We start from the raw sequence: 72089 nt of genomic DNA, 5'->3' as shown, positions 1-72089 counted from the left end.
AGTATAGAAGAATTAAAAGATTTCCAAATATTAACTTTACAGGTAGAAGAATATGATAATGACCAATATTCAGATGAATATATAGCAGCATATTTAGCCGCTAAATTGGAAAGAAAAAAGAAACCAATTGATCATACTTATATTAAACAAGATTTTATGTCTGAGGAAAATAGACAAATCAGACAATGGTATTTAACAAATATACAGTCACCATTAAGAGAAAAATTACAGGCCAAATATAATAAATTTCTTAAAAGGGAAAGAAAATCAGAAGGATATTTTTTATGGTTAATAAATAACTATCAACACCAGCTTCATATCCCTTCTTCTTTTGATGATGAGATTCAAACAATAGAAGAAAAAACCTATATAAGTACGGATGGTACTACAACTGCTAGTATTCACCCTCCTGAGAAAAGCCTAATACTCAAGACAATTATGCCATTAAAAGATGAACCTACAAAAGCACCATCTTTATATGATATCATTGCTACTCCATATAAAATCTTACCCAAAGAAATTGGTAAGAAACAAGAATTGATTCCACATATAATCGAACAAAATAATTATACCAATCTTTATATGCAATCTTTAGGAAGACAAGCAGAAATAATAGAAAGACTTGTTACTAAAGAACAACTCTCTACTACAATCATACCAAGATCAGTTTTGTTCAAACCACCTCCAGAATTAAGAGAAAATAATAAATCCCTTATGGATCAGTTAATATCAAAATTGTCCCAACTAGATATTAAAGAAGTACCTTCTCCACAAATAGCCATTCCATCACCTATTGTTAATATACCACCTGAGTCATCAGATAAAGGCAAAGCAATAGTACAGGAGCATGAAACAATGATGCTCCAGGAAGAAGAACCAATGATAGAAGATACAATCCAAAATCAAGAAAAAGCATTTATGGATACTACCCCTATCACTGAAACCATAAATAGAATAGCTTATGGAAAATACTGGAAACCAATAACAGCTTTACCATATCACAAGAGACCTACACCTGTTGATGTACAAATGGAAGAAGATGCCATACAACAGGCAGTGTCATACTCAAGAAGATCAATAGTCAATTGGCAAATAGATGGATTATCAGAATTAAAAATATTGGATGTAATGAGACATATGACTATGTATGCTTCTGCAAATAAAATGGCAGGCAACCCTGATCAAGAGGTTGCAAAAGCAATAGTCAATGGATTTACTGGCTGGTTAAGAGGATGGTGGGATTTCTATGTAGATGATGAAACCAAATAAAGAATCACTAGACAATGGACCGCCAGAAATGAACAAAACCAAGAAGTAATATACACAGAAAGTGATGCTGTCAATACCCTCATATATACCATTACACTTCATTTTGTAGGCAGTACAGCTTTACTAGTAGCAAGATCGGAAGATCTGCTATCTAATCTACGCTGTCCTACCCTATCTCATTATAAATGGTATAAAGATGTATTTTCTCAAGATTATTAATACGAGAAGACTGTCAGCTAGACCACTGGAAAGAGAAGTTTATAGCTGGTCTACCATATTTATTTGCTGAAAAAGTCAAGGAAAGATTAAGAAAGAAACATAATGGAATTATTGTTTATTCATCATATACACTCGGAGAACTCTCCGCAGAAATATGTGCTGAAGGTTTAGCCTTATGCACAGATATGAAATTAAAAAGACAATTAGATAAACAAAAGATCACTAAGCGAAAAGAGCTTGGTGACTTCTGTGAACAATTTGGTTATTACCTTGATAAGAAAAATATGCCTGACAATTTATATAAGAAAAAGAAGAAATCCAAAAAAGAAAAATATAAAACCAAAAATAAGGATAAAGAGAAAAGATATTATAAAAAATCCAAAAAGAAACTAATCAATAAATTTTCTCCCAATACAAAGAAAAAGAGAAAATTACCAGTATGTTATAAGTGTGGTAAAGTAGGACATTATAAACACCAATGTAAATTAAAAAAGAAAATAGAAGCCTTACAATTAGATGAAACACTAAAATCAAAATTATATAATATAATTGATTATGATTTTTCATCTTCTACTTCTTCTGAATCTTATATAGATAATATACAAGATGATGATTTAATATGGACAGAATCTTCTGAATCTACGAGTTCTTCAGAAACAGAATCCGTAAGTTCAAAAGATAATGATAATTGTAGTTGTCCAACACATAATGTTCACACACGTACACAAGAAGATAATTTCATCTTAGACATTATTGATAAAATAATTGATCCCGAAGAAAAAAGAGCTGTCATTACTCAATTCATTAATATTACAAAAAATAAAGCAAAACCAATTCCTCTTAATAAAACCCCTGATGAATATAATTTTGCCTCAATAATGAAAAGAGTTAGTGATCAACATACTTCTCAACATAAGGAACCTACCATTTCAGATCTCAAACAAGAAATTAAAGAAATAAAGACTGAAATAGTTCAACTCAAAAATAGAATCAAAACACTAGAATTACAACAAATGTCTCCACAAAATTCAGATACAGATGAAATAGAATTTGATGAATTAATAAAAACTAATCCATCATTAGATATCCCTGAATCATCAGGAACCAAGATACCACCTATTCCTTCGGTGAACTTGATAGACAAAATAGTAGTACAAAAATGGTTTGTATATGTAAAGATTATTGTTGCTCAAGATTATAGCTTTGAAACATCAGCCTTAATAGATTCTGGGGCTGACTTAAATTGTATCAATGAAGGACTTGTACTTTCAAAATATTTTGACAAAACTACTCAAATATTAAATACAGCAGATGGAAGTAGATTATTTATCAAATATAAATTATCTAATGCTTCTGTTTCTAACAATTATCAATGTTTAAATACACCATTCATAATGGTAAAAGGATTAAGCCAAGCAGTAATACTTGGAGTTCCATTCCTCACTTTGTTATATCCTTTAACTATAAATGAAACAGGAATATCTTCAGTCATTCAAAACATTCCATTACATTTTAATTTTATACATAAACCAAAATTAAAAGAACTCAATAGTGTCAAAAGTCAATTAAATAACAAAGAAAAATTTCTTTGTACCCTTAAACAAGAAATAAAGTATAAAGCTATTGAAGAACAATTACAAACCTCTGCAATACAACAAAAGATTCAAGCATTACAACAATATATAGAAACTTCTATATGTAGTGAGCATCCCAATGCTTTTTGGGAAAGGAAAAAACATAGTATTAGTTTACCATACGAACAAGGATTTGATGAAAAACAAATACCTACAAAAGCTAGACTAATACAAATGAATACTGTCTTATTAGATATGTGCAGAAAAAAGATCGATGACCTCCAGCAGAAAAAACTAATAAGACCAAGCTCCTCACCTTGGAGTTGTGCAGCCTTTTATGTCAATAAAAATGCTAAAAAGGAACGAGGAGTTCCTAGACTTGTTATTAATTATAAACCTTTGAATAAAGTCTTAAAATGGATTAGACATCCTATTCCTAATAAAAAAGACTTGTTAGATAGAGTTGCTCAAGCATGCATCTTCTCTAAATTTGATATGAAATCTGGATATTGGCAAATACAGATCCAAGAACAAGATAAATATAAAACTGCATTCAATGTTCCATTTGGACAATACGAATGGAATGTTATGCCTTTTGGTTTGAAAAATGCTCTATCAGAATTCCAGAAAATAATGAATGAAGTCTTTAATGCTTACCATCATTTTATGATAGTATATATTGATGATGTGTTAATCTTCTCGGAATCAATAGATCAACATATTAAACACATTAATACATTTATTCATGCAGTTAGGAATGCTGGATTGGTTGTTTCAGCCAAAAAGATAACATTATTCAAAACCAATATAAGATTTCTAGGACATATGATTCATCATGGAATTATTATTCCCATAGACAGATCAATACAATTCGCTGATAGATTCCCTGATCAAATACTTGATAAAAAGGAACTTCAACGGTTCTTAGGTTGTTTAAATTATGTTAGTGATTTCTATCCTAACCTTGCTTTAGATTCTAAACCTTTATATGATAGACTCAAAAAGAATCCTCCACCATGGACCAATATCCATACCAAGGCCGTACAGGTAATTAAAAGCAAGGTAAAGACATTAGACTGTCTCTCCTTACCTCATCCAACTGCTTTTAAAATTATAGAATGTGATGCTTCTGACAAAGGCCTCGGTGGTATTCTTAAACAAAAAATTGATTCTCAAGAACAATTACTTCGATATACTTCTAAAGCTTGGAATACTACTCAATTAAATTATTCCATGGTTAAAAAAGAACTCTTAACAATCGTTCATTGTGTTTCAAAATTTCAAAGTGATATTTTAAACCAACATTTCCTCATACGAACTGACTGCAAAGCAGCCAAGGATATTTTGCAAAAAGATGTTCAAAATTTAGTTTCCAAACAAATATTTGCTCGATGGCAGGCTATATTATCCGCCTTTGACTTTTCTATCGAACACCTTCCCGGGTCATCCAATTCCTTTCCTGACTTTTTAACCCGTGAATTTTTGCAGGGGGGCAACACTGACCATAACGACGAACAGCCCTTTTCACTTGCCTTGCAACTGTTCGAGGAAAATAAGAATATTAATATTTCACCTTTACTTTCATCTATCAATATGGGTTCTAGAGACACTTCTCGTAGACAACCCATAACCAGTCAAATAATACCATATGAAGGGGAACAACCGCCTTTGGCAATTCGTTCACCTTCTCAATCTCCTGTGCACCAAATTACCTATCCTGAAGCAACCGCTTCAAAACCCGTATATTCTCCTGCACAAAGTAAATCTGCTACTCCATCCAATATACCCAGATCTGCCTACCTTGAAAGAGCTTATCTCATGGATATCACTATCGATGAGAAATATATCAATACTGAGCCTATAAAACTTGCTCCTCTTTATTTGCTCAACCATCTTAACCCTTCCAATGGGGTTAAAACAAAGAATACTTTGAAGCAATACTAATGGAAACAGGATCCATTTCTGTAGTCCATTATTTTCAACAAAACACTCGGACTATTGCATATAGTAAAGTCCAGATTAAAAATATACTTCCTTATGAAGAGTGGGGTTGTAATCCCGCCCATGGGAAGAAACTTCAAAATCCAGACTTTTCATATAAGTATTTTAAATATGCCGAATATATAGAGGCATGGCACAAATTTTTCTATTATCAAAATCCTAACTATACTCATAGTTGGTATATTCAATTTAGATTGCAAATATTGGAACGTTTTCCCACCTGGTTCAAAAACTGGTTTTTTGTGTGGGGATCAACTGTCCAAATTTTACCACCTGCATTCAAAGCAGTGCAAGACAAATTCCAAGCCTATAACCAGAATGATATCACCATAGACCATCATCTCTATTTTATGGCCTTATACCAAATACCCTGGATAATGAAATGGGACTATACCATTTCTCCCAATACTACCTCTGATTATACCTTTATACTTAGACTTGGAAAGACCATTTCAGTAAAATGGTGGGACATTTTCAATATGGACCCATCTTCACTTACTCCAAAAAGAATTCCTCCTAAACCTCTGGAAAAACCCCAAAGCCAGAATACAGCCAATACTTCTTTCGATTTTCCCACATATCTAAGAAATATGTTACAAGCAAACCCTAATGCCTCGAAAGAGACATTAGAAAACCAGATGAAAGAAATATTTGCAGAAGCAGGGAGAAAGCCAGTCTCCTCTGATGAAACCGTACAGTCCTCTCCCAATATCAACCAATACCTCAATCTCCCAATAGAAGATCCGGAAGAAACTGATCCAAATGAAGATGAAGACGACTCGGATGAATTCAGCCAACGACCATAAGAGATCATCACCAACATCAAGATTCCCTTCATCATCCCCGACAAGATTGTACAAAGATGCTCCATTAAAGCCTGTCAATATCTCCACCGACGTTGTCACCTTCATCAATGAGACAAAAAGCATCAGAAACAGTAATCACCGACGCAAAACGACAAGCAAAGACTATTCAAAGATGCTTTACACTGTAGCCACTGAGCACTGTAGCCACTTGGCACTGTAGCCACTTTCTCTTTTAGTCTTTTCTTTCTTTTCTTTTTTGTCCTTTTGTGCCGAAATTTGCTTTATCTTCTTTGTCTTCTTCTACCGACGTTTGTCCGCTCTCACCGACACCTGTCCTCTGCCACCTGGACTTGCTTCTCCTCTAAGCAAGCTCGTCTATAAAAGGGGACGAACCCCCTTTCATTCAGCAGGTCGAATTCACTCCTCTTCTTTCTTCTTCTCTTCTCTCTCTTCTCTGCTTAGACCTTACGGTCGAACTATATTCTCTCTCTCCTTTCCTCTCTAAGGCTGCTCTCTTAGCCTCTCCTTTCTCGACCAAGGAGTTTTCCTCTAAGATACTCTTTCAATCCTTCTTCAGTCAGAAAGACCAGATCATCAAATATCAGACCTTACTTCCAAAAATATTCTAGGTTCCATACTATCTCTTTTTCTGAAATATGTGTGACTGCAATTTCCATTCTCTCCCAACATACTGCTCAGAAAACTGGAAACTCTTTTCCAGCTATTGTATATGCACCCAGTGAGTCCTTACTTTCCAAATATTCTGTTTGCTTCTTTTCTGAGTCATTCTGTTCAAAAGTGTGCTATACTATTTCTATAAATATAATCAGTGTGCCTTCAGTGTGATTTATGTAAATGTAATCAGTGTGCTTTCAATAAAGTATGTTATGAATATGTGACTATGCAGTTTAAAATATTATTCAATATAAAAATTAGAGAATTTACTTATGCACAGTGGATAGTAATAGATATTTCTATAATTCCTTTTATCTGCATAATATTGTTTGTCTTTAATTATTATAGGATGTTGCAAGAATTACTAAAATACAATAGTATCCTATTTGCTTATTTACTCTGAAATCAGTTAAAACTATATGCAAAAAATAGTTCAAATTATACTTTAAATTTAAAGAATTAAGATAATAAGACAGTGCTGTAGATCCTGGCGCAAGTTGGTATCTATATATATATATATATATATATATATATATATATATATATATATATATATATATAGGAAAACTCTTCCCAACACCTCTAGGTGAAAATGAACAGTGATTTTACCTACTCTCTTCATCATCCAAATTTCATCGCGTGGTCACAGTTTTTCGGTAATGTTTTAATTTTCATTACTTTTTTACAAATCCAAATTATTTGAAATTTGGAGCCTGTGTATATCTTAGTGAGACACACTTAATAAAAATATGAAAAAAATAATTTTCAAGATATAAATCGACCAAAATATCGTCGAAATCTTACATGGGTATTTGGTCAATTTATATTTTGTGAATTATTTTTTTTCATATTTTTATTAGGTGCGCTACTAAGATGTATACACACTCCAAATTTCAGATCATTCCTTTTAGTAAAAAAAAATAAAAATTGAAATACTAACGGGCAATTGTGACCATACGATGAAGTTTGGATGGTGATGAAGGTAGGCGAAATCACTGTTCATTTTCGCCTATAGGCGTTTTATAGTATCTTCCATACATACATATCCAAATTTCATATAGCTTTTCCCGTTAGTGTAGGCGAACCAATCACTTGGTTTCAAGTGATTTGGATTTGTGATTTCAAATTGCTTTTTCCATCTGTATATATCTTCCTTATGTAGAGATCCAAAATACCCCTATGGGTTCGCCTATTTTGGAAAAACACATACTTAAAATTTCAAGTGATTTGGAGTTGTAGAAAAAAAATTTATAATTCAAACATTATCGGACATCTGTGATCTTCAGATCGACCCAGATTCAATCTAAACTGTGCGCGTTTACTGTAATAATACGCACAGGATCTTTTCTCCTAGAAAGAATTGGTTCAAGTTAGAACCACTTGTGAATGCTATTTTTACATTCAATACTATTGCATACTAAATTTAAAGCTAAAGTGAAAGGGTAAGTTTGCCTTTTTGTACTAATGATGAAAAATGAAATCAATTCGTGGGCAGATCACCTGCGTCTCTCATACGCCCTTCTATCTCTCTCTACATCTCTCTCATCCACGTCTGTTTTTATTGTTTGGATGCCCTTCTCCACTCTCTCTTTATCTATGTATAGTTCCAATCCACAGTTCTCTTTGATCTCAGGACCCACTTCTGATGATTCCTTTGGTGACTCGGATAGAGATACTGATTGAGAGTATGATGATAATGGCGATGCTTTAGCTCATGATGATGATTGGGATTGTTTTGCTTCACTTGACCTAAGGGAGAGGCTGGAAAGATTGATTATGGCTTCACTTAATTATGTGTATGAGAGGGAGATGCATGAGATCTTTGGGGACAACCCATCCGGAGTGATTTTTGAGACCCATGAAAGTGAGACTAGTGAGGTGATTGAGAGTGAGATTAGGGATGTATGAGAGTATGAAAGCAAGGAAGAGAACTTCCATATGCTTTGCTTTCAGTCGAGACCTATGAAGAAGGCTTTTGGTAAGAAGCCATTTCTTAAGGTGGCTCTCAGGAAGAGTGTGGTCTATTTTGGAATGTATCCTCGAAATATAATTGGAAGGGTGAGAGAGGGCAGGTAGACAGAGGGTGGGTAATAGGTAGAGAGAGAAAAAAAGAGGGTGGGTAGATAGAATAAAAGATTAATTTAGTATAAATTTTTGTTTGACTCTTTGATTGGGGGTAAATATAAGAAAAAATAGTGTTGGGGTTTAAGGTGTGATACTAAAAGTATTGGGGGTAAAATTTATACAAGGTTTTTTTTGGAGGTATTTATAATAATTTTTCCTCTCTTTTTTTGGGTTAGTGATGAAGTGGGTTTTCATTTTGGAGACAAATTTTAGGCAGAAAACAATATACTAAGATGATGGAAGTAGGTTGCTCTAATGGTTTTTTTGGAGGAAACCTTTGTGCAGAAAAGCATTGTAAAATTTATTTTTATTTTTTTTTTTCTTTTTTTTTTCTTTTTTCTTGGGTTATTGATGGAAGTGGGTTTTCATTATGGAGACAAATTTTGTGCAACAAAACAGTATACAAGTTAATCTTATTTAGGATGGATGAGGGAGAGATGGGGCAGGCATAGAGAGAGAGAGCAATGGTACAAAAAGGAGAGAAAATGGGTGGATGAGAGAGAAAGACACTTATTTTCGTATTTCGTACCAAAAGACTATATTATTTTTATATTTTAGTTTATAAAATATCTATGTAATGATGTTGATGGTAAAAAAAACATTTACAAAAGATTTTAATTTTAACCTATTATAAGGGTCGTAGATCAGTGCTGACCCCACCTGAGTAGGATCCCATAAGAGGTCTGAAAACGGTGCCACTCTTAAAACTTTAACTTGCGCTCTTGTCCAGACTATCCGAACGTTTACCAGCACACCAAGTGACGATTATATAGACACATTATGGGGAGGTAAAATCTCTCTCTCTAGATACATGTACGCATGTGCTTATGTATATGCACCCTAATGCTAGTAGTAGTGATTGGTTTTTTCTTTTCCGTTCCGATAGCTTTTTAGTGTACGTGGTATACTATCATAAAGATGATGAGCTTTCTTTGGTAATGAAGATGTTATTTTAGAAAAGAGTGTGGTTAGTATAGAGCCTAGGCTCTAAACAATCAATTTAGAGCTAACTTTCAAATAGCATCGAGAAATATAGTTTAAATATTGGAAATCTTTGTAATAGCCTTGAAATATATTTTTATTTTTATTTATAAAATTTAGAGTTTCAAAAATAGTGTGGATCGATAGATCTACAAAAACTTGAAAAATCTTGAAAATTGACGGTCCAAAAATGCAATACAAAATACACTATGTCCAAAACTTGAAATCCATTTTTTTCTCATGTCCATGCATCTTGATGTCGAGATGATCAATTTTAGGATATTTGGCATCAAAACAACCACTTCCAGTGAAATTTTTGACGTAGCCTCTAATTTGATTGGTTAGAGCCTCGGCTCCATATAAACTTTTCCCTTTACGGAAAAAGGAATTCGTACGTTATTGTTGCATTTATTACATGACATTCTCCCCAACATTATTTATGTACATGAAGACATATAAGGTGCTCCCTTTCAATCAAATTGTCTACCTATCCTATAAAGAAAATACCTACTCAAGAGTATTTTATGAATCCAGAATTTAGTATGTACATTTAAATAGGTACATTAAAAAGAAAAAAGTTAAAATTGAGATTTTTTAGTAGAACTTTGTGGTGAGGGATCATGTACCATGGGAGCATACGATCAATTTGTATATTATATCATGGACTTTTATATCCAACTTCAATATCCAATTCATAAATTTATCAATTTATAAATTACATAAATTTTGCTTTAGGGAAAATATCTCCTTACACTCTACTTTGGTGTATCATTTGCCTATAGACCCAATGTTTTACAAACTTTTTAATAGCATGAGGTTTCTAAAAAATATATCAATTTACCCATTTTGACTATTCTTTTTCTGCCCAAACTAAAACTAAAAAAATATCTATATATGTCTGCCAAACCTCTCTCTATACATCTTCATTTCTCTCTCTATGACATATTTTTCTCTTTTTCTCTCTCTTACATAGAGAGATGTTATAAAGAGGGAGAGATAAGATGTTGTATAGAGACATGTTTAGTAGACAGATAGAGGTGTCCTTTTAATTTTTGTGTGGGCAAAAAGTAAGCAGTTAAAAGAGATAAATTGAGTCCAGGGGGTTAGAAGATGTATTTTTTAGAAAATCTATGTCGCTAGAAAGTTTTAATACCTAGGTTTTTGGAGAAATGGTACACCAAAACAAGGTGTATAGAGATAAGTTGAAATCTCAAAATAGGTATAATCCAAAATCCATATTAAAATCATACATATTTTGTATTATAACTTATAAGTTATAAGTTGAAATTTAAACTAATTTGTATTTAGTAATAGATTTTTTTAAAAAATTGAATTTTTAAAACTATATTTATAGTACAAAATTATTCTAAATATGATTTATATGTTTAAAGAAATTTTATCTATTTCATATATTTGTAGTCTTCTTTAAAAATATAGGAAGTACTATTAATATAATATTTAATTTACTAAATTCAATATTCTTTAGTACAAAGACATTCTCTTCTTCCTAATCCCTGAACCCCTCTTACTTATAATATAAAGATCATACTTTGAATTTGGTCTTGATCATGGCACTTCTTCCTTCTCCCATTATTTTTTATGCAATACTTCTTTTATGAAAAGAAAAAAATTATATAGAACCGAGCCTCTAAATGATGAAATTAGAATCCACCTCAAAAATTTCACTAGAAGATGTTGTTTTGATGCCAAATATCCTCAAATTGATCATCTCGACATCAAGATGCATCGACATGAGAAAACGATGGATGTCCAAGTTTTAGAAATAGTGCATCTTGTCAAGCATTTTTGGACTGTCAATTTTCAATTTCTGTTAGATCTGCTCTATCTACACTATTTATTAAAGCTTCAATTTTATAATTAAATATGAAAATATATTTTAAGTCTATCGTAAAGATTTCTAGTACAAAAACCACATTTCTCGACACTATTTTTAGGTGTTGTACTTTGATTGTTTAGAGCCTCGGCTTCATACAAACCACACCTTTTAGGTAATGATCTATTTTATTTGATTAATTATGGACTCAATTGTCTTTGTTCTAGAAAATATCGGTCGTACACTAAAATTCTAATGGAATTGTGGCACATACTGGGGAGAGTTTTTCTTGTTCTTCGACGTACTTATCTTGTTAATGCAGCAGAAAACAAGAACAACTAATTAGTAGTGAGTAAAATAGGTTTAATGGAGAAAACCTGACATCGTTAACACAAGTGTTGGTTGATTTAATGGAGAAAACCTGGCCTCGTTAACACACCAGTGTTGATTGAACCTATCTTGCTAATGTAACACAAAACATGAACAACGCAGAAAACAATAACAACTAATGAGTAGTGAGTGAAATAGGTTTAATGGAGGAAACCCAACGCCGTTAACACACAAGTGTTGGTTGGTTTAGTGGAAGAAACCTGGCCTCATTAACACACAAGTGTTGGTTAAAATTCAAAAGCTTCCCGTCCCGAAAGATTACTTCTCATTAAATATCAAGTCATATTGATTACAATAAAATAGCCAAAAGATCAGCTTCTACTAACTACTCATGTAATTTACCAGATAAACCCAAACAAATAGCCAAAATATCAGCTTCTATTAACTACTCATGTAAATCTATTCAAAGACTTGGTCAACCTGATATAGACTACTTTATTAAGTACTTCTACACGAATCGGCATGAGATATATATACCCATGCCTACCTTATTTACCATGCTTATCATTAAAGAAGCTGAGCTATATGTTAGGCACGTAACATCTCCTCCCTCCTTAAAATTCAGTCTTTTCCTAAAGACCAACAACCCTTTTGCACGTCTTTCTTGCAATTCAGCAGGTATCATCCACCGAACTGGAAGCGTAGGACCGTTGTTGGTTACCTCCTTGCTGGTTGTGATGGACTCCTTCACATCGGACGTTGAAACAACTCGCCACTACAAGAAATTGAGGGCCTCTTACAAACGAGCAAGATTGTGGGCCTCGTACAAACGAGCAAATCCGTTAGTTGCTGATAAGGTCATAGGGTGCCCTGCTAACACGTCTGCCTTAATGTTGTCCATTAATCCACTGATGAAACAATTGACTTGGCTGTTAGGAGGAAGATACCCCACCTGACTTGGCGGTTAGGAGGAAGATACCCCACCTTAGTGAGCAGCCTTTCAAATTGAGTTTGGTAGTGTCGAACAGTTCTAATTTGTTGCAACTTAGCTAACTCTCCAAAGAAATCTTGGAACTGAGTGGGACCGTACCTAGCATGCAACCCTTCACAAAACGTCTGCTAGGTCATTTCGTCACCTTCTTGATTGAATAGTTGGTACCACAGCTGAGCGTCACCCTCCAAATGGAAGGACGCAAGAGCCACATATTCTTCCTTCGGTGTTTGATGGAACTGAAAAAATTGTTCTACCTTGCAAGTCCAACTTGTCGTGTCTTTTTCACCTTCTAAAGCGGGGAAAATCGAGTTTGACAAGCTTTGGAGCGAAGGACTGCTGAGATCCATTTTGACAGTTTTCATTGGTGTTCCCAGGTCATACTTCATGGAGTGGAGCCCTTGAGTTCTCCTATACTTCAGGTTCAATATTAGCTAGACGTGTTTTGAACAGCTCGTTAAGCTTGTCCATTATCTGTTGTTGTCCAATATTGAGAGAGCTCACATCATCTTTCAACTTTTCCACTCGATCCATGCCTTTACTCTGATACCACAATAGCACGTACTGAGGAAATTTTCTTCTTCTTTGACATACTTATCTTGCTAATGTAGCAGAAAATAAGAACAACTAATGAGTAGTGAGTAAAATAGGTTTAATTGAGAAAACTTGGTCTCGGTAACACACAAGTGTTGGTTGGTTTAATGGAGGAAACTTGGCCTTGTTAAAACACAAGTATTGATTGGGGTTCAAAAGCTTCCCCTCCTGAAAGATTACTTCTCATTAAATACTCAAGCCACGTTTGATTACAAGAAAATAGTGAAAAGATGAACTTCTACTAACTAAAACTCAAAAAAATAGTCAAAATACCTGCTTCTATTAACTACTCAAGTAAATCTACCCAAATACTCGGTCAACCCGATATACACCACTTTATTAACTACTCCTACAAGACTATGCATGAGATATACATACTCATGCCTGCCTTATTTATCTTCTTATCATTAAAGAAGATGAGCTACATGTTAGGCACGTAAGAAATTGTTCTTGTTTTTGCTACATCAAATAGCAATCCATGCTGTAGTTTTTCGATTTTGAAAATTTGATGATATGATCTTGTAAGCATATATATTATTACTCTTATCAGAAACTAGCAAGTATTTTTGACATCTAATAATTAAAAATCTACTTTCAATTACAAACAAATAATTTTAGTTCAAAAACTTAATTTTTAATTTTATAGAAATTCTATATACGATATTCAACCAAAATAGCATATGGCTTAAGGAACATAAATCACTTGATATTTGTATGAGCGTTTATTACATAATGAAAAAAGTTTATATAAGTTTGGAATTTTAAAATGTAGAATTAAAGATGTACCTCAAAAATGGATCGAAAAAAGTTGTTTTATTGTTGAAAAATCGTCTAGATCTACTTGATTTTAACAATTTTCGAAGTTTAAAGTTTTAATATTAAATACAAAAATAGATTTTTATATAATCTTAATAATTATTTACACTAAAATTATATGATAAAATTTGGATTGGTTAAGGTTGCAGCCTTATAGAAACCACACCCTTATATAATTGATATGTTTATATCATCCTTTATCGTTTTATACCATCATATTTATTTACATTGTAAATCTAAAAGTTTATCCATATCCAAGCCTATGACCAATTTCTTGAACGCCATGTGTTGTCCAAACCAAAATGGAGCTTCAAAATTTTGAGAACTATTTTTTCTTTAAGACAACAACACTTTTATTAATATAACACATTTTTAATATGTCTTGTATTATAAGTGAACTATTTTTTATATTGAAAACTTAAAAAGAAATATATCTCATTTTGATTTTCATGACAAAAGAATTTTTTGTGTGATATAGAACTTTTTCTTTTCTTTTTTCTTTCTCTTTTTTTTTAAATAAAAAAAAAACCAAAGAAAAAATAGATTTTTATTAACAAAAATTATAAATTGCAATGTGTATAACAAAAATTATAAATTGCAATGTGTATTGGATTTTGAAAAAAATTGATTTAAAAAAGTCTCAGTCATTGATAATGATTTTAATAATATTACTTAAGAAAAATATTTTCATGACAAAAATCAAATTTATAAATTGAGATTGCATATTATGAGACCATTTGCCTTGATTACGATGTTACAATCACTCATAGTCCTTAGATGCCAAATTAGATGGTTTGGGGTGTATCACGAAGTTCGAGAATTTTTTTTATTTAATTTTGAGTCTAGTCAATGACACATAACCACTTGATTCAAAATCTAATGGACAAGAATGATGGTGACCTCCTTGTACTAAAATTAAAAAGTCATTTAGTATACTTTTTCTTATAAATTTCAAAACAACTTTTTACTTAAAATTTAATTTGATTTTTATTTAATACAAAATTTTAATGTGTCTCATCTTTTAAGTAAATCTTGCAATATTCAAAACTACAATGGAAATAAATTCTCATTTTAATATTCATGGGTAAAATTTATGTTTATGTGATATAGAACCTTTTCAATTGATATTAAAATATTACTTAGTTTATTTAAACTAACATAATGCCAAAATTTAAAAATTTATGAAAAATTTTCACTCATAGATAATGATTTTAATAATATTTTTTAAAAAAGTCTTTGTGACCAAATTATATATATAATTTAAAATAAATACAACAAATTTTAGTGTCTCACTTGTCGAGTAAATGCTTTTATATTCAAAACTATAATAGAATAAGTTGTCATTTTAATTTTCATGAGTAAAATTTATTTTTTTGTGATATAAAAAATTGAAATTAATGCTAAAAAACTTAGTTAATTTTTAACTAACAAAATGCTAAAATTAGAAAAATTATTATTCCATTTGAAAAGATGTAGAAAGAACTATTTTTCCTGTAGTATTTGATGCTCCTATCTACGTGGTGCACTTAATATGTTCCATAGAATAAATCTGTACACATTATATAAATTAAAGACGGGTTTTCTATGAGTCGGCCAATTTTTTTGGGTGAGTAGTGGTAAAGTTAGAGGGGAATTGGGCGCTACCATTTTGGTGAGAATAGAGTACGATACCTCAATGGAGCTCAGCAATATTACTGCCAAGGCCCAAGCCATTGATATGTACATATATGGCCCCCATTAAAATTCATTTTAGGTGATTTTTTTTCTACTTTTTTAGATTCATCATCTAAGCCAATATGAACATAAATATGCAAAGAAAAATAAACTTGTAAATTTAAACTATAATTTTTTAGTTATCTTTTTTTACACCATCCGTATCTTTTTTATAAACAATACAGTTTAGATAGCATCCATTTTTAGAATGGATGTTCGTAAGTCAAGATCATATACTTTAGACAATATCTATTTTTAGGATAGACGTTTGTAAGTCAACAAGCTCGTGCGCTCGCTGACTCATGAAACAATTTTCCTATAATTAATTCCTCTAATAAAAAAAACTTATATTGTATTATTTTATAGGTTAAAAATATCTTTTCGTTTTTGTTATTGTAAATAAGGTGCAGTTGGCATAAGGATGCATCCATAGCTGTAGAGGTAAGGTGTGCCTTCAAATTTTATCATGGTATATAATTTTGATGTAAAATGTTCTTAGGATTATCTCAAAATCTATTTTTATATCGAATTTTAAAATTTTAAATTTCAAATCTGGTTAAAATCAAGTAGATCTATAAAAATGTGAAAATCTTGAAAATCAACGGTGTAGATAATATATTCTAAAATGCACTATTTTTAAGACTTAAAATCTTTTTATTTTTTATCGTCATACATCTTAATGTCGAGATGATTAATCAAAGGATTTTTTAACACTAAAACTACTTTTACAATGGATTTTTGAGGTGCATCAATAGCATTTTTGAGGTGCATCCGTAGCATTTTTGAGGTGCATCCAATGGATTTTCACGAGGTTGCAACCTTATATAAATTTTTTTTTTATAAATATATCACTTGTAACGATTTCTTTTATCTATTTTTTATTTTGTTGAAATCCGAATTTAGAGACGGACGAATGGAGTTCATTGAGAAGTGCACTTGGCCTAATTTTTTTTTTTGCGACACAAATTTTCTCTCTAGTTTGCTCTCTCCCTATCTTTAATGGAAATCTAGGGTTTCGATTGCGCCTTTGAAATCACAGATCTAGGCTTTGTTAAAGCCCAAGATTTACTGTGTTTTCGTTGGAAAGGAGGTTTCCAGGTAGATTTGACGAGAATTTGGCCGGATTTTGCTTTTTTTTTATTTTTTATTTTCTCGTTATAGGGACCTTGACTGGGTTTATTTGAGGACTGGTTCGTTTTCGCCGGAATTTAGAGACATTTGGTTGGAATTTGACACAGTTTTTTGCTGAAAAATGGGTTTTTCTATTGGATTTGAGGCGGAAATGAATCGAGATTCATTTCATGAAGAATTTTGTTCTTTTCTAGTTTTATACTCCTGCTTGGCAAAGATTGAATGAATTCGGTGATAATGGTGGACCTTCCGTAAAGTTATTGGAACCCAAATATGCGCTCTTCAAAAATCATGTGACATCTTCAATTGGGATTCAAGTGCCCAAAATTCAGATTAAGTATTAGATTAAGCATTTGGTTGCAACAAGAAGTGCTTTGAAGGGAATTGGGGGCATTCTCTTTATCTTTGAAAGCTCTTCTGGTGCATATCTTCTCCTGATTTACTTGCTATTTGTCACTATGGTCGCGCGATTTCTTGCACGATCATCTTCGTAACCTGTAAGAGAGATGGAGATTGATGGGATATGGAAAGAAGAGGAAGCCGAGAGCTTATAGTACATGGGAGGGGGATAGAATCTTGAAAAATTGGTAGGTATTGGAAACCCCCCGTCTAAAACTCATAAATTGACAGCATACCAAAGGTAAAATGATGGTCATTTTTTTTTATAAATTGTTATAAAGTTAAAAAACAGGCATATGTATAATAATATAAAGTTTTAAATATTTGCATAATAACATAAAATAAAACATATATCTATGTAATTTTCTCTATTTTATATAATTCAAAAATTTATAAATTTATATTTAAAACATCATCTGTGTTTTTTAAAAGATAAAAATAAAAGTTGAGTTTCAAAAGGTTGAGGGATGACATAGCCGAAGAACCACATGGTGACTGACTACTTCTGTGTAATGTTATTTGTTAGACCCTTTAGATTGAGAAACATCATCTCTCTCGTGGTTTCTTCAACATTATCCCTCGACCGAAACTCTGTCTCTTTTTTTTTTTTTTTTTTTTTTGACAAATACTTTTTACTCTATTATACAAATCTACTAAAAAGAAATTACATTAGAAGAAGTAGCTAGAAACCCTCATTTAGTTAATATATCAAAAGAAGTTGAAAAGCAACTAGAGAGAATTATGAAAAATTTCTTGTGGGGAGATAACATAAGAAGGAAAAGATCTGATCTTGTGATTTGGAAAAAAAATTGTAGACCAATGAAAGAGGAATGATTGGGCGTTAAGAGACTGAAACATATGAATCAGCACTTTCAATAAAATGATGGTGGAGGATCTATACACAACCCTAGTTTTTCCGAGTGCTTGTTCTGAGAGATAAATATGGAATGGATTTGAACGTTGGCCTCATTAAAAATTCAAAAAACAAGATAAGTTTGTCCCATGTTTAAAGAGGTATTGACTATGAGATCTGTGTATCTACGACAATTCCAAAAAATAGTGGGGAATGGAGAATCCACTCTCTTTTGTTTTGACAAATGGATTGAAGATAATCCGTTGAGATACCTTTTCCCTGAGGTATTCTCAAACGCTTTAAACCCACTAGCATTTATCAAGGAGGCTAGTGGGGGTGTTTATATTAATATTGTTTGGTCCAGTCCTTGCAGGTACAAGAGAGGTACTGACAGCTTCATTGAAAAGTATCAAACATTGTAGGAATTATTGAATGGCACATATTTGACTCCAAATATGGATGACAACTTCATTTGAGATCTTACCTCTTCGAGAGATTTTTGGGTTAAGTCAACCTACAATCTATTATTTTCTGATCGTTGGAGAGAGTTGGATCCTGATTTGTTCAAGATTAATAAATTGCATGTGCCTCTTAAAGTGCAGCTATTATTATGGATCTTGTGCCAAGATAAATTAGCAATTGTTGACAACTTGAAAAAGATGGGGTTTATTATCACTAATATATGTATTCTTTGCAAAGACAGTGATGAAACTTCGCAGCATCTTTTCATCTCATGCCCTTTTATTACATATCTTTGGGATTAGGCTCGGCAATGTCTCAATCTGTCATTACCTTTGCCCCATAATGTCAAAACTCTTGATAACACCCCACATTTCAAATATGCAAACTATTCTTTGGATATCTATTTGGTTAGCCTTTTTTGGAGTGTGTGGAAGGAAAGAAATAGAAGAGTTTTTTATAGGATAAGTACATATCTGTTTGCATTAAAATCGAATATTTTGGCAGTTGCAGTTGATTGGTTCTTCGCTCATAAGGATAGTGGCTTTATTCCTAAAAGTCTTATAATTAACAATCCCTTGGCCGTTGCAACTATGGGTGTTACTACCAACACTCGTAGTGAGATTGTATGGATACCATCACCAGTGAATTCTTCCAAACTTAATTTTGATAGAAGTTCACTTGGCAATCCAGGACCAGTTGGCTATGGTGGTTTCATCAGAAATAATTTGGGTCACATTATATTTTCTTACTCGGGTCCTTGTTGTATCACAACAACAAATAAGGCGGAAGCACGAGGTTTATTAGAAGGTTTGAAATCGCTATGCACTTTGGAAGGGGGCAGAAGTATCGAAGGAGCCTCGACAAATGTCATTGCCTGAAGTAAGAGAAAAGCTCATATTCCTTGGAGATTAAAGACTATTTTTTATCAAATTTGGGATATTTTGTCAACTTCTATGGCAACGGTCCAACATTGTTATAGAGAGGCGAATGAAGATGCCAATGTTCTTGCCAAAGGAGGAGTTCATACTTCCTATTTGTCTCATTTTTGTAATCTTGTGTCTTTACTAAAATATATTGTATTTTACATTTGAATTAATGATAAGATGTACGTTACCATTCCAAAAAAAAAAGAGTCAGTCAAGGAATTCGTCTCAAGATAAACATGGCAAAACGAAACTGAGAGGGGAGCCACCAGATCCATAACCTGCAGCAAGCTAGACCTCAATTTCCAAGGAGTACGCAGCACCTTCTTGCTCCATCTAATTGCATTCAAAGAGTCCCCTTCAATAATGGAACTACTTCCTAGAAACCTATTCCCAAGGTTTTTAGAGATAAAAATTTGTGTTCTTTCTCGCACCATCTAATTACATTCAAAGAGTCCCCTTCAATAATGGGGCTACTCTCAAGGTTTATAGAGATAAAAATTTTAATTCTTTGGAGAAAATCCAATAACTCAGATTGGTTAGCTGTGGCTAAACATATAGGACCAGCGTATGAGAAGATGACATCTCCAAAACAGTCATGCAACCCCCAATGCTCGTCAAACTTGGATTACCAAAGAACTCTCGTCAAACTTTAACTTAAAACTCCCACTCTCTGGTGCCACCCAAATACTCCAGGGTCTCATCTTTACTCTACCCATCAAAAACTGATTAGGTAAATTCTGTTGGGTTTATGTGGCTTTGAAAGACCTTATGAGAGCATGTATGATCATTTTATATATTGGAACATAAACTCAGTGGGAGTGTGGTCCTTTGTTGACCATACTAGGCAAATGTTATTTGCTGATACTCCGACTAAGCTTGACAAGCTAGGCCAGCCGCAGTTTGGAAAAACCCAAGATACCTAAGCATATGGATCTATCGAGAATGATGTAGTGGGTTATCCCTTGATGAGGTTGGGGTATGCTAGAGCGAAGGGACATTGTAGCCTTTGCGTGTGATGATTAGCCTTTAGAGACAAGATTAAAACATCATCGTTATATCATTACACAACATGTACATAGATATCCATTTTTAAGATTCACCAATGAGGATGAAGCGTGTATATGTGCGAGAGATTACCCCTATACACCATAGAGTCATGATTGCATCATAGTCTGGAAGACCATAATTTTTTCGTTATTAGGGGAGAACCTGAAATCCATAAACTGGGATTGTATCCTCTACTCTATTGGCTGACTTTGGCAGTCCAATCATGAGTCCCTGCAGTGGACTGTGGGTCATGGGAATTGCTGGGTCAGTTCGAGAAGTTCGACGGATCATGATTCGCAATTGAACTTGGAGTGCTCCCATATATTGATAATTTCCTAGATCTAATGGATTTGATTCCCATCAAAATTAATTAATTTTAATTAATTTTATGTTATGTGATTTTTAGAATGTTTATTTGAATTTTTGTGAATCTTATGATATTTTATTTTTGTCATTTGGATTTATAAATTAAAGAGAAATTAATATTTCAATGTTTTAAATAAAATATAATATTTAAAAATTCTAAATATGAAATAAAATATTTTCTAAAAATATATGGAACCTCCATAAAATAAGGTCCCCAGGATTTAAAAAAGATGTGGATAGGTGGGGCCCACACGTGGCCACCAAAAGGGTGGCATGCCCCCACCCATTCAAGTAAAATTCTTGGGAAGAATATTTATCCTATTGGTTGACTTATCTTTTTAGGTAGAGTCAACTTATGTGATAAGGTTGAATATTTGAGATATTTACTAATTGATTGATTGATCAAATAATTAAGGTTTTGATATATTAAAATATAAGCTATCCTTATTTGATGGGAATAGATTTAAGAAATGGAGGATAAAACTCTAGCACATCTATTTGAATCTTGATGGTGGATCAAAGAGATGGGTGACTCAAATCTCTCACCCCACAAGTCTCCTTAGATCGACGGTTGAGATTTGACCTTCTGAATTGAAGAAAAATTATGTCATAGAAAATCTATAAAATGAGGTGATCCCATGAGATACATATTCTCTTCTCTCTCTTTAACCATTCTCTCTTCCTACCCAAAATTTAGCTATCTCTGGAAAGGGCCTTGGATTACCTAAAGGAGGCACGCCCTAATTTTATATCTCTCTCTCTCCAAGTTGTTTTGAGTGTTCTTTTTTTTTGGGTGGCACGCCTAAGCCTAGGTGGTGTTTTATTCATGGGTGGCAAAGGGGTGGAATCCCTTGTTAGTAGATTTCTCCCTTTCTCTTTATATTCATCTCTCATCTCTCTAAAATCAAGCTAAGAGACTTGATCAAGATTAAATCATTGAGTAAATTTTTACCACAGTAGGGAAATCAACATACTAATTATAGATCCCGAGCACCATCGGATGGAGGAGACTCGACGTGGGGTGTATTAAGCCTGGTTGAGGTAATCTCTGGCAATTTTACTTTTTAAAAATATTTACTTTTCTTCCCATAAAGCAACAAAGTCTAGTTTTCTTTCTTGAATAAAGAATTGTATTTGAAGAGGTAGCAATTGAGAACCGATTTATTTTTATTTTTTTTATTTCAAGAGTGGTTTGATTATAATTGGACATTGTAAGTGATCTTGTTGGTATAAGGGTAAAGAATTTTTTTAAAAATATATACACCGTGCTTTATCATAAATTCCTCTCATTGGTATCAGAGCAAGGCTGATAATTGAAGCCATTAGATGTATTTTCCCTTTATTAAGTCGAGATCAAGTTTGGGATCGAGATATAAGAAAGCTACTAATCTTTGTGGTCATGTAATACACCCCGGTTAAGAATTATTAAAATATTCAAAACATTGAGAAAGACACTTTGTAGAATAGGTATTCTGTGCTATTTTGGAAAAGTTATATAAAAAAGATAATGATGTATTTTCCTATTACATACTTAGTGATTTTGTGTGTCTTTGAGAGTAGAATCTACCTACAAAATTTGAGTGGAAGACCCTAAGGGAATTGAAAGTTATGGAGACATCAATGAAGGGTGTCAGTTATGACCCTGCAAAATCCAGGAACTGTCCAATGAGTTCCATGATTTTTCTTACCAACCGTATGATTTTATTTCTAGCTGAAATTAGACTGACTCATAAAATTGAGTTTACTTTCAAAGAAAAAAAGTTTCATCAAGATATTCATTGTGGTTTGAAAGATATGATCAGTTTATTGAAGGGTACGCAAGTACTGTTTTTTACAACGAAAACTATTTCCATGACTTGGGAGTCATGATTTTATTTCTATTCTTAATATAGTATTTTATGGCTCATTTAAAAGGGGTTTTATAGTATGTCATACATAGGGTTTATTATAATAAAACTTTGAAGAGATGCAATACAAAGTTGGCAAGGTACAACACTCTATATGAAGAATGTTCGATCAGGGAACAACAAAAAGAAGAAAAAACACAATATCTATAACAACATCTTGGTTTCTTCGAAATGAAGGGATACATAGAGAGGCTTAGAGGTAGCAAAGAAAACTTAAGATTAGTGAGAAAATCAAATTTGTGATATTTAAAATGATGAGATGAAGAAGACGTTTTTTCTTCACAGTACTATACAAGAAAGAACCCAAGTGCCGAAGAGATGCACACTTTGTGACATGTGAAACCGATGACAATATATTCTACATCAGTTGCGTGCTCTTCCAAGATCACAAAAGTTTATCAAACAAGTAAAATCAATGAATCAAGAAAGCCCAGGTACCATGCTACATGGTTTTATGTTAGAAAATCTATCTCATATTACATGGAAAGGTCATATAGGGAAAGAGGATTCAGTAAAAAAAATTTATATACTTGGGTTATATTTTGACTAATGGTTTGGTGAATATATATGGAGTATATGAACATTGAGTGATATATGCTAACAAATTTGAAAGAGTATGTTTATGAATACCATGTGTTGTGGTACCTCTTTATGCTAAGAGTACGAACTACTTAAGGTAGTGATACACATAGAGATGTGATTTTATCAAGGGCTTTGAGTCCTAAATATGAGACACGAGATATGGGTATGACTCATTCAAATATGTAAGCACGAAGGGAATGTTCTGATAGAACTCGATCTTAGTGACCATTCTCCCAACAATGTCCAATAAAATAATGTTTTGCATGTAATGATGATCTCTTCATAAAGTCTCCATATTTTTCAAAAAAAAATTTTGTCAAGATTTTGATAACTATTATTTAATCATGTTTTGTTTTAGATATAATTGTAATATGGACTTTATGACTTGCTTTTTGTAGCTGTAAATATGACTTAGTAGGTGAATGCGGTAAAATGATTTTTTATGACTAAACATATATTTTAATATTAATTGGATGTTTTGAGAAAAAAACCTAAGCCTTTATGAAAAATCATTTTCAACCGTCATACTATTATCTAAGCATTACTTGTGATAGACTTACTAAATCAACTTTTTTAAAACAGGCAGAAAACCACTATGCCTTCAACGTATTTGTAAAATTGAGAGGACTATCATGCATGGGTTTTTTTAAATACTCATATGCCTTGACTCATATTTTTAGTTATTTAGAATCCTCAATTACCTAAGGCCTTGAATCATAGGGAATGTTGTAGGACGGTCATCTTGCTAAGCTTTCTTGACACATGTTATGTTGATTAGATAACTTGGTTTATATGGATTTACTACCAAGATGACTAGTGTGGTTAAACCTTTGTGGTTTATAAAAGGTTTTGCATATTGTGAAACCAATGGGCATTGAATTACTTATTACATGAGATCTGCTATGCTACCTTATGATATAAACATAAGAAAGTTGAGATTATATATATTGTATGTGCAATAAATGAGTGGAAGCTGCTACAATCCCACATTTTTTTAGCTGTTTGGATATTCAAATATACATATATAAGCTATCTCAAGGATCTAGATGATGTGAAGTCTACATCTACGTACGTTTTCATGCTTGGAGGGAGAACAACTTCTTGGAAATTAAAGAAATAGGATGCGGTGACACTGTCCATCCTAGAGGCAGAATATATGGCGTGTTATTTGACAGCCAAGGAAGCTGTATGGATTAAGAAATTTCTTAATTGACTTGACTTTTAACATGTATGTTGTGAGGCAATAAGGATTTTCTACGACAATATAATGGTGATATGTGTGTAAAAGGAAGCCATGATTCCATAATAACTCCAAGCGTATAAAACTAAATATTCTAGTGGGAGCACCTAGTGTTTGATAGGCCAGCTGAAATAACAGACTATGGTGTTGTTCGCCTATGGAACCCAGATGTGTAGCGCTGGTTGTATGGCTACAAAAAGAAGTGGCTTGTTTAAAGAACTCCTCTAAGCCAATGAAGATACAATCCCATGCGATGAGGATACGTGATGATTTTTTGTGACAGCAGGTCCATGATTCGCGATGCTATATGAAAGATGGACTATGACCACTTTCGGGATGAGATCTGAGCAGCAAACAGAAAGAGGCATGGCCTCTATGAGTCATTTGTGAAGGAATTGATGACAGAATTCATGATTAATGTATTGAGAGATTATTATTGGGAGAGATAGATGGGGATGAGAGAAAGTGAAGAAGATAGAATGTAAGGCCTTCAAAGGCCAAGTGGGAGATGTTGGGTTTATGTGGCCTTTAAAGGCCTTATGAGAGCTTGTATGAATATTCTAGGCCAGCCGAGGTTTGGAAAATCCAAGATACCTAGGCATATGGATCTATCAAGAAGGGTTTAGTGGGTTATCCCTTGATGAGGTCGGAGTATGCTCAGATGAGAGCCAAGGGATATTGTAGCCCTTGCGTGTGATGAATAGTCTTTAGAGATAGGGCTAAAACCTCATCCGTATATCATCACACGGCATGTACATAAATAGCCATTTTGAGATTCACCAATGAGGATGAGGCGTGTATATGTGCGAGAGATTACCCCTATGCAACATAGAGTCATAGTTGCACATTGGTCTGGAATACCATAATTTTTTTGTCTTTAGGGGAGAGCTTGAAATCCATAAACTGGGATTGCGTCCTCTAATCTATTAGCTAACTTTGGTGGTCCAATCATGAGCCCCTACAGTGGACTGTGGGTTATGAGAACTACTAGGTCAGTTTGAGAAAGCTCGGCGGATCGTGATTAGCAGTTGAAGGTATAGTGTTCCCATATATCGATAATTTCCTAGATCTAACGAATCTGATTCCCATCTAAATTAATTAATTTTAATTAATTTTATGTTATGTGATTTTTAGAATGTTCATTTGAATTTTTGTGAATCTTATGATATTTTATTTTTGTCATTTGGATTTATAAATTAAAGATATTTCTCTCTTGACAAAACCCTTTATTTGTTATCTATCTTCTCGAACCAGGGTTTGTTGGATTAAGGTTTCAGATGTCTCAGAAAGAGGAGCTTTCGCCCATGCCCAATCTGGACCAGTAGAGCACTAAGGTCCCTCCCCTAAAGGTGCTGCAGAGGATTGATCCCTTTGTTGAAGAAATCCTTATCACTGCGGCTCCTATCACCTGCTATGAGTTCAACATCGAGCTCTACCAATGAGGGGTCTCTGTTCATGGCTAAGAGGAACAAACAAGCCCATTGCGATGAACTTTCGCAACACCCATAATTTGGTAGAGAATTTCCTGGGTGAGTTTGAGTATGAAGTACAAGGGCCTTAATTGTTATAGGAACGGAGCCCAAGAAGTCATTGGTATTTGCTTGTACAGTCCCCATGAACGTGAAGAGGTTCCAAATCTTCTCAGCAGGATACTCAATGCTTTGTCCCCAGAGCCTACAGTTTCAACATCTAAAAGTGACTTTGAAGAACATGAAGTGGTTCCAACTTGAGCACTTATAGATGGTTCCCAGAGCCCTCGTCATCTTCAACATCCACAGCTGCAGATGTGCCTCATGACCTTGCCAGTCTGAACCAATAACTATAATCTAAATGTTCAAATAACTATATTTAAAGGGTAGTGATTTCATGTAAAGGTGGTATCATAGTATAATGCAACCACATTTTTTAAAAACCATGTTTGTGGTTTTTGCATGACCCAAAAATTTACACACACTCTCTCTTCATCTCAATAATGAATCCCAGAAAAAAAAAAGTTCTATTTGAACCCTAGATATTGTCAAAATGAGTCCCCCTTCAATAACAAATCTAGACCATTCATTTGGGGAATTTCAAGATCTTAGCCTTTACATACTCAAAATCATTTTTTTCTTCTTTACCACTATTCATCTAATGATAATAAAGCTATCTAAAAAAATTGGAAACGAAAAAATCCTTCTAAGGCCTAGGTCTAAGCATCTTATCAAAATAGACGGCCTATGTTAATTGGGCTAAAAAAATATTTTCTAGGTTGTGTTTTCTTTGTGATCATTCATTAGAATGAAAATAGTGTATATTTTAAAATTTGGTTCAAACAAATAGTTTGAACATGGTTTTTGAAGATTGTTGCATTATACTATGATACAACCGTTGCATGAAATCACTACCCTATTTTAAATCGAAGAGGAATCTAAGAAGAGTGATGACTTTAAAATTTCTGTTAACCCATCCCATGCATAGGTAAAAGGGGATGCTTGTGCTAGGTAGGCAGCCAACGTAACATTTTGTCAAAACGCATCATGAATCCTGATAAACTTATCAATTAATGAGAAAAAAATGATGGTGATGATCTAACAAAAAACCGAAAAAAGCCTCACCACCCCTCCTATTCCTCTCCTTGATACTAGTGAGTCAAGCTATAATCGACAAGCCAATCTCGTGAAGCCATCTTCATTCCTCATGCCACCACCTCCTACACTTGTGCCACCACCATTTGTGGTATAGACTCTGTTGAGGACTCCGGGGGTCTGTGTTTGTTATGGGATTCTAGTGGGTTGTTAAAAACACAAGTTTTGAAGCGGGATAGATCTATTTATGTTGTTTCTGAAGGTCTGGCAAAAGGGTTAAATGAATTATGATTAATGTAAAGGGAAAAGTTTCTATAGAACTGAGGCTCTAAACAATCAAATTTGAGCTTACCTCAAAATTTTCATTAGAAGATGTTGTTTTAATTCCCAAATATCGTCATCTCGACATCAAGATGCATGGACATGAGAAAAAAATGGATTGCCAGTTTTAAAAATAGTGTATTTTGTAATGCATTTTTGGACCGTCAATTTTTAAGATTTTCAAGATATCATAGATATGTCTATCTACACTATTTTTGAAGCTTTGAACTTCATAAATAGATATGAAAATATATTTTAAAGCTATTACAAAGTTTTCCAATATTGAAACCACATTTCTTGATGCTATTTGGAGGTAGGCTCTAATTTGATTGTTTAGAGCCTAGGCTCTATACAAACCGTACCCTAATGTAAATGGCCCCAATGTACCCTCCCTAAAAGAAGCTTTCTTGGATGAAATCAGTAATGTCATTGTGAGAGGACTTTAATTCTCCCATCTTCTAACTTGAACATGAAGATGTTTAATGACTTCATCGTGAAACACAACTTTTTGGACTTCCCTAACTGGGACACACTACACTTAGTTTAATAGTAGCGAACTGAATATGATCATGTCAAAATTGGATCGTTTTATGATTTTTAATTATTGAGAAGGCCTTTTCAGTTAACTAAGTTAATTGCTTTTCCAAAACTTTCTTATGATCATCTAGCTATTTGTCTTAAGTACATTACAAGTAAAAAGTGGGCCTAGACCTTGTAGATTGGAAATGAGTTGTTTGGAAAATAAAAAAGTTTTGCATTTGCTTAAAGTGACATGGTAACAATGTTATAATGGTGGTTGCAATTTCATTCTCCATAAGAAGCTCTTTAATATAAAACACATTTTTTTATTGGAAAATAACCACAAGATATCACATTCGGAGCAAAATATTACTACTCTATCACGTCTTTAAGCAGTGGATCAACATATCCAAAATACGAGAGTAAAAACATAGGAGTTGAAAAACAAGAAGATCATTTTACTAAATAGCTTACATGAATTGTTGAGAGTGGAAGAAATATGCAGCGATCACGATTAAATGGCTTAAAGAGGACGACCTCAATATGAAATTCTTTCATTCAATTGCAAGTGCTACGTGAAAACAAAACAATATCTCGGGTTTGAAATTTCCAAGGGATTCCAGATGGTGACAGGATTTGTGAGAGAAAGCGATTAATATTAATCATTTTCACAAGGTGTTTTCTAGTGAACTCTATGGTGTGAGATTGGATGGCGGTGCCCTTCAAACAATTGCCTCCCTATTTGGCACATCAGGAGATAAAAAGGGCATTTTCTACTGTCAGGAGATAAAATGCCAGGGCTTGATGCTTTTATTTTATTTTCGTTAAGACATTTTGGGGTTTGGTTAAAATTGAATTGCTAGTGATAGTTAGGGATGTCTTGAATAAGGGAAGAATGTTTAAGGATATTAATTCCACCTACATTGCCTTAATTCCCCAAAGATCGTGGTTTCAGAACTTAGTTACATTTGGCCATAAGTTTCCTCACGTGCCTTTACAAAATTATAACCGACAATTTGTGATCTTGGGGCCCAATCAGTTTTCATTAAAAATTGACGTATAACTTAAAATATCTTGGTTGTTCAAGAATGAATTCCTTTGAGCGCGTTGAGTGAAAGATTTTGTAGGAGATTATGAGATATATGGGGTTTGGAGAAAAATAGAGAAAGCGGATAGATAGATGCCTTTTAGGAGCACACTTTTCGATTCTCATAAATGGCTTCCCAAAAGGATTCAAGGCCTGACGTGGTTTACGGCAAGGTGATCCTTTATTCTTTTTTTTATTCTCTATTATTGCTGAAAGTTTTAGTTTGATGATTAAAAATATTGAAGTTAAAAGTAGACTTGATGGAATATCTCTTACGAACCCAAGCCCTACTGGTTTGGGTGGAGTTGTAAGGAATTGGTATGTTAAACATTATTTCTTGCTATGTAAGGCCCTATGGTGAAATTAGGGCAAATCAAGCAAAACTCACTGCATGGTTGATGGGACTTAAATTATGTTGCGAGAGATTGGGTACGGGGGACTTAGTTGTGAAGGGAAATTTTTTGAATGTTATCAAATGATTGATGGGACTTAAATTAATGTTGCGAGAGATTGGGTATGGGAACTCGGTTGTCGAGGGAAATTTTTGAATGTTATCAGACGTCCGAAGGAGCATAGGGTACGTGGAACCTTACATCCCTTTGGTTGAATGCCATAGACATAGGGTACGTGGAACCTTAGATCCCTTTGGTTGAATGCCATAGATATTGCATCTACTCGCATTATAACTTTTACCGTGTTGACATGGAGGCTAACGAGTTGGCTGATGAATTAGCTAGGAGGGGTGTGGCTATATCGGAGTTGGTAGTTTCTGATTCTATTATTTTGTAAATGTACTTGTCTCTCTCATTGATAAAAGTTTCATTGTTAAAAAAAAATAAAAAAAGTTATTTGTTACCACACGTGATAAAAACTATAAGAGCTCACTCACACGTGAGATTACTACACATGTGACATTCATTTTTCTTGCATGTGTGCACCAACTCCTTAGATGCATTATATGTAGGAAATAGTTTATATAGAGCCTGGGCTCAAAACAATCAAATTAGAGCCCACTTAAAAAATTTCATTAGAAGAGATTTTGATGCTCAAATATCCTAAAATTGATCATCTCGGTATCAATATGCATGGACATGAGAAAAAAAATGGATTTCAAGTTTTAGAAATAGTGCATCTTGTAACACATTTTTGGACCGTCAATTTTCAAAAAATTTCAAGTTTTTATAGATTTGCTCGATCTACACTATTTTTTAAGCTTTAAATTTTATAATTAAAGATGAAAATATATTTTAAGGCTAATCACAAAGATTTCCAATATTGAAACCGCATTTCTCAATGCTATTTGAAGTTGCGCTTTACTTTGATTGTTTAGAGCCCCGGCTCTATACAAACTGCACCCTAAGGTAGAAATAGCTTCTCAGGGAAAGATTTGTATCTTATTTTCTACAATTTCACATCCTTGAAATATCTTTTGCTCTGATATAATAATAAGACTTTTGGTCCCATACGAGTGGTACAATTTCTGATTACATATCTCCACCATCTATTTATTTGGCTGATGAGATCGACTGAAAAAAAAAAAAAAGTTTAAAAAACAGACATTAAAAAAAGTTGAACACATTTGTCCAAGTCCAACTTGGGCGCCGCTACAATTAATTTAGTAGGACTTGGCTATACATGTACTTCCAAGTCAAGGGGTAAATTTTCAAGAATCTTGCCACTAGAATTCATCTCTGATGGCAATTTAACTGCTGGAGGTTTGTCTGGCATTGAATTAAGAGTTTGATTATAGACATTCAGCAACTTAACAATATAACATTGTCCTTGAATTTAGGCGAATAATGACAAATAGACTAATCTAAAAATGTGAGGACCGTCCCTCACCCTAATCAGCTCTCTGATTCTGATCACCCAACCCATGTCTGTGATTCTAGTAACTTGTTATAACCAAGAAAAGCACAGGTGATTGTTATCCAAATGCAAAGAAGGTAAGAACTTCTTAGTGACTATATAATTAGTTATCCTGAAGTACAAATCAAAGTATACAAGCTATACAGCAGTCATATACAAGGGAAAGATGCTCACAAACATCATCGCAATTCAATAACTAGACCTTCTACCAATTGACCTGAAAAACTCTATCACATGACCATATACATCTTCGTTTGCCTTTACACTCAAGATGAAGTCAATATGACCATAAGTTTCAAGATAAAGCAATTCTGGTTCCAAAGGCAACTCCTTGAGCATTCGCTTAACATCTGTCAAATCTGCCAAGGCATCCTGACCTCCATAACCAATCCATATGGGCAGAGATCGTGGGATGCCCGCAAGGTTAAATGCCTTGGGGTGCAGTGTACCATATCGTATCAGGTTCCCCAAAATCCCATAATCATACCTTGCGAAATTTCCTTTTCGAATCACTAAGAACAACAGCAAAATCATCAGGGAAAGATAACTACAGTAAAACATATCTATATTCGAAAATGGCCCTCACTTTCCTTTTTTGAACCACAAATAAAGCATGCTTTAGTATTCAAATGTAATTTTTCATGATAAGTTACAATATTCTATGTTTGAGGCACTTAGACTAGCAACTTTATATTCCATGTTGAAATCTCATGCTTAAGCAAAGACAAATGAGATCCCTGTCCATGATTGTTCCTAGGATAAAATTGTCCACAATTCAGTATACCAAAGATGTTGTCAGCATCATCATCATTAAAGTTTTCCCAACTATTTGGGATCGGCTATATGATCAGTCATTCTGCTCTATCAACGATCATACTCTTAGTGAGGCGATAAATCCCAATATACCAAAAATATATGAAGAATTAAATATTTCTCGATAGTATATTTGACAAAGGGCAAGATTTTACAAGTCGGTTTTTGATGAAATATTGCTAAAAACCAATGATTTAAAACCCAGCTAGGGAGCCGAATCATCCACTAGACCAATTAGGATCACTAATCCGGGCTGTATTGGACTGATTCTCTAGTATGGGAATTGGTTCACAAACATTTTAAATAATATTACTAAAATTGAAAACATTGAAAAATATAGAAAAGGCGGAAGGGTGGGAACTGGCGATTAGTTCGATTTGGTTCCCTAACAAACTCACCTAGTTCTCTAACAAGACGGGTTAAGTCTATCAAAATCAGAGTGACCTTCGGTTCTGACTAGGAACGGGGTGATACCCACAAATTCCCAATCTGCATCGAGAATCCCTATCGCGATTGACATTTCTTAAATCACTAGCAATGACCAATGCTTACAAAATCAGCTCACCAGCAGAACTCAGTCCCTGACTAGGCTGAGTTACTCGACTTGCCCAAGTATGCACTGAATTCAAAATTGGCTTATAAAAGGGAAAAATCCCAAAAAATAAGTAAAACTCAAAAAAAAATGGGAAACAAAGAAAATTGATCAAATAGGAAAAAAAAGAAGTATGTAAAAGACAGTAAAACATCAAATCACAACCAAAACAAACAAATAAAAAATGGACAAAGTTAGAATAAACTTCCAACCTTGCTGAAATCTCTCTCTCTCTCTCTCTCTCTCTAAACCAGAAACCTCTGGAAAAAGAATAGCCTTGATTGTTTTGGAAGCATTGACAAGCCAAAAGTCTGGCTTTGATCATTTAGAAAAAACTTGACCAAGCTTCAAATCTGTGAAGGAGGTAAAGGTCGAAGAGATCTCTCGGTCATTTCTTTGTTTCAGGTTCATTACATTACCTCCTCCCTCTCCCGCCCCCACCCCCCTCCCCCCCTCCCACCCAAAAGAAACATATCTCTACAAAAAAAAAGACACTTCATTTTCCTAAAAAAAGCTGTTTTGGTAATATTTTTACCCAACCTCATCTACCACCCCTAGTTTGGGAGGTATTCAGGTCCGGCACCCAGTTGAGCTGAGCCCTAGTGTCTGCAACTCCAAGTTGGACGCACCAAGTTGTTGAACACTGATAACGACTAAAACTGAAAAAAACTCAAAATGAACAACATCATCTTTAAACTTCCTTTTGGGTCAGAAATTAAGAAAGTTCCAACTTGAGTACGAACAAGCTCAAAATAATATCTGGTAAAGTGGTGTAACAATGCAGTTTGTACATAAAAGGAGTTATTCTCTTCTGCGAACACCCCAAAATAGGTAGAAAAAATGGAGAAAAATGCAACGAGCGAAACATGGAGAATGGAATCCATATTTAATTCAACAAAGAGCACATTGCATATGTAGAGATGAAGTCTAGACAAGCGCTGAGGATGCCCTTGATAAATACTACAAAAGATGAAATAATACACAAAGTTCTAATTCAAGGGTGAAAGCCTCGTCCAATATAACATAGTAAATTCCAGCACTTCTGTTTAAGCCATATATTAGACCACAACTTTTGATAGCTTGCCAAGAACCTCCTGTATTTATCTTTCTTAAGGGCTATATTCGTACATTCATAATTGAATGCTAATTGAATGGCAAATTCCAACACATCATTTAATAATTTCATAAGAGTCTTTTAAGAATTTGTTCCCTATTAAAAAATTAATATTAAATGTTTTACTGGTGATAAATGTGCTTTATGTGCTAAGCAAATATATGTTTGAGACTACATGAATAACATTCAGTTTATAAAAATGAAGTAATAGGATGAGGGTATGGTGCTCTCAGAATAACCAAAGTGTTCTTTGTGAAGCAAACTCACTTGTCCTTAAAACTGTGTTGGTCTTCCAACTCTATCAAAAGATAGCATCATTTTTCCTACAGCCGTTTGCCATACATCATGCTATAAGGCTAGCCAACCAATATGAAGCCTAAAAAGACACTGGTCACCGGGGCCTAGGTATCTGCCCAGAGCCAGCCCCAAAAACTGCCCCCGGGTGAGGAAGAGACAACGATGGGGAGGGAAGAGACAAAACCGTCACTCCCCCTTTTTTCATTACCAACCCTAGTCTTTGTGTATAGAATACACAAAAGTAGCTTAGAATCACCCTCTGAAAGATTGAGAAATAAAAATATTGAGGAAAAGAGACGAATCACTTCAATTTGAAGAGTGGCTTCAAGTCTTTTTTTTCTTATGTGGTCTTTGGATCCCTATAGATGTGTTGAATCGACACAAGAAATGTGAATAGCTCTTTCCTGTGATTCTTGCTTTGCCATATCTTCTGTCTAACTCAGATTTCCTCTTTCAACTTTTACAACCGCTTAAAGTACAAGAGCCTTGAATCTAGAAAATCATGGCCCAATTGAAAAAAGATATGGATCTATGTAATCACAGATATGTTTGGGGTAAAATAAATAATTGAAAATATGTATCCACTTACCTGAGCCGACCTTGCACACATGACCAATTTTGCATGCATAGAAATATTACATCTAAGAAAACCCAATTGTTGCACAACAATTTTTTATATAAATGGTCTGCATTTGTGAACACAGATCAAGGCTAGCCCGAGAACTAATGCTATGGTACCATGAATATGAAATCTAAAAAGAATGAATAATACTAACCATAACAGGGTACAAATATGGGAGAGACAATTGAATGGGATGTGATAACATCATACCAATGAATACATAAAATAACAAATATAACCTGTACAGTACAGCACAAGACCTTGATAAACATACAAATGACAATATGGTATATAACAACAGATAAATGTCTTTTCAACAGGGAGTTATGTGATGAACCTGCTTTCTTAACGAAATAAACTGTCAACAACTAAACTACTTTTTATGATTCCTCTGTTGACCAATTACAATGGTTCCAAGGCACTAGACAATGAATGTAATAGTATAATGAAGGTACAAGAAGGATATCTGAGATTTATGAGAACACAATTGAACTACAATAAAGTTAGTACAACCAGTAACACAATTGAACATACTTTACCATGAATAAAAGACAAGTAAAACAAGCAGGAATTGTCAACATGATATATGAACCTATCAACACAGTAATCGAAGAAGGAACGAGGTCATACTTTGGAAAAGATGTCTCAAGTTTTTGGTCGATGATGGGTGAGGCTCATATTCAAGATAGAAATCCACACGAGAATTATTAAAGCAACAATTTTTCCCTACAATGAAAAAATAATGTCAGGATATAAGCAGGATATGAGCCTAGATTAAACTCATCCATAGGCCAGACTAGTTATGAAGAAAAGGGAGCCTCAAACTAAAGGAAAAAAACAAAAAAGACAAAAATAAAAACAAAAACAACGAAATCGAAAAGATAGAAAAATAGGGTTACCACATTTTACATACACAAATAAAAAGTAACAAAGTTAATCTACAACCAAGGCTTTGTCATCAATATTATCAGGAAGCACACTCAGGGGAGTTAGTGCAGGCCGTCACTATTAGATATGCTACTAACTCCCTTACCTCACAAAGTACGTCATTGCAAAAGGATGACCTCAGACATACGATTATGTTGGCAAAGTGCACAGAGCCCTTAGTGAAGGCTTTAAGGATTTTAGACGGTGAATCTGGACCGGCCATGGGGTATAAATACACAGCAATAGAAAAGGCCAAGGAGGTCATTGCAAAAAGTACAAGAAGACCTATTATGAGAAAATTTGGAAATTATAGATTGTAGATGAGATAGGTTGTTGTTTTGCCTTATAAATGCAATTGTTTAAAATCATAACCCTAAATACTTTTACAATAAGATCACATTTTTAACCCACTTGAGGTTTTGATTGGGTTGAACATCATGATAGAAAAGTTGTACCCAGGTGCAAATATGAAAGTGAAGATTGGGAAGGAAATGTACGCATATCTACATGCCCTAGTCTATTAGAGGAGCAGTTTGCAACTGCTTTATGTGTTAAAATCCTCCCACAATGAATTTCTTTTATTTATTTTCTTCATTAATTTTGTTGCTTAATGAAGTGATTATCTCTAGTCCAATATTATATCTTATTCCATTTCTATCATTTGCGAATTGATGGTCACGATTTGTTACAAAGGTTTCAAACCTTCAGAGACTCAAAGGTTTCAAACCTTCAGAGACTCACTATCCTATTCTTATCCAGGCTTGTAATGCAAGTGGCTATGAGACAAATTGAAGTATTTTTCAACATGTCCATACGGATAAGCGAAATAAGTTGGGGTACAAAAGGCTAAATAACTTAGTCAATACAACCTAGCCTTGAGAGAGGTATAGGCACTTATTTTATTTTAGTATTCTTTCTTATATAGTTCTATACTTCTATTTATGTTTACGAGTTTTTGATTCAGAATTTTATAGAATTTGGAATGTTATGGATGTAGCGTCATGTGCAAGGACCCCGTGGACATGGAAAAGATTCATATTGTGGATGAATGGGTCGGGGAGGAAGAGAACTACACTCTTGAAGGTCATGAAGACTAATTAGATAATTGGATGGAGTCGGAAGGATCACAACAAGGAGGTAAATTTAATTTTATGGTACTCTAATTCATTTATATTTTAACTTATAAGTTCTTATTATATGCACTTTAAGGATGTAGAATACGTATGCAGCTTAGTTAGTAATATGCTAAACTTCTTATAGGTGGAGTGATTGATGATGCCATAGAGTGTGGTTTTGAGGATTCTAATACTGAGAAAGATGATGAAATTGAAGGGAATGAAGATAATGACTATTTATTACTGATTCCATTTGACTACATATATTATTTGGGTTGGAATGTTGGCGGTCAAGAAACAACATATCCATAGAATGAGCGTAGCTAAGATAAGGATGTTGAGATGGATGAGTGGCAAGACAAGAAATGATAGAATTCGGAATATGAATACATCTGAGGAAACTTAAGGGTGGCTCAAATAGGCTATAAGATAAGGAAAAATAGACTTAGGTGGGTTGGTTGTGTGCAGCATTGACCTAGAAGGAGGGGTGATTTGGTTCAAACGCAAGGATTTAAAAGGGTAACAAGAAGGCCCAAAAAGACAAGTAGTGAAAAGAGATATAGTGACTTATGGCTTGATTGAGGGAATAGCAAAACGGGATTCATTTAGCCAACCCCAAATACTTGGCATAAGGCTCTAATGATGATGATGATGATGACGACGACTTGAGACTTTGTCTTGGAGTATAGTATTTCACTTGGATTTAGGGATGGCAACAGGTTAGGTCGGGCCGGACCCGGACCCAGACTCGAACCCAACTGAAAAATAAAAAAATATATTTAAATATATATTATATATACATGTATTATTTAAATATAATAACTAAAACTATATAGTGATATTTATTTAAATATTATTTAGAATATTATATATTAAATATTACTTAAATATTAACACTATTCGAGTTGGGTCTAGGTTGGGTCTACATAGGCCCAAACCTGAATAGTGTTTGGCGTCCAAAATTTGGACTTGGTGTCAAGTCAAATTTTTGGACGCATACTCGGACTTGGGTCGGGTCCGGTCCCGGATCCATTTTCGCCCCTACTTGTATTGTGTAATACTATTGAAATTCTAACTTTTAAAGGCCATGGAATCATAGGATGTGTATTGTGGAGTTTTGGATACTTCTGGTAGAGTGTAGTATTGTACTTCATTTTTGCTTCCATAAGTTTAAGTTCATGATTGTGGCGTGTGAACTTCTTGTATATCTATTTCATGTTTTGAACCTCAAAAAAGTTGTTTAGTATTGAGTTGTTCAAGCTTGATGAGTTATTTTTTCTTCAATATTTTTTTACATTTTCTTAATTTTTTTAGGTTTCTTTTGAATTTTCCCTACATTTCAGTATTTTTTACTAATTTATTCATATAGTTTAATTTACCCAGTACAACACCTGTTACGAGGTGTGAGTCAGTTCAAGTGGAAGGCCCAAAATGGCAAGGGGTAGGCTCAAAAGGACATGGTTGAAATTAATGAGATAAGATATGGGGACTTATAACCTCACTTATGGTATGGCCTTTGATAGAGAGCAACATGGGGGATCAAGATTCGTGTTGCCGACCCCAAATATTTGGGAAAAGGCTCTGATGATGATGACGATCATCCATATAGTTTTATTTTTTAAATAAGATCACAGGTCTCACTAAAAAACTGGTCTGGTCCGACTGGTTTGACTGGACTGATGCCCTCACTAGTTGGCCACTAGTCCGGTCTTCCTAACATTGACCTCGTGTGCTCCCGAGACGAGAAAAAGCCTTATCTCACTACCTACGCTCTTGTACTAAATAACCACTTTCAAGGGTGATGATCGAAGTTAGGTGCAAATCTTTCAAATAAACACTTGCTATGACTAGGTTATTGTGCAATGGTCTCTTAATACTCACTTGAGAATTAATGAAGTCTGTGTTTACTTACGATGTGTCTATAGTGTTGGCTTTTTGTGGTCATTTAAAAGCCTTATGAGAGCATATAACCAAATTTATTATAATAGAATAATAAAATCCAGTGGGAGTGAGGACTAGAGGGACCAAGAGATTATGGTCCAGAGGGACCGAGATTGGCAAATGATGTTTGCCCAGAATTAGACTAGGCTTAACAAATTAGACCAGTCGAGTTCAAAACTCTAAATACTTAGGCATAGAGCACAATCAATGAGCGTTAGCAGAGGTATCCCTTGATGAGGTCGGAGTTGCCCCAAGTCCAAGGGACTATGTAACCTTTGTGTGAGATGGTAGGCTTGTAGGGACGAGGAAAAAAACCTCATCTTGAACCATCACACGAAATGTACTAATGATAGACGTATAGGGAAAGAAAATCACCAATGAAGATGATACGTGTATGTGCGTGAGAGATAACCCTCATATACACCATAGAGTTGTGTGTGCATAAGTCTGTGTGACCTTGGACTTGTCCCTAGGGGAAAACCTACAATCCATAGACTAGGATTGTGTCCCTTCATTTATTGGCTAACTTTGGTAGCTCAATCATGAACCTTTGCGATGATCTGTGGGTCATGGGAACTACTAGGTTAGTTTGAAAAAGTAGGTTTGGATTATAGTTCATAGTAGAAGATGGAGTGGTTCAGCAAATTAATATTTTCTTAACAAAGCTAGATCCATATCCCATCAAATTATATTAGAATTAATTAATTTGATCTTAAATGATTTCATGATTTATAGAATGAAGTTTTAGAAGTCTTTGGATTTTTTTTCTTAAAATGGATTATAAATTGTCTAAAACTGAATTTTTCGTATTTTAATATTTAGAGAGAAAAATAAAATAATTACCTTTTTCAAAATAATATTTAGTGCAAGGGGCTCACATAAGGACCCTATGAGAGGCACAACGCACTCTAAGGGCTTCTTTTCTTATTTTATGAAGAGGCCAACAAGGCACTCAATCAATTGAAGGAAAAAGGAAAGTTTTGAAAATTGCAAAGATTTGATTTTCAAATTAAAGCATGCGTAAAAGAATTATAGAAAAGAAAGGAATGTGTAATATATTTTCATATTATTTTTATTTCATGGGATTAGGTTAAGAAAGCTAAAAGATAAAGTTTTAGCACCTCCTTTTAATCATGATCGTTGATCTAAAGATTGTAAGGCTAAGATCTCTTAGCCCTACAGGTCTCTTAAGATCAATGATATTGATTTAATTCTCAATAAGGATGGCTAACCCTAGTATAATTCTATAAATAGCCTCTATGGGGATACAAATCTCTACACCTTGAGCTTTCTCTCTCTCTCTCTCTCTCTCTCTCTCTCTCTCACACACACACAAGGCTCCACACCCCTCTCTCTAATCTCTCTCTAGCCTCCAAAAGATAGAAAACAATATTGTAATGAGAAAAGAGGGTCACGCCCCAAAACCCTAGGAGTTTAAGAAAGGGGCACACCCCATGCTTAGGCATTGAGGCCTACTCTTGCTCTTGTGATTGTTCCATTATTGTTCTCTGATTTGAAAGGGTTGATAGCCTAAGATTTCCCATATTTTGAAGATCTGGGATAGACATTGATCTCGTACGCCATCAGAGGAGGAGACGTCACGTGGGGTGTATAAATTCCAGTTCAGGTAATCTTCTTGCAATTTATTTTTTGTTTATGCAATTTGTGTTTCATGCTCCCAAGATAAAGTTTATGTAATTTTATTTGTGTCATAAAGAGTTGTTAAAATGGCAGCAAATGAGAATCCTTGGGATTCTTTGTGTTTTTTTGCTTCTCATAATGTATTTGGACATTTGTAAGTAATCCCAGCTGGTGAAAATAAAGTAAAGAATGAAAAATTTTAATCGGTATACACTTTTCCGGGATACATAGTCCAACTTTCATTGGTGTCAGAGCAAGGTTATCTTGCTGCCTTATTTTTGTTTTTGTTGTTCTTGGTGAGTTGTGGATCAGAAACATGAGTGCCAAAGGTTTTGTCGTCATATGGCAAACCTCCGAAAAAATTATTGGCATGATTCCTACGCCAAAAAGGCACTCTACAGACTAGGGTATTTTGTGTTGTTTTGGAGCACTAATATGAACCAGAGGATGAGGTATTTATCTAAGGCATACCCTAGTGATATTTTGTGTTTTTGAGAATAGTACCTTCCTGCAAAATTTTAGTGGGAGATCATGGGCGAATTGAGAGTTATAAACTCATCATTGAGGAGTGTTAGTTCTGATCCTGCAAAATCTATGAATTGTATGCTTCCACCAAGAAAATATTTTTATTTTTAAGAAATATCTGACTGTAACTCACCCAAATTGAGTCTACTTTCAAACAAAAATAATTTCATGGAGAAAACCCTTGTATAAAAGATAGTGTTATTTTATTGAAGGGTGGTCATAAGTTGTTTTCTGCAGCGAAAACCATTTCTAGGTAATGTGAATGTCATGATTTAGTATCCCCTCGTAACATATTGATTTCAGACCCACAATGAGTTTTTTATTTCCATTTTGAGTCTATTTTCTAACATATATTATTTGAGAGAGAAACTCTATGGGAATTTGGGAATTTAGGAATAAGGTTATTTTATTAGAGAAAGGTCATCCTGAATTTCTGCAGTCTGATGTGATTTATTGTAACGAGAATATCCTTATTTTTCACGCCTACTTAACAGAGTGATAAGAGGCCTGCAAAAAGACATTTGTTGCCATTTTGTGTCTACTTTGAAATAAAAAAAAGGGTTTGAAAGGGAAACAGAATGAGGGTAGAGAGAAAAAGGTGCCCAATTTTTAAACTAAATATTTGTGAACTTTATCAACTTCAAATTGGTATCATTATATTGTGGATCACAAAGAATTGCAAAAGCTCAAAAATAATAAAATTTTGATATTTCAATTACAAAAGATTAATCAGTATTCAAGGTTTAACATTAATTTGTGAGTAATTTTGGCCAGGGTGCCAATGCAGACATAACTACTAATTTGACCAATTAAAGGATCAGTTATATAATTGAAAACATAAGTGACCCTATGTACTGCCTCTATGATTCATCTTCATCATCAGAGCATTTTCCCAACTATTTGGAGAATTTGCCTCTATAATTAAAAATAATAATAGTTTAATTTAAATTTTCCTATTTAATAATATTTTCAAATATTATCTTAAATTTATAATTCAAAAGTTAATAGATTTAATTAATTATTTAATAATTTGACCACAAAAAAAAAAGAAATCTACACATTAAAAAGAAACGTTAATATTGACATGAACATGCAACTGCACATTATGTTCAGCAGAATAACCATTGCAATGGAAACACTTTGCAAGATCCTTTTATGAATTTTAGTATGACAAATTAGTTAACTTTGACAAAGTTTCAAAGCTTTTAGATGCCTGAAGTATGGGATGATCAGAAGAACCTCTATCATCAAAGACAAAGTGCCATATTCTATCAGTTAGAGAATTTCCTTGTTTCTTTTTTGGGTGGTGGTTACTATCAAGTAGGGAATGATGACCCAAGAAGATAGCTGATTATTACTGAGATGATAAAGTTAATTGGTCCATCATATGATTGGATACCTCAAGATCAATCATGAAATCAGAAGATATTTCTTGAAAACAAACAAGTCTCCAGTGAATCTCGACTCTTTTATAAATTTTTCCCTAATGCTTGAAATGTGCAAGTAACCGAGTTTTCTTGGCAATGATCAGGCTGACTCAGCCATGGACCAAGTAGATTTTTTAAACTAAGAAACATATGAACAAACGGAATGCATAAATGTATCATACACATACACAAGTAGAAACACATAAGATTCAAAATCATAACCTTGAGGTGGATACAAAGTGTTCAAGAAATATGGCAACATTAATATTTTTTATTTCATTGTATTAATGACAATGCATACACACAGCATAGAAAAGTGTATGAAGGTAGCATGCCTGTACAGAACAGCCATGCAGACATGTGCTTATGTTAAAAGACCATAACAAACTGAACTTCAACTTGCCCTCTCTAGACAAGTAAAAAGAGATATGTTTGTTTTTAAGGAGGAACAGACCTGTTATGGATGACAGGATGTCACTGCATTCAGCATTCCTGTCACATATGGACTCAAGTATTTGCACTCCCGTATTACTGCATAAAATACAAGCACGGAAGAATTAATAAGTGAGACAAACATCAGTAAAAATTGCCGCTAAGTGACTACACAAAAGTAAAAAAGCAAACCTCCGAAAATTAAGCTGATGGATGCCCATGGTGGTTAGCATCTGTTCCACAGAGTAATAACACCATTTATTCATCAGCTACTGTTTCTCACTTGCCTGAAGCATGTTATGTGGACACATATATACCTGATCAAGATGCAGGCTAACTGCTCTCAGAACAAATTGGGAACTGACATGATCCAAATAAGATATGGGGCATAGAAGAGCAGCTCCTGCAACCATTTCGACTACTTCTGACCGAGTAAATGCAGCCAGAGCCATAATGGTTCCCTATCATGAGAAACAAAATATATGAACAATATGAAGATTCAGGACCCCCATGGAATCATCAGATGTTGAATTTAGATATGTTGAGGTATAAGCTTGTGAAAAACCACCTGTGAATGCCCCACATAGAATATTTTTGAATTTGTCGCTGAATGTATAAAATTAATCATTTCAGCAAGATCATACAAAGCCAATTCCTCCCAACTCCAGTCCCAAAATTCCTGCAATAGATAACCAAGTGATGGTAAAAGCCCTTAGTACAGATTAGTTCCCTTTTTAAGTGCCAACCAGATGACCATAATAAAGAGAAAAGAGAATTTCGTCCGGAAAAGTAGAGTGGTAAAAAACATGCACACCTTGTCATTTTCAGAAAGAGAGTTGTGGCCATGGCTCCAACGTGTGCCACGTACATTCCCAACCCACACATCAAAACCGGAATCTGCAAGTATAAAACCCAGCGACTGTTTGACAGAATTCTCAAACCAAGTGTCTCCACCCTATCCATGCAATGATGCCATTTAAACAGGCAAGTCAGCATGCAAGATAGCAGGTCCCATATAAGAAAATAATAATAACAAAAAAGAATAGAAAATAATGATTATTAACAAAACATGCTCCAGGCAATAGCACTGTAGTATCTAATGATAAAACAATTGAAAATGTGAAAGTGAAATAGCATAAAATCTGGAAATTTAGCATAAATGGTCAAATTCAAAGTGTCCATCATAAAACTCACTCTCAGATTTTGCACATCTTTTTTCTTTCTATGTGAGCAACAAATGAACTAAAATAATAATGCAACATAGAACTCTTTGCCATCCCCGACCCCAACACTGAAAGGACCCTTTAAACTGCCTGCCCTACGAAAAGGTCATGAGGAACCTTCAATTGCAACCAACACTCCAAGAAAAGGACACACACTGGGAAAGGCAGGCAGCCATCGGCTCCATCATTTTTCTATTCAGTAACACATTGCCCCTTCCCAACTTCAACCCGATCCCAAGCCGGTCTTGCCGGTCCCAACCCCGGAGAAAAGAGGAAGGCTAGGTTACGTTATCAGCCTGCATAAACTTTTGCCACATCTACTTCGTGAATCCTGAGCAAAAAGATCAGCGGAACATGATTTGTGTAACCGACCCCAAATAGTTAATATAAGACTCGGATGATGATGATGATGAACATGTTGCCTCTACTGATACATAATATATAATAAGCAAAATTGTTGCAGTAATAATATGCTAAACACAAAGTACATCATCATCATCATCATCATCATCATCATAATATGTAATAATTGGGGAATGACAACATGTTCTCACCAAAACAGTTCGGTGTCCTGCCCAAATAAAAAACCACTCTTGAGATGTGCAGGGGATTCTACAAAGTTCCAAATAATAGTGAAGCGTTCTAATAATAATGATATTTTGAATAACATCATCATCAATGGTAATGTTGTCAATAACTAGAGTAATACATATTGAGCAGGTTTCACACTAGTAGTCATCTTTCTTTTCCGTTTTGAAGTAATTTGAAGCCTTCCAATAGTACATTTTGAATTTTTTTTAATATAAATTATCTGGATATGCTCTTTCTCTCAAGGTAATGGCTTGGTAAACAAATTTGCCAATTTGTCTTGGGCATATCTTTGATAAGTACAAATCCATCACAAACTTTTTTGTGCTTTTCTGTTTTTTAATCGGTAACACAATTTCATTGGTTGAATAAGATGAACATGTATAGAGATGTAAATGTAAAAATTGTACATGCATATTTTCTTTACGTTCTCAACTTATCCTAATGCAGAAACCATGGATGATATGCAAAAATTACAACAAATGCTTAGTCCTGTTTCAATTACAAGGTTGGCACTTGTTAGCTTTCGTGATGGCACACTAATATTATTTCAACAAAGACTGGAAGGTAATGTAAGGTGAACTGAAATATCAGTTAATAGAGCTGGAGCATGGAGTCATATGATCTCCCTGGGTGTTGTTGGCATGTTACTATTCTCAGCCTCTGCATTGGAATAGGGAACTGTTGTTGTAAAACAAAAAACAAAGGGATCCCAGAACGTAATGGACTACATCAGACATCCCGCAAGTCAAACTACACAGGAAACAAGTTGGATATGTGATTGCGTATAGCATGCCAGACAACATAGTGACCCATTAAGAACAATGTGCGAGTACATCTCCTATCATATTATTTAAAGATAACTTTTTCTGGGGTAGGCGAGCAGGGATTCAAATAGTGGACTATTATAAATGATAATTTGGCGCAAGTTATATTCTGGAGTACTCTTGGGTGTTCCAGTTAACCCCTAACATTTCGCATATGTATACACATGCAGGAGCATGTGCCAATGTATATTTATATATTATCTCTAGGTGAAATAGGACTCACCAAGAAGTCACAAACATGCACGCATGAATGCATGCACACATGTACATGTGCACGCCAAGCACGCACACACCTTTTGTACAAACCCAAAGGTCACCTAGTCATTCCATTACATGTTTCCCCAGTAATACTAGAGTACACTTAAGCAACCACAACAACCAATCCAGAAAAAGAACCCTACCCGGTTAATTCCATATTAAGTGCAAGAATCAATGCTTGGAATTCCCATCCCATGATTCAGATAACAGCATCAAGTAACAATATTAAAAAAGTCACGAGCAGCAATACAGAAAAGGATACAAACCACAAGAAGCAATCCAGAAAAAGAATCCCACCCAGCTAATCCACATTAAGTGCAAGAATCAATGCTTGTAATTCCCATCCCATGATTCAGATAACAGCACAAGGTAAGAAGATTAAAGAACTCAGAGAAGCAATACAAAAAAGGATACATATTTCATTACTGAAAAGAACACAATTTATTCTCAATATAAATGCAAGACAAGTGAACTTACGAAGCCAATACATTAGGGCAATACAAAAAAGGATACATATTTCATTACTGAAAAGAACACAATTTATTCTCAATATAAATGAAAGACAAGTGAACTTACCAAGCCAATACATTAGGGCAGTGACCACACGATTCATTCATATATTCTTTGAGAACTAACTAAGCATCTTAAAATCACACAAAACCTTTTTTTCCCGCTAAGTAAAACACCATTTCTCAAGTTGTGTGTGTCTTCCTTGCACAGGGGCCATGCTAATCTTCTCTATATTATTTTAATTTATCGGATTTGGAAGAAACAACCCACACAAAACCCAATATATGTGCCAGATTTCAAATGAAAATGGAAACACATTCCCAGTTTGTTTGCCAAAGCAAACAGCAGCAATAGCCATGGGAATATTAAGATATTGTTAAACTTTTCATTGAGCAATTCCTCAAATGTCCTTTTTCATACTCTTTAACCAGTTGATGACAGAACAAATGTCCTAAATTTCACCACAAAAATTAGTCAATTAAGTTGAAAGAGATAATTGAGCAGTAAGATACATTACCACTTCAATCTTTTAAGATTTTTACCTGAAAGAGTCCATGCTGCAGGAAAACTGGAGGGCCTGAAAGGGCATCTCTTGTATTTTGGCCGTGAGAAATACGTTGCACAGCTAACAGATAACCATCCTTTGTTTCAACCTGAAGCAGCATAATGAAGTTCAGTACAATCAAAATCATAGGAGAAACAATACATAGATACACATTCTTAGGGTATGCCATTTTTCAACTATTTTGCAACAAATATTGAGCGGCGGTTATCAGTTCTGACCATTCCAAGTGCAGAAAATCTGTCAGACAAAACATAGACTGAGGAATGCATAATAATCCGAATGATTAGCTAACAAAGATTGCAAGTAACTCAGTCCACCACCACAATCATAATTAGAACTTAGATAAAAACAAGTGATACCTGAAGTAGAAAATTCTTCCAAAGGTTATGTTTCTTTTTTTTCAATCATTTACTTTCGAATTTTACAATGTCAGATTAGTGAATTAATAGGTTACTTTCATGTTTAAAGACATAAACTCAAGCAAAAGAAAATTTGTCTTGATCATGAAACAATTCACTGATCCAGGCAGAAACTTCTGTTATCAGCATTGCGTCTTAATCATGGAACCATTCACTGAACCAGGCAGAAACTTCTGTTATCACCATTGCTTCCGAATGATCAAATGCCATGAGACCAACAGAGAAGAGAAAAAACATATCTTACTCTTATTGTAGTGCCAAAGAATTGAAACAAAAATTCAGAATGATTTAGTTAGAAGCTGTCTCAACTCAGTCAAGGGATCAAAGTGAAAATGCATATACTCAGCCTACCAATTATGACAAGACCAGAACCCCAGTACTGTTGAAAATCATTATGTTGGCCTTTTTAATAATCTTTGCAAGTTACTCAGATATATCTTTGCAATAACATAATTATCCTTTGTATCCATAGGAGTAATTATCTCATTATTCCACTCCTTTCTACATCTCATATATGCATATGGTTACTGATTAGATTCAATGGGTTCATCATTGCACAAGATTGCAAATGTCAAGAATATCTTCATACAACTGACATGCATCCCATGCAGGGATCATTTCTTCCTCTCACTTCAGAGTTTTTGTCAGATCTCAGACTTCATGCGAAGTTGTCTACAAATGGGAATATGTTGCCAATATTTAGAATCATTCCACTGTGTCCTTAGGCACCTTTCATGCAACTCCACTCTGGTAGACAACACGACAATACTAAAACTTTCTTTTGATTTCAATGTTAGCCGTGTGGAAGCATTGACCAATCTCCTAGGAAAGGTCTGTACCACTAGTATCTACATTGAATTCTTCTCAAAGTTCTAATTTTCAGCCATTCACAAGATCCAAGATTTTCCTTTTGCTCCGGATTCAGTATCCTTTGGCATGATTAAACAAATCCTTTTTTGTGATTAAATAAAATCTTTTTGGTGTCTAATTTGTCAGAGAGCTTCAAGAAGACTACCATCAAAAGGCCATCATTTTGACCATCTGCCTTCCCCTATCAACTGGAGATGAAGCTGGAGGTACAAAATATGAAGAGATTTGCAATTAAACTTAAGTCAGAAAGTCAGCTTATGTTGGTCTATAACATTTGATGAAAATATTATGATATTTTTGCAATTTTTATCCACACTATTTGCTGTGCAGGCACACTGATAGGGGAACTTTTTTGTGCGATGAACTTTCCCTACTAAACCATTTGAGATCAAACATTAGTTTTCCGGTATTATCTAAAATGATGAGATCTTTCCTCAATATGAGTTGTTTCGAGGGGAATGATGTAAAGGAGAGGATTTCATTTTTAGCATAGACGGATCATTTTACTCAGGAAGCTTTAATCATTTCTTCTTTCAAAACAGCTCCACTTCTCCTTTTGTCGTCTCCAAACACAAAAGCTTAGTTCTTTTGCGTGTTGTATGATTGCTTTTTTGGCTAGACTAAAATTTTCACTATGTGCATAATATCTCACTATACTTGAGGTAGGTTTTTAGCGAGTGATTTAATTGGAAGCATATTTAAGTTTCTTGACGCAAAACGTTTTTACCCATTCTGCTCAACGGCTCTTTTCTCTGCTTTTGTGAAAACCATGTATTTTGTACAATAAACTACTGAATTCCATGGAACCAAAACCATAAAAGTTAATAACAAAAAGCACTCAGTTTTGGTGTTGGCATCTCGATGGCTGAAATTATTACAAACCTCACTAATAGAAAGAAAAAATTTCATTAAACATCCATTTCACTGATCCAATTAAGTCAAAATAATTCAGAATTACAGGGAATCAAAAGAAAATAAAAATCTTAAAAAGAAAATGTTCACAATTAAAACAGGTACAACTATACAAAGAAATTACATAACATGAGAAAAGAGAGGAAGGACAGAGATTGAAGTACAGAAAATAACCAATGAACAATATTGAGAATCAAAATACAATTCACATACCCGGAGCGAAGGAACTGAAGTACAAGCATGGAAAAGAGAATCGAAAATGAAAATAAAAGCAATCGCAAAATAAATTCAGAGGAAGAGAACGGATAGAGAGGTTACCGTGTACTCCGAGCATGGATAACCTAGGGGAATAATTAACTGATGGCAGAGGCCATTTGCAGGATACTCAGAGATTAGAGTCTCGATTACGATCGAGTGGCAGAGCCCAAATAAGAGAACAAAAAATGCAGGGAGGAGGCAAACGCAGAGGGACATTTCTGTTCAAATTCTCCTCCCCAGAGTGATTGAAAGATAAGAAGTGGACGATGGGTGGTTTATTCAGTTGTCGTTAAAATATCTGTTGCTTGCTTTTTGAACGGCGGCATCAAAAATGTCAGATGGGCGACAGCACGTGTTGTAGGAGGTTCGAGGTTCCATTTTGCTGGTTTTGTTTACTAGTTTAGTCTAGCAGTCACTGATGTCGAGGACTGCTTAAGAAACTGGTGTCTTTGACCGTGGTCTGCATCTCTTTCCTGATCTGACCGTGCATCTCGTTCCTCTTATTCCTCTCTCTTTTTTCTCTCTCTCAAACTTTACTATCATTATCACTAAACCTTCAAAACTCCAAAACAGTTCGGGCCTATAATCCCCACTGGCCTATCTAACAAAAAAAATGTGCATATTGTCGCCCTAGTCTTTTCTTAAGCTCTTGCTCCGAGTCGCCTAGGTCCAATGGCCTCTGTATGACTTTTCCGGGCCTTTTCTTGGCGCTTTTGATCCTTGTATTTTTCGATCCAAAACCGCTACAAATCTTATAGATCTGACCCTTCTTTTTCTTTTGTAATCTACTGGAAGTGCCAGAGCTAAATATCACACCTACTAAATCTTTAATAATTGTTCATTCTAAACTAGACTAAGCAATCAAGAGATAAACATAAAACAAAATATCGTGCAGTGTCGCAAATGACGAAACTATTATTTTTCTAGATCCATAACCTTCTAACGGTAAGTCCAATTTTGATGATTTTTGGACCGTTAGAAAGCTATGACTTCAGGCTTCGATTTCAGGTTTTCGGTCATTGAATTGATACATGCGGTAGTTTACTACATTCATTAGGCTCATGAATATGTACGATGATGATCTTGGGGTATTAGGATATGTTTCGGGTGACTTTGGAACGACTCTAGGAGGTCTAAGTCCACTAGGCTCAATGTAGAACCTAGAACTAAGGCTTTCGGTAACCCCATTAGCCTGAATTTATGGGGGTGTCTACTCTGGTATATGACAAGATCTCTTAATCCTTTGGGAGGAGCCTAACTGCCCAATTTGTGGGAAGTATAAATGACTGCATTTGATGGGGTAAGCTCTTCATACATGAACCCCATCAGAAATTTTCGTATATGCTGTAGGTACCTATCTCTCCATTCAAAAAAATATTGGTGTTGGCATTTATGTTAGCCTTGGCACTTCAAATTGTTTGAATTCTATCTAATGGAGGGATCAAACAGTTAACTATGGTCTCTACAGAGTCATATGCCTGCATTAAGAGTAAAGAAGAAACGGAAGTGCATTAAGAGTAAAGAAGAACCAAGAAACCTGAGAGGCTAACTCCTCGGCTGACACCTGAGAAGCTAACTCCTCGGCGTCAATTTGTCTTCTCTTTCAATTTCGGTTGATGTAAGTTTGTTGCAATTTTTCTTTACAGTAATAAAGTTCTTCAATATTTGTACAAAAAAAAAAAAAGAATTGGAAGAAACCTTAAAGGATTGGGATGGGGTGCCAATAGACTTGAAAGATTGGAAGTGGAAAGCATCAAAATAAAGGCTGGCAACCACAAAAGGGGGGTTATTATGAAAAGAAATGAAATACAGTGCCTCAAACTGTAACTACGGCACGGCAAAATGAGAATGCAGCAATAACCAATATCTAGCCCATTGTTGTAACCGTAATGAAAAACATATCCCACAAGTGATATCCAGGAAACCGGATCAAAGTGATAGGGTATTGTGGCTTGTCTAATAGGCTCCAAAGGTGCAACCCTTAGAGAAAAAGTTGCACTGAGTTCAACAGAGGCCAACACTAGAAACCGAAATTGCTTAACCTCGGTCAAACACACTCTAAGGGCAGATTGTGAGGTAAAATTTGCACAAGATTGACTACCAAATGACACTTAATTTCAAGTTTAAAGCAGCATGTTCTCTGATTTCTGGAATCCCAATTTCCGACGACTTTTCAAAATTGGATAAGCGCTCAAATGGTGACCAAATTGACAATTTTCATTGCAAAATGTTCGCAACAACATCCTATTCAATGTATGATAAATAAAATAATCTAAGGCTTAATGGAACGAACTACACGAAGATTTGAAATTTTCAAGTTTTGAAAGTTGACCTGAATTTTGGATCGTGATCGAAGAGTACAATTCGGACTTCATAATGCATATCAAAATGGTCGTGATGATTTGAATAACATTTCTACGACAATAAATCGTCCGAAAGATCACCGAAAAGATGGCAATGGCATGGGCCTTTTTGAGAGCGAATAATTTGCCATTTTTCACTTTCAACATAGGGAATTTACTTTTAATTCAAATTAATTGTAATTTTAGTTAATTTGAGTAACTTTTGGGCATGCACCCATGTTTTAGTGGATGTCTATATAAGCTTGTTAGTTCATTTTTGTAAGGACTCTTCAGACTTTTGAAATTTTGATCATTTTGAATCATTTGGCTTGAGAAATTTAAAATTGAATGAAGCTTGAGTTCTATTTTCTCTCAATTTTCTTGTTTCAAAGGTGAGAAGAGAGAATACTTTGGTTAGAGAGAGAATACCCATAGGAATCTAGGCTTCCAACCCCCAAAGTTCTAACTCCTAAACTTTTGACGCCAAAAGTTTTAGACTGTCAACTTCCGAACCAAGCACTCTGACCCGGGTTCGCAACTAGGTGCACGGTTCTCTTTCTCTAACTTCTCTCTCATATTTCTCTCTCCTCTCCCTCGGGCATGCGGCCTAAGCCTTGGGCTCACTCCCATTTCTCTCTTTCCCCTCTTCTTCTCTCCCCTTCTATTTCTCTCTCTCCCTCTTCTTTTCTCTTTTGCTCTCTCTTCTTTTCTCTTTCACTCTCACTTCTTTTCTCTTTCGCTCTCACTTCTTTTCTCTCTTGTCTCTCTCTCCTGTCCCTCGAGCCTGCGGCCCGTTCTTATTTCTCTCTCCTCTTCTTCTCTCTCTTCCTTTCTCTCTCCTTCTTCCTTTCTCTCTCATTTTTCTCGCTCTCCTCCTGCCTCTCACTTTCTCTCCCCTACCTTCCTCTCTCTTCCCCCTCTCCCTCTCTTGAGCACGTGACCCAAAGCCCCGTGCCCATCTCTCAGTCTTTCTATCTTTGTCTCTTCCCTTCACTCGGTCCCTCTTTCTCTATCCCTTCTCTTGGTCTCTCTTCTCTCTCTCCCACTCTCTCTCCTCTTTCTCTCTTCTTCTCTCCTTCTCTCTCTCCTCTGTCTCCTTTTTCTCTCTTCTTCTTGCTCTCTCTACCACATCTGGCTCTCTCTCCTTCCTTCTCTTGGGCCTGCGACTTAGAGCTGCATGCCACGTTCTCCCTCTCTCTCATGTCTTGATTCTGGCGATTGCTAAACTTGTCACTTTAAACTTGAAATTAAGTGTCATCCAGTCTCCAATCTTGTGCAAATTTCACCTCATAATGTTCCTCTTTGTCTCACGGTAGCAATGTGCCAATTTTCAAGATGATCCGATGCCAAGATATCAAGATATGGCTATTCGATCAAAGTTATCTCCTTATTTTTAAAATTCTGCATCACGGGTTTTTTAATTCAACTTCTCTGACCTAAGACTTGATGGATCAGACTACACGAAGATTTGAAATTTTCAAGTTCTCAAAGTTGGCTGTAATTTTGGATCGTGATCGAAGAGTACAATTCGGACTTCATAATGCATATCAAAATGATCACGATGATTTGAGTAACATTTCTACGGTAATAGATCGTTCGAAAGATCGCCGAAAAGCCTCCAAATTGACCCCAAAGGATCGCAATGGCATGGGGCTTCTTTGAGAGGGACTAATTCGTCATTTTTCACTTTCTTCATAAGTTTATTTTGGTCATTTTGGCAAAAAGCGAGAATTTACTTTTAGCTCAAATTAACTGTAATTTTCGTTAATTTGAGTAACTTTTGAGCATCCACCCATGTTTTAGTGGATGTCTATAAATGCTTGTTAGTTCATTTTTGTAAGGACTCTTAAGATTATTGAAATTTTGATCATTTTGAATAATTTGGCTTGAGAAATTTGAAATTGAGTGACGCTCGAGTTCTATTTTCTCTCAATTTTCTAGTTTCTACGGTGAGGAGAGAGAATGTTTTGGTTAGAGAGAATACCCCTAGGACTAAAGGCGTCCAAATCCCAAAGTTCCGACTCTCAAACTTTCGACTCCAAAAGTTTCAGACTCCCAACTTCTGAACTAGGCACTCAGACCCAGGTTCGCAACTAGGTGCACAATTCTCTTTTTCTCTCTCTTCTCTCTCTCGTCTCTCGTGGGCTCGCAGCCTAAGCCGCGGGACCACTCCCATTTCTCTCTCTCTCTCCCCTTCTCTTTCTCTTTCCCTGTTTTATTCTCTTTCTCTCTCACTTCTTGTCTCTCTCGTTTCTCTCCTCTCCCTTGAGCCCATAGCCTAGGTTGCGGGCCCATTCTCATTTCTCTATCTTTCTCTCTCATCTTCTTCTCTCCCTCTTCCTTTCTCTCTCTCACTTGTTCTTTCTCTCACTGTGTCTCTCTCTTTCTCTTTGCCCACCTTCCTCTCTCTTCCCCCTCTCCCTCTCTCTTGGGCATGCAGCCCAAAGCCACGATCTCATCTCTCTCAGTCTTCCTTTATCTCCTCCCCTCTACTCGATCCCTCTTTTTCTCTCTCTCCTCTCGATCTCTCTTCTCTCTTGCTCCCCCTCTCTCTCCTCGTTCTGTCTTCTTCTCTCTCTTTCCCCCTCTTCTCTCTCCTCTTTCTCTCTTCATGGGCCTGCAGCTTGGACCTGCAGGCCACTCTCTCTCTCACACAATCTTTGCATCTCTGTCCCCTTTGTATGCCTTCTCCCTTTCTCTACGCTCTCACACAAATCTCTTTCTCCTCCCTTCTCTTGGGTATTCGACTTAGAGCTGCAGCCCACGTTCTCTCCTTCTCTCTCTTTGTCTTTCTTATTTTCTCTCTTTTCTCTCCCACGTTCTCTCTTTCTCTCTCTCTTATTTTTTCTCTCTTCTCTCTCACACAATCTCTCTCTCCCCTGTCTGCTTTCTCCCTCTCTTTGATTTCTCTAAAAAAACTCTCTCTCTATGCCACATCTCACTCTCCCTCTCATCCCTAACTTCTCTCTTTCCTGTTCTTCCCTCTCTCTTCACAGGGTTAGAGCCATTGGTCATGCTCTCTCTCCTATCTTATTTATCCCTCTCTCTTCTCTCTTTATCAATCTCTCTTCTCTCTTCTCATGTCTACGCTCTCTCTCTCTCACTTTCGCTCTCTTTATCTCTCTCACTCTCTCTCCCTCTCTCTCTCTCTTTCTCTCCCTATATATATCCCTCTCAATATCTAGCTCTCTATCTTCTTCTCTTTCCCTCTCCTTATCTCTCTTTCTTTCTCTCCCCTTCTCTCTCATCTTTCTCCTCTTCCCTCTCGTCTATCTCTCTTCTCTCACTATCACTCTCTTTATCTCTCTTTATATTTATCTATCTCTCTTTCTCTTCCTCTAATCTCTCTCTCGAGGCTGTGGTTCCAATCCACAAGCCCATGCTCACTCTCTCCCTCTCTCCTATCTCTCTCCTTCACTCTCTCTCTTCCCCTCTATCTCTCTCTTTCTCTCCCTATCTATCTCTCTCTCAATCTCTTTCTCTCTCATCATCTCTCTCTATTTCTTTATCTCCTTTTCTCTCTCTCGTCTCTCCCCTCTCCCCTCTTTCGTTTATCTCTCTTATCTCTCTTTCTTCCTCTCTTCTTCCCATTCTCTCTCTCTCTCATTCTTCGTCCCTCTTTTCTCTTTATCTCTCTCCCCCATTCTCGTCTCCCTCTCTGCCTCTCTTATCTCTATTTTTCTCCCCTATTCTCGCCTTTTTCCCTTTCTCACCTCTCCTTCTCTCTAACTGCTCTACCTTTCCTTTTGATTACTCTTATTCTTTCTAATTAGGAAGTTTACTCACCCCCCATCTCTTTTAAAAAGTTTTTTCTAATAAAACCCTCACTCATTTCTTGAAATTATAAAATTCTCTCTTGTTTCTAAATTCTCTTTTATTATTTACTACCTAAAACTCTTCCACCCCTTTTCCAAAACTCTCGCACCACTTCTCTACCCTCTTATCTTCATCTTCACCATACAGTTATACTCACTTTACTTAGTTTTAAAATTTCTAGAAATTCCTCATTCCATTCATTATTACTTGTCATTCATGCATACATAAGATTCTCATTTATTTCATTACCATCATGCATCATGCATATGGGGGCTCTTCGGAAATGATTCGCGATAGGTTTAAACCTTAAGAATCTTTCGAGGTACTTCGATCACAAGTTGAGTACCTTTTCTCTGTCATCTGGTAATACCTCATGGGAGAGGTGACATCAGAAAGCTGCCCATTTTTCACCAACCTCTTCTTGATTTATTTCTTTCAACCTACATAATCTTATTTTTATAGTTTCTTTTTCTTATGAGCCTAATTTAAAGAGACACCTGAAAGCTAACAGTATAAGAGTTTAAAGCAAAACAGAGCAAGGCAAAGGAATTGAACTTAGACTGAGCTGCAGAAGCTCAGGAGGGTAAGAGGGCAACCTGCCCGGACGTGTCTTGCAAGAGCAATCCTAAACCTATAAAATTACCCATATCTTTAACATTCCAGATCATCAGGCTGAAGCACTCTACAAAGAGAGTAAATAGGAAAGGCGATACATGGTCTCCCTATCATAGACATCTTGAGGCCTTAAAAAAGCCTTTAGGGCTTCCACTAATCAAGATGGAAAAGTGTGCTGACGAAACGCAACCCTCAATCCAACCTCTTCACTTCTCCCCAAAGCCCATTCGCCTCATAAATTCGACAATAACACACCATTCAACCCCATCATATGCCTTCTCCATATCCAATTTAATAACAACTCCATGCTTGACTCAATAACCTCAAGTGTATACATTCTTGTACCACGAATACACCATCAGTAATCATCCTATCCTGGATAAAGGTTGATTGGGAACCCGAAATAAGTAAAGGTAGAATTGCCTTGAGCCACTCAGTTAAAAATTTGCAATAATTTTATATAGGCTTGTTAGAAGGCCGATAGGACGAATGTTACTAAGCTCTGAAATAACTGACTTCTTGGGAATTAAAGCAATATAGGTAGCATTCACCCCCCTTAAAAGTTTACCTCCGTTCATGAAACCTCGAACTATTAGCAAAATTTTCCCACTCACAAAAGACCATAATTTTTGCAAAAAATAGAGTGGAAAGTCATCAGGTTCTGGTACTTTGCCCCTCAGAAGTGAGAACACAATCTTTCTAAGATTTTCTAATGAAACTTCAATCCCCAAATGTCCAGCCACGCTAGCAAATAAAACCTTAAAAGGAACCGTCCTAGGCATAAAAAGGAGCTAAGAGGTAAAATTGTTATGAAGTGTTGTATAATTCCTTTTCCCCAATCAACACTACCATTTTCATCAATGCTAGGAATTGAGAGTCCCGAGATATCATTTTGCCTCCGTCTTGTGCTATCTATGGCCTGAAAGAATTTAATATTAAGGTCTCATTCTTTCAACCATTTCACCATTGATCTTTGTTTTCAATAGATCTCATCCATTCTCAGGTAATCATGAAGCGAAGCTAACATGGCCTTTATCTCCAATAAAATGTTTTTAGTTAAAACTTACATTTTCCTGAATGTTAAGATCAATCAATTGTATATCCAATAACACCCTATCAATTTTAGTTTTCAATTGATATCTATACTCCACTTTCCCAGCAATCAATTTATGCTTAACGTTCAATAGCTTATTATGAAGCTGAAAATCCAAAGTGTTAATAACTGTGTTTTCTTATGTGCTCCTAATTAGGTCAATCACATCCCTCTCCTCCAACAACCCTAATTCTAAGCTAAAGGGTTCAACCCCCAAACAATCTAGCTCATGTTTAGAAGGATAGGAATATGATATGAAGATAACCTGGGTAAGGCCCTACTCATCAGTCAACATGAATCGGTCCAGTTTGGACATAATAAAATTGATCAAACTATTGTTGAACCATGTGAAATTTGCACCCAGAATTGGCAAGTCAAGAAGATTGTGCCTTTCAATAAGACCATTGAACAATTGCATCATAGAATTAACTAAGCAAGCAGAAGTTGTTTCCCTAGGCCGTCTAATAAGATTAAAGTCAATCCCAACACAAATAGGCAAATGAAAATCATTCAAACCATCGACAATATCCTTCAAAAAACCTCCTTTTTGTGTAAAAACATTAGGACCATAAACATTGATGGGGACCCAAGAAAAACCAGGCATATGTCCCTAGAAGAAAACCGACAACAATCTATCCGACCAGACAACCCCAAAACATTGCAAGAGCGAAGACTCCCATAAAACCCAAAGACCCCCCTAACGCACCTACAGAATCAATGCCTACTTAGCCAATAACCCAAAACTCCATACTTCCCTAAACCAAGGTCACAGTAGAACAAGGTAGTTTAGTTTTATGGAGAATTACGACATTAGGTTTGAACTTTCTAATAAATAAGAAAACGTCTTTTGTTGCATTTGGAATCACCCAAAAACCTTACATTCCAACTAAGAATAATCCGTGAAAGGTTCAAAAGTAGAACCTGGACCGTCTAAATATGGTTCTTGAAGCTGCTGGTCCTCCATCAAAGACGACTGGAACAAGTTTTTGGTGTTACTACCATCTTTGCTGCTGATCTCCACCATCTTGCCTTTGGCAATAGTAATACCACAACTTGGCCTTCTACTCTGAAAAGACCTTTCGAAACGAGTTTGACTCACGACCTAGTGTGTTTAGCTATTGCCTTTCCTTTCACCCTCTTCTTAGCATCTGTGCTGAGCCTTCGGGTTTTGTTGAAGATCTGTTGGTGGACCTCCCTATTGCACTGATGCAGGGAGAAAATAACACAGGAAAAATAAAAAGTTTCTTACATTAATCTTGAAGAAATTGAAGAAAATGTGTCGAGACGCAAGGTGGGATTGCATCACCAATTAGCAGATGGTGATTGGCTTCAAGCTCGAGGTCGAGTTTCTCCCAACCCCGAGAGAATCATGCAGAGAAAGAAAATAATAATTAATTTTTTATTATTATTAGGATTTTTGAGTTTATCTTTAACTTAAGAATAGGAGGTGCGTAGGGATAATTAGGTAAGAGTTTAGTTTTTACGTGAATGAATTGATATTTATCAATTGGGTGGTTAGTTTAGGAGTATAAATATGATAAGTTAAATTTAGGGGGGTAACCTTTCGGCAACGTGGCTATCTATTGAAGAGGGTAGGCTATGGGTAAAATGTGGCTATCTATTGAAGGGGAAGGCTTGGGATAAAACGTGGTTAGGTTAAGAGAGAAAAAATAGAGGGAGAGATAAAATAGGAAAGTCCATTGTTGATCTTTTTTTTTAATTTTTTTAGTTTATTTAAAGGGATATCTCCCTTCATTGTAAATTCGTGAATGAGTTAATAAAATTTGATCTCGTGAAGAGATTATTTTGGGGTAGATTCTCTTGTCGACCTTGAGAGAGGTATATTTTCTCAACTTTTTCTTTTTATTTTTCCCATGTTATTTTCTCCTTGCATAGTTTGGAGTGGATTCCCTTGCCAACCTTGAGAGAGGTATATAATCTCAACTTTTTATTTTTATTTTTCCCGTGTTATTTTCTCCCTGCATCATCCACCTTCTTCACAGTTTTGCGAGCCCTCATTTGCCTTTTATGGCTTGGCAACCTTCGGCTAGACGGACATTGAAAGAGAGCCCCATATGTCCCAAAATTCTAGCATATGCCCTTCTTCCTTTACCATTTTATCATCTTTTTCTTGTTCTAGACTCTTAGGCCCTATTTGAAAATATTAGAGAGAGAAACTATCTCAAATTTCAAAAATTTTTATTCTCCAAATCCAGAGAACCAAAATTCTCATCCCCAACAATCAAAGGGCCCACCTCACTTATAGCAAATTCCTCAACACCCACCCTTTTGAAAATCTTCATAATTGAATATGAGTGACCGTCCCATCTGGATTTAGAAACATTATGCATATCAAAATGTTCCAATCGGATCCACGTCTGTTTTATTTTCAAATTGGATGTGGTACGTTTAGAAATAAAGTTGAAGTATCCTTCATGATTGTCACGTATCTCACGATCGCCAACTCGACAGACCTGTCTTCTCAGACGCTCTGCAGCAAATCAGCCAGAGCTCAGAGCTCCATGGATGGAACTTTGTGAAGCAGAGGTACTTTTCAACTGCCAAGTTCCAAGCATGAAAAGATACCTCCCAAATTCTAACCCAACAACAAATTTTTCTCTTAAAAGACACATGAAGAAGGCTTCCAATGTTCCAATGAAAGGAGCTTACCTCGTACCCTCCAAAATATGTGATGAAGAACTTGCTCAACCTCATTTTCTCATGAACACAACATGATTTCCACTGAACTATTTGACCTAAGGGAGAAAAGACAAACCCCACCCTCTTCTAGCCCAATCACTGATGATGGAAATAAAGAGCCCACGATTATAGACATAGCTCCACTCTAAATCCCCTCAACCTCCTTGTTAGCAATGTAGATAAGAGGGATCACCTTACACACCATCATCGTCTTCCCCATCCATCATCTTTCTTTCTCTCTAAAAGCTTTCTATATCCCTTTATCAAATAGAGAATAAAGATATAGAAAGTTTCAAAAATTTCGAATTTCAATACAAAAATAGGAAAGATTTTTATTTTTTAAAAAAATTAGATGTAATATATAGAAAAATATTTTTGGATTTGGATGTAACAAATAAATATAAAGTTCTAAAAATTTTGAATTTGAATATAATAAATGTATGAACATCTTTTTTAAAAGTTTTTTTTTTCAAACATTCCAAATAGAGTGTTTTTAACTCTTTTTTTTTTTTATATGAAAATTTCATTCTTTTTTTGCCTTTCTTTTGAAAATATTACAAATTTTAACAAATTAACATCTACGTTATTTTTTTTCTGAAGATGTCACCCTCTAAACAGTGACTTGCTAAACTGTGAGCTTAGGATAGTCTCTAGTTTTCGAATGAGGTTTGTCTAAGGTTGCTTTCTTATATTGTACAAGTAAAGCAAGCCTATAGAATTTGCTTAAGGGTGCGGTTTCTATAAGGTTGAAATCTTAAATAATCTAATTAAGGCGCATCTCCAAATTTTATCATAACATGTAATTTTATTATAAATGTTTTTAAGATTATCTTAAAAATTATTTTCATATCTAATTAGAAAATTTTAAATTTCAAAAATGGTTAAAATCAACTAGATCTATAAAACATGTGAAAATCTTGAAAATGGACAGTCTAGATAACGTGTTGCAAGACGCACTATTTTTGGGACTCAAACTTTATTTTTTAATATTCATATATCTAGATGTTGAGATGATCAATTAGAGGTTTCTCAACATTAAAACAACCTTTCCGATAGATTTTTGAGGTGCATATGTGATTCTATATTTTAAGGTTGCAACCTTATACAAACTTTTCCCTTTGCTTAAAGATGCCCTTCCAATGTCAGAAAACTTATGATTGCTTTAATATCTATTTTCATCTCTAGTTATAAAATTTAAAATTTAGAAAATAGTATAGATCGAGTAGATAAATAAATCTTGAAAAGAGGTGGTCCCCATAATTTGTTACAATATGCACTATTTTTTGGACTTGGAATCCTATTTTTTCTTCATGTCCATACATCTCAAGTTTAAGATGATCAATTAGAGGGTTCTTTAATACGATTGCACTCTCTTTTGTGTGATTTTTTAGATGCATCCTACTTTAATAGTACAAGGTTGCAATATTATGTAGGCTTCTTCTTGGTTTTTTATACTTGCAATTATTTATGAATGATTTATTTCTAATCGTAAATACCAATACTTAAGGGTTTTTTTTAAAATATTTTTATTTTTAATCACAACTTTTCATGCTTTAAAATGCATTTTAACTTTATAAGCGGATAAATGGTATTTTTACTTCACAACATTAGTAAATTCTACTATTAGTTAAATGAACGTAAATAACTATTGTTTGCTATTTATGCGTGTGTGTGTAATTTTTTTTGTTTTTGCATTTTTGTATCTAAAAGAATTTATTTTTTCATGTGATATTAATACTTTTAATCATGTGTCCCTTCCTAATTATATATTAAACGAGAGGAGGATATCGCTTATTCTTTCGCCATGTATCTCTTTTTTTTCTCAAGTTTATCCTTCTAATTTTTATGTTGTTTCCATTTCCTCCTTATTGATTTGTTCCTTTGGATTTTATCCATATTATTTTTTATATTTATAAATTTCCATATTTACTCTCTCTCTCGCTCAACATCTCTCTCATCTTCATTTCTCTCTAAAGATTTATCCTCTTCCTCCCCCACTATTTATCCATATTTTTTCTTTATATCTCCCCCTCTTAATGGATTTTCTCTCTCAATCTCTCGTATTTATGTCTCTTCTATATTTACAGAATAATTATTTCTTACATTTACTCTCTCTCTCTCAATGTATTCATTTTTGTCTCTTTGCAAATTATTTCTCTCTCCTCTCTCTTGGCGCTTCTTGTTTTGGTAACTTCCCTTACGTCAATTATGACTACGCATCTCTCCTATATTGAAGGAACATTTACTATCTCTATCCCCTACCCCAAGCCCCAAAAAAAATACATGATCTGTCTCTCTCCCTATATTTATTCTCTTTCTCTAAGAATTTTTTCTCCCTTATTCTTCTAACAAGTGTTTTTTTTGTTTTCTAATTTCATCATTTAATTATTACGTTATTTCTATTTTGTTCTTATTGATTTATTCTTTTCAATTTTATCTATATTATATTTTATAGTTATAAATTTCCATATTTATTAATACTTGTTGTCGCTCTCAATATATTCCCTCTCATTTTGAAGTATATATAGAAAATAGACTACAAATTAGTAAATCCATCATTCACAACTCTTTATCTTTAACCTTTATAATTTGAAGGGTTGTGAAATTTAGATTATCGTACATATATATATATATATATATATATATATATATATATATATATATATATATATATATATATATATATATATATAAACTGGTAAAAAGATTGCGGAATTTATAATAAGTAAGAAAAGATTGTAGTATTATAGGTTATTAATTGCTGAAGTATAGAAATGTAATAAAGAAATGCAAATATTATAACAATAATTGGTAATACTGAAATGTCAAAAACAATCCAAGAAGTATGAGTATAATCAGAGATTTTGAAAGTAAAAACTAACTTGAACTGCATTACTCACTGATTACAAATACACAGGCTTGCGAATTTCCTCCACTCGGAAGGCAAATAGGAAGGTAAAGAGGACTGATTACAATCACACATAATCACATATAAAAGTTATGGAGGTTACCGACTTTATGAAGTTCAGTCGTCGATGACCTTTCTTAGATACAGATTGAGAGGAGAAGAAGGTAAGAAGAAGAGAAGAGATCTTATGAGAGAGAAAGTATGAGAAGATCTAGATCTAAAGAAACTGTGCAGCTGTGCTGCTGTGCTGTTGCTGCTGCTGAGATCGTCTGCTGGTATGCTGGAAGATATCCTTGATGCTCTGAATTCTTCTTGGCTGAAGAGGTATTTATAGAGGGTTTGGTCTTCAACGAGTGGCTGGTATTAATTGCTTGCCGACGAAGGAAAGGATATGATTGGCTGAAGGAGGTTGTGGCTCAGGATTGTTTGCTTGCTGGAGAAGGCTTCGTAAAGATAAGGAGATGATACGTGGCTATCACTGATTTGCTGATGGCTATTGGTTGATGTGATCTGAAAGGGAACAAGGTTGTCCTTTATGTGACGTGGCCTTTGTCGTCTTATGAAGAGGGAATCTTTTCCTGTAGAGGGAGTGCAACGTGGCTTTTGTCGTTTATGCAGAAGGAATCTTTCCTGTAGAGGGACGCGTTTTCTTTATTGAAAAGAGAATATTATATGCTGTAGTAGTCTTATCACTGTCGGTGTAGTCATATCAATGTCGGTGTAGTCATGTCGATGCTGAAGAAGGAATTGGACCACCGGGTCGGGTCATTCTGTGGGCCTTTGGCTGAAATCATCCAACAGGGGATTTCCTGATTGGACTGTTTCTTCTGATGATGTTGGTACGGCTTTATTGGGGGTGAAAACATGGAGCAATGTTTGCTCTATTTCCTCAAATGTAGCATTGGGATTTGACTGTTTCAACCTTTTGAGATAGGCTGAGAAAGTAGGGAGACTGACTGTATTATATGTAGCAGAGTTGAAGGTTGTGGGTTGCGGAGGTATTCTTTTCAAAGGTAAAGTAGCAGGATTAGTATTGAAGATATCCCACCATTTAACCTTCACGGTTTTGCCAAGTTGGGGAATGTAAGTATAGTCAAGAGTATTATTTTCAGAGATTGAATATTCCCATTTGAGAATCCAGGGAATTTGGTAGATGGCCATGAAATAAAGGTGGTAATCATCGGTTTCAGTGCAAGTATTATATTCAACAAATTTAGTTTGTAAGGCTTGAAATGGCTCTGGCATTATTTGGGTTAAGGATCCCCAGATTAAGAACCAATGTCGAAACCAGCTAGGGAATCTCTCAAGGATAGGGAATTTGAATTGGATATACCAGGAGTGTGTATTATTTTGATTTTGGTAAGCAAAGACTTTGTGCCATGCTTCAATATATTCACTATACTTATATGATTTATATTGGAATATTGGATTGAGAAGCTTTTTTCCTTGATTGGGAATGCAGCCCCAGTCTTCATATGAAAGTAACCTTTTGATTTGCAATTTTGAATATGCAAATATTTTGGTATTTTCTTGGTAGAAATGTACTATGGAAACTGAACCAGTCTCCATAAGTATGGCTTCATACCATTCTCGGTTCTTGATACCATAAGAAGAGTTCATATGGTTGGATAAATATAGGGGAGCTATTTTGCATGGGTCTAAGCCAATATGATTGTCTGAGATGATAGTTTCTGGTAAGAAAGCAATATCAGTATATACTGACTTGGGAGAATTTGAAGTTTGTTTATTGGGATACGATGCTGGGGTGAATGCTGGACTTGGGGTAACAAATGGACTTTGTGGAGGAGATTGGATTATGTATTCTGGTACATTTGTGGACCTTAAGGGTGACATAGGGGTTAGGTCAAGAGGAGAATGACTGGGCATGAGAGGCCCATATCTATTGCTTTGAATTAGGTCCATTGGCTGTTTGCCTTTGGAAGAAGGATGCATTTTTGTATTAGTAATGTGTTTAGAGATGTGCAAACCTTGAGAAAAGAAAACGGTAGGGCGAAATGATTTTGTCCTGTTGTCTTCTTTAGGATGATTAGGATGATGGATATGGTCCCCCCTGCAAAAATTCACGGGTTAAGAAGTCAGGAAGGGAATTAGAAGAACCGTGCAGATGTTCAATGGAAAAGTCGAAGGCAGATAAAATTGCTTGCCATCGAGCAAAAATTTGTTTAGAAACAAGATTTTGGACATCTTTTTACAGAATATCCTTTGCAGCTTTACTATCAGTGCGTATAAGAAAATGTTGATTGAGAATATCGGTTTGGAATTTGCAAACACAATGGATGATAGCAAGTAGTTCCTTTTTAACAGTGGAATAATTCTTTTGAGTCGGATTCCAGGCTTTTGAAGTGAACCTTATTAATTGTTCTTTAGAATTATTAAGAGATTGTTTTAAGATGCCTCCAAGGCCAAGATCAGAAGCATCGCATTCAATGATTTTAAATGCAATGGGATTAACTAGGTTTAAACATGGAAGTTCTTTAGCTTTAAGTTTAAGGCGTTGGACGGCTAAAGTATGAATATTAGTCCATGGGGGAGGATGCTTTTTTAAACGATCATAAGAGGTTTTGCATCTAAAGCAAGATTTTGGTAAAAATCACTTATGTAATTTAGACATCCTAGAAAGCGTTGTAATTCAGTTTTATCTAAGATTTTATCAGGGAATTTATCAGCAAAAAGTATTGAGCGATCAATTGGGATGATAGTTCCTTGATTTATATTGTGACCTAAGAATCTTATTTTTGTTTGAAATAAATTTAACTTAGTGGAGGAAACCACTAAACCAGATGTCTTTATTAAATGGATAAAAGTATGTAAGTGTTTGAAATGCTGTTCTATAGATTCAGAGAAGACTAAAATATCATCAATGTAAACAATCATAAATTTGTAAAAGGGATTGAATATATCATTCATGATTTTTCTGAAATTCAGATGGAGCATTTTTCAATCCAAATGGCATGACATTCCATTCGTATTGTCCAAAGGGAACATTAAAGGCTGTTTTATATTTATCTTTTTCGTTTATTTGGATTTGCCAAAAACCGGATTTTAAATCGAATTTGGAGAAGATTACAGCATGTAATAATCTATCTAATAGATCTTTTTTATTTGGAATAGGATATCGTATCCATTTTAAAACTTTATTAAGGGGTTTATAATTGATGACTAGTCGAGGAACACCTCGTTCTTGTTCAGCATTTTTGTTAACATAGAAAGCAGAACAACTCCAAGGAGAAGTACTTGGACGTATTAATTTCTTATTGAGTAGATTATTTATTTCTTTTTGACATGTTTGTAATAGTTCGGTATTCATTTGGATTGGCCTAGCCTTAGTTGGTATTTTTGATTCATCAAAACTAGTTTCATATGGTAATCCTACTATATGTTGTTTTCGATGCCAAAATGCATTGGGTAGTTCATTACATATTTCTTTTTCAATAATATTCTTAAGATGTTGTATTTTTTGTATTATTTCAGCAGATTGGAGGTTTTCGCTTATAATCTTATGTTTGATTTCCAATTGTAATGATCCTAAGAAGCTTTCTTTATTTTTGATATTTTGTTTAACAGTATTTATTTCTTTAATTCTTGGTTTATCAAGAAATTCAAATCTAATGGGTGTACCATGTATATTTGTTTCAAGGCCTGTATGGGAAACTGTAACTGGATATAATAAAGTAAGAAAAGGGACTCCTAAAATTACAGCTTGACTGAGTCCTTTGACCATGATGAATGGAGTAGGGAAGCAATGTCCTTCCGTACATATTTTTGCATTGGAAAGTTTGTATTTGATAAATAGTCTACTACCATCGGCTGTATTAAGGATTTGGGTGGTTTTATCAAAATATTTAGTAGGAACTAATCCTTCATTAAGACAATTTAAATCAGCTCCCGAATCTATTAATGCTAAAGATTGAAACTCAAATTCATCATTTATTACAATAGTTATTAATACAAACCATTTTTGTGTGATTACTTTATTTATTATATTAACCGAATGTCTATTGGATGAAGATTCACCACAATGTATTTGATCTAAATAATCATTAGGATGATTTGAATAGTCATTGGGATGATATGATTTGAGTAAATGATTGAATTCTACAATGTCTTCCTCAGTCTGTATTCCAGAAGTATTATGAAGTTCAAGAATTTGAATTCGTGTTTTTAATTGGGATAATTCGATTTTGACAGTATTAACCTCAGCTTTGAGTTCAGCAATAGTGGGTTCTTTTTGGGTAGCTTCATGCTGACTGATTCTTTTCATAATATCAGAAAAATTATAATTATCAGGAGGTTTAATTAATGGTGTATGTTTTGTTTTTGATTTAGTTAGATTTATGAATTGAGTAATTATTTCTCTTTTTTCATTGGGATCGGATATTTTTTCTATGAAATCTAGAATTAGATTATCTTCTTTTGTTAATGTATGAATATCAGATGATATAGGACAGTTGCATATTTCATTAGCATCGTCAATATCCGAACTGTTATTTGACCAATAAAAATCATCATTATGTATTGTACCTATAAAGGAAGTATCACTACTAGAAGAAGTAGTATCCGAACTTGAACTTTCTGAATCATATAGCTGAATAATATCGTAGATTTTATTTCTAATGGATTCATCTAAAGTAATCGAGTCTAATTTTTGTTTAACTTTACATTGGCTTTTGTAATGGCCTACTTTTCCGCATTTATAACAAACAGGTAATTTTTTCTTATTTGGAAATGATTTAGAAGCAAATCGTTTTGTGAATTTCTTATATTTTTTCTGCTTAGTTGGAAATGATTTATACGTTTTATCAGGTTTATCTCGATGTTTTTTCCTTTTATATACTTTATGTATTTTATGCGGTTTGGTTCTATCTATATGTCCTTGGTCCATATGATAGCCAAATTGCTGGCAAAAATCTCCTAATTCTTTCTTGCCACTTAGATTTTGCCTTTTGAGTTTTAGGTCTGTGCATAGGGCTAAGCCTTCAGCACAAATTTCTGAAGATAACTCGCCTAAAGTATATTGGGAATAATTGATCATACCGCTATTTTTATTTTTGAGACGTTCTTTTACTTTTTCAGCAAAGAGGTAAGGTAGTCCTGCTACAAATTTTTCTTTCCAGTGATCTAGGTGACTATCTTCTCGTATAAGTAATCGGGAGAAAAAGACGTCTTTATACCATTTATAATGTGACAATGTTGGACATCTTAAATTGGATAGAAGATCAGCAGTTCTTGCTGCGAGTATTGATGTATTCCCTATGAAATGAAGAGCAATGGTGTATATTAGAGAATTGACAGCATCACTCTCAGAATATACCATATCCTGATTATGTTCATTTTTTGCTGTCCATTGCCTAGTATTGGTTAATATATTTTGTTTTGTTTGTTCATTTAAATATGAATCCCACCATCCTCTCAGCCATCCAGTGAAGCCTGAGACTATAGCTTTGGCTATTTCTTAGTCATGGCTTCCAGCCATTTTACAAGCAGATGCATACATAGTCATATGCTTCATTGTATCTAGGATCCTGTGATCAGAGATACCGTCTATATTCCAATCTATGATGGTTCTTCCAGAATATGTAGAAGTATGACTTGTTAAGTCTTCTTCTAATTGTATATCAACAGGAGTTGGTCTCTTATAATATGGGCGAGCATTTATTGGTTGCCAATTTTTACTATAATTAATCCGATTGATACTTTCTGGGATAAGTTGTATTTCTGAAAATGCCTTTTGCATATTTTGTATGGTATTGGCAATTGATGGTCCTATAGATGGTTCTATGATTTCATTGGTTTGGAAAAGTGTTTCTTCTTGTAATGTCATAGTATCATGTTCAGGGATTTTTTCTTTTCCTTTAGTACCATCTGGGAGAATAGGGGCGGATATTACTATTGTTGGTTTAGGTTCTTTTATTTCTAATTTTGATAATTTAGAAATTAGTTGTCCCATAAGGGTAGTATTATCTTCGCCTATAAGAAATTTTTCTTTATTCAAATCAGGAGGTGGTTTGAAAAACAATTGTTTTTTCTCTTTGTGACTAGGTGGTTGTAATAAATTCTCTATTCTATTTGATTGTTTTCCTAGGGTATGAAGACAGAGATTTGTATAATTGTTTTGTTCGATTATGTGTGGAAGTAACTCTATACGAGGTATATTAGCATTATTCAATTTGTAAGGTGTGGCTACTGTTTCATAGACAACTATTTGGGTAGATGGCGATCCTTCAGTTTGTTCTGAAGCTTTTGGTACCGTAGTTGCCATCCCTTGTATTTTCAGACTTTGTTCTGGAGGGTGTATGGATTTAATTGATTTTCCTTCTGTTGTATTAAAGGTAGTATATTGAGTTTCTACAGTATTTAATTCAAACTCAGGAATTGGGATATTATGTTGTTTAAGAGTATCTCTTAACCAATCGAAAAAACATTTTCCTTTATTTCCTTTTTGTCTCCAACTATTGAACTGGGAATGGAATAGTTCTACTAATCTAGGTTTTAATTCTTTAACATACCATTTTCTAATATTATCATTCTCTGGAGATAAAAAATCATTTATAATATCTTCCTTTGTAAATGTTTCTTCAATTTGTAGCACTTGGATAAATCCTGATTCAGCTTGTTCATATTGAGGTATAATAATATTATCAGATATGGGAACCTTGGGTATGTTCCAGTTCTGGATTTGATTTTCAATATCGTTTATAACAAGTTCTTCTTTGTTTTTAATTCTTAGAGTTCTATTAGTTTTACTAGTTGTGGTATCTGTCAGATTCTTAATAAATTTCTCCATTATTAGGTTGCGGATAATGACAACTCAGGACGACCAAAAGTCCAGCGTTTTCCCTAACGGCTCTTCCTCGGCCTTGGCGGTACTTTGCATAAGACCTTTTCGTCTCGTGTCTTAACACTCGGACCAACTTTCTCTAATGGATAAATTTCTTAAGTTTCTTAAGATAGCAAAACTGGTAATACTATGAGATCTCTAATACAGGGTTGGCTCTGATACCATTTTAGCTATCTTAAGAAACTTCAAAAGCCTAAAGCAAGACAGGGTTGGCTCTTTACATTGATGATATTTTACATTGAGATCATTCTCTGAAATAATATTTTTGCTATCTTAAAAAATAATAAACTGGTAATACTATGTTATTATCATTTTAGCCCAAGAATCTCCCTAGGTATTTAAACTGGTAAAAAGATTGCGGAATTTATAATAAGTAAGAAAAGATTGTAGTATTATAGGTTATTAATTGCTGAAGTATAGAAATGTAATAAAGAAATGCAAATATTATAACAATAATTGGTAATACTGAAATGTCAAAAACAATCCAAGAAGTATGAGTATAATCAGAGATTTTGAAAGTAAAAACTAACTTGAACTGCATTACTCACTGATTACAAATACACAGGCTTGCGAATTTCCTCCACTCGAAAGGCAAATAGGAAGGTAAAGCGGACTGATTACAATCACACATAATCACATATAAAAGTTATGGAGGTTACCGACTTTATGAAGTTCAGTCGTCTATGACCTTTCTTAGATACAGATTGAGAGGAGAAGAAGGTAAGAAGAAGAGAAGAGATCTTATGAGAGAGAAAGTATGAGAAGATCTAGATCTAAAGAAACTGTGCAGCTGTGCTGCTGTGCTGTTGCTGCTGCTGAGATCGTCTGCTGGTATGCTGGAAGATATCCTTGATGCTCTAAATTCTTCTTGGCTGAAGAGGTATTTATAGAGGGTTTGATCTTCAACGAGTGGCTGGTATTAATTGCTTGCCGACGAAGGAAAGGATATGATTGGCTGAAGGAGGTTGTGGCTCAGGATTGTTTGCTTGCTGGAGAAGGCTTCGTAAAGATAAGGAGATGATACGTGGCTATCACTGATTTGCTGATGGCTATTGGTTGATGTGATCTGAAAGGGAACAAGGTTGTCCTTTATGTGACGTGGCCTTTGTCGTCTTATGAAGAGGGAATCTTTTCCTGTAGAGGGAGTGCAACGTGGCTTTTGTCGTTTATGCAGAAGGAATCTTTCCTGTAGAGGGACGCGTTTTCTTTATTGAAAAGAGAATATTATATGCTGTAGTAGTCTTATCACTGTCGGTGTAGTCATATCAATGTCGGTGTAGTCATGTCGATGCTGAAGAAGGAATTGGACCACCGGGTCGGGTCATTCTGTGGGCCTTTGGCTGAAATCATCCAACAGGGGATTTCCTGATTGGACTGTTTCTTCTGATGATGTTGGTACGGCTTTATTGGGGGTGAAAACATGGAGCAATGTTTGCTCTATTTCCTCAAATGTAGCATTGGGATTTGACTGTTTCAACCTTTTGAGATAGGCTGAGAAAGTAGGGAGACTGACTGTATTATATGTAGCAGAGTTGAAGGTTGTGGGTTGCGGAGGTATTCTTTTCAAAGGTAAAGTAGCAGGATTAGTATTGAAGATATCCCACCATTTAACCTTCACGGTTTTGCCAAGTTGGGGAATGTAAGTATAGTCAAGAGTATTATTTTCAGAGATTGAATATTCCCATTTGAGAATCCAGGGAATTTGGTAGATGGCCATGAAATAAAGGTGGTAATCATCGGTTTCAGTGCAAGTATTATATTCAACAAATTTAGTTTGTAAGGCTTGAAATGGCTCTGGCATTATTTGGGTTAAGGATCCCCAGATTAAGAACCAATGTCGAAACCAGCTAGGGAATCTCTCAAGGATAGGGAATTTGAATTGGATATACCAGGAGTGTGTATTATTTTGATTTTGGTAAGCAAAGACTTTGTGCCATGCTTCAATATATTCACTATACTTATATGATTTATATTGGAATATTGGATTGAGAAGCTTTTTTCCTTGATTGGGAATGCAGCCCCAGTCTTCATATGAAAGTAACCTTTTGATTTGCAATTTTGAATATGCAAATATTTTGGTATTTTCTTGGTAGAAATGTACTATGGAAACTGAACCAGTCTCCATAAGTATGGCTTCATACCATTCTCGGTTCTTGATACCATAAGAAGAGTTCATATGGTTGGATAAATATAGGGGAGCTATTTTGCATGGGTCTAAGCCAATATGATTGTCTGAGATGATAGTTTCTGGTAAGAAAGCAATATCAGTATATACTGACTTGGGAGAATTTGAAGTTTGTTTATTGGGATACGATGCTGGGGTGAATGCTGGACTTGGGGTAACAAATGGACTTTGTGGAGGAGATTGGATTATGTATTCTGGTACATTTGTGGACCTTAAGGGTGACATAGGGGTTAGGTCAAGAGGAGAATGACTGGGCATGAGAGGCCCATATCTATTGCTTTGAATTAGGTCCATTGGCTGTTTGCCTTTGGAAGAAGGATGCATTTTTGTATTAGTAATGTGTTTAGAGATGTGCAAACCTTGAGAAAAGAAAACGGTAGGGCGAAATGATTTTGTCCTGTTGTCTTCTTTAGGATGATTAGGATGATGGATATGGTCCCCCCTGCAAAAATTCACGGGTTAAGAAGTCAGGAAGGGAATTAGAAGAACCGTGCA

The 72089-nt window shown here is 34.8% G+C and overlaps 1 protein-coding gene, 1 non-coding gene and 1 pseudogene across 2 annotated transcripts; 1 reads left to right on the top strand and 2 right to left on the bottom strand.

Moving 5' to 3' along the window:
• The first annotated feature begins 26117 nt into the window (after positions 1–26117).
• Positions 26118–26845, top strand: LOC105421042 (mRNA-decapping enzyme-like protein pseudogene; annotated as a pseudogene).
• Positions 26846–31273: 4428 nt separating this feature from the next.
• Positions 31274–49875, bottom strand: LOC18439066 (lipase 1). The gene is made up of 9 exons (XM_006849245.4): positions 49137–49875; positions 46595–46705; positions 43461–43601; positions 43215–43325; positions 42964–43107; positions 42839–42879; positions 42669–42745; positions 35269–35364; positions 31274–31712 (listed from the first exon to the last, which is right to left on the bottom strand). The coding sequence occupies exons 1-9, from the start codon at positions 49290–49292 to the stop codon at positions 31390–31392; spliced, it is 1200 nt and encodes a 399-aa protein (XP_006849308.1). The 5' UTR covers positions 49293–49875; the 3' UTR covers positions 31274–31389.
• LOC148779474 (U6 spliceosomal RNA) lies at positions 46217–46321 on the bottom strand. The gene has a single exon (XR_016046638.1). It is a non-coding gene; the product is annotated as a U6 spliceosomal RNA (small nuclear RNA).
• Positions 49876–72089: the final 22214 nt, after the last annotated feature.

Source organism: Amborella trichopoda, chromosome 12, assembly GCF_054954075.1.
Source record: "Amborella trichopoda isolate Santa Cruz 75 chromosome 12, AtrichopodaSantaCruz75HAP2 v2.0, whole genome shotgun sequence".
Lineage (NCBI taxonomy): Eukaryota > Viridiplantae > Streptophyta > Magnoliopsida > Amborellales > Amborellaceae > Amborella > Amborella trichopoda.
Note: the sequence above shows the minus strand (reverse complement) of the source record. Positions and strands in the feature narration are given on the sequence as shown.

Bases quoted from the DNA above. Each gene is read 5' to 3' on its own strand.
- LOC18439066 (XM_006849245.4), bottom strand. From the start codon at position 49,292: ATGTCCCTCTGCGTTTGCCTCCTCCCTGCATTTTTTGTTCTCTTATTT. The intron at 43,602-46,594 runs GTAAAAATCTTA...TTGCATGGATAG, and splicing joins TGCAGCATGGACTCTTTCAG to GGTGGAGACACTTGGTTTGA. The intron at 43,108-43,214 runs GTGGTTTTTCAC...TTCTCATGATAG, and splicing joins TCTATGTGGGGCATTCACAG to GGAACCATTATGGCTCTGGC.